This window comes from Chroicocephalus ridibundus, chromosome 1, assembly GCF_963924245.1.
Source record: "Chroicocephalus ridibundus chromosome 1, bChrRid1.1, whole genome shotgun sequence".
NCBI classification, from domain to species: domain Eukaryota; kingdom Metazoa; phylum Chordata; class Aves; order Charadriiformes; family Laridae; genus Chroicocephalus; species Chroicocephalus ridibundus.
In genome coordinates this window covers 142215992-142285581 of record NC_086284.1, presented here as the reverse complement: position 1 = coordinate 142285581, position 69590 = coordinate 142215992, and the positions used below count along the sequence as shown (strand labels likewise).

Genomic DNA, 69590 nt, shown 5'->3' with positions numbered 1-69590 from the left:
TAAGAAAATTAGGTTGTCACAACCATATGAACTGAGCCAGTGAAAGGACCTAGTTACAGAAAACATTTCCATGAGCATGTTCTCCGTCTTCTGCTCTGGTTGAGCATCTTCTGAATGATGTCCATAATCCCAGCCCAGTTTGCAAGGTTTCTTTTTCAGCCTCTCCTCCTTCTCACGTCAGTAGAGCTACCCTGTCAGTAGCACCTGGGTTCACTACTTTGTGGCTATTTTGGGCAAGTCAGCATGAGCCCCATCAGGGAGGGCACGGGAGCAGAGAATGAGGACTTTTCCTCTTTCCTCCTGGTCTCTCTAACTACTAGTCTTCCTACTTCACTATCTTTATGGAGGAAACCTGGTCATTTACAGGCTACTGTTTCATTGCTGTCGCTGTTGCAAAGTTCAGTGCCGTCTCAGAGAAAGCAAAGGACTTACCTGTTGATGAAAGATCATGTTACAAACACGCCCGGGAAGAATTTACCCTGTTTTTATTGGAATGTGCTTTCAGCTTCATGGTACAGAAGAGCAGATAAAGGTTGTTTAAGCCAAGAGCATGAGCCTGAGAAGGTTTTCGTGGAGATCGTTGTAAGGTAATAGTATTTGGGCCCAGCCTGGAATAACACAGTACCAAACCAACCAGGATTTGCATCAGTTTGATGCCAAGCCACATCTGCCAGTTGCCTGCAGTGCTGTTTTTCGGGAGCCGCTGCCTTCGCCACAGGCTGCATCACCTGCTTCACGGGGAGATAAGCTGGTCCCTGAGAGGCGGTGCTGCTCTGAAACCGTGGGGGTTGAGGCCCGGAGGTTCCTTCAGCTCCCCTGCCTCTTGGTTCCCCTCCTGCCCCCCGGGGTGGTGACTCCCTCTCTCCTGCCCCACTCACTGGTCCAGTTGGGCGGGTGGCTCTGCTCCCAGGGGCAGCACCACCCTCCTCCCCGGTTTCTGCCCAGCGGGGACTTTGTAGTGCAGGTGACTATGCTAGTTTATCATGGCCTTGGGCGCTTTGCAAGAAAGATCCCACACACCTTTCAGAAGTGGCTGAAATCAAGGACACCAGGTGCAAAGTGCTCCGCCAGTGAGACTCCCAACAAGTACGCAGATACCCACTGCCACCCACACCAGCACCCCAATGCCACGTACTCTGCCAGATATTCAGATTAAGCAGTCTTAGAAGACATGTTGATATCCTCCAAGTCTGCTACCTTGTTTTCGTTTTCTAACTGCACCTAAGGCCATGAAAACTTGAACACCAACATACAGGCCAGCCATGAATAAGGAGCCCAGGACATTCTCTTTGACTGGCACTGAAGCTGCCCAGCGGGGTCCCAAGCTCTGTACAGCTCATGTCATTGGTGTTTCTCCCTTTGCTTAATCAGTTAAGGCCTGAGGGCCAATAAGAGGGAGAGTGATCTGAGCTCTTGTAGCACTGCAGCTCAGAAAGGTGGAATGATTCAGAAGTGAGGCATAAGCCAAAACCACCATGTAGAGGCTGTTGCAGAGTAATTGCCATATTCAGGATGTTCTTGGGATTCCATCGAGGCAGATGCGCTCAAAAGCCCTGTTTTGCTTTCAGTTTTGCAAGCTAATTTCATATTTAAAAATGCATTTCTTGTGCAGAGAGATGTCAGTCACTGCAGTTTGTAGGCATAGAAAACTGTTTCGTGCAAACAGAAAACATAATACTGAGGGTCAAGTTTTAAAAAGGCCCTAACCAGGCCCTTAGCTCCCTACAGTCTGCACCTCATGGGAAAGTGGCTGGTCCCAAGGCAGCAGAATCATGCGGTCATGTGGCAAGTGAGTTGAATGGTCTGCCCATGACAGCTCAAAAGCAGTTGCATTGATTTTCAGGTTCACACACAGGCCAGTCCTGCGGTTCCTTTCGATTTCCCACGCAGGGATCTCAGAAGGCTCCCAAGTTGCCCCTGCTCTACCAACAGGGAAGGTGCCTGCCATGGGACACAGAGCAGCAGCAGAAGTGCTGCTAGAGGTGGTGTCCTACATCCTTTTAAACTGATCTAAATCCCATTTCCTATGGTCTTGCTGATCCCCCACCTGTCTATTTCTTCTCCCTGCTGATGCTTGAACACTCTCACGGCAAGCAGGTTTCCCTCTCTAGCCTGTTCAGGAGGCACTGGGTGCTAGCACAGGCTAGATACAAGCTACAAGAAGGCAGCTACAAGCACCTGTGGAGCAATGAATGAGGTGCAGAGGGGTGCAGGGACAGTCCTTGTTAAATCAGTTAACGCTTCTGTGGATCTGCACCCTCAGCTCTGACTATCTCATGTGAGGCATGCACATGTCCTTGTGCCAAGGCAGGGCTGTTTCTGGCAAGAAGCATTTGGATTTATTCTGGAACTTCTGTCTGTGCACTGAGAAATACAGACATTAGCTAGAGACTCGCAATGTCTTTTGAGATGAAACTAATAAAATCTTCCTAAACACGGGAAGACCAAAACCTCCTGAGGGGTAGGGACTGGAGCAAGCCCACAGAGCAGACCAGCCTGCAGGCCCATAGCTGGATTCTGTGGCTCACTCTAGTTATTTAATCGACAGCTCTGAAGGTGCCTGTCCCCCTTGTGTGGGCCATATGTCAGCAAGCATCAGCTAATGCTGCCTTAAAGGAAACTCTTCATCTTCTATATTCCAACCAGCCTGTGACAGCCTGGCAAAGGCCACAGCCAAGACTATGCAAAAGAAAGGACGTGACTTTGAAAGGACATGGGGGAGCAAATCTGCTAGCTGTGGACCTCACCTGCGCTAAATTTCTTCCTACCTCTGTCTCTGTTGACTGTTCCTCTGTAGACCAGCCAGCTGAGATTTCTGAGTGTGCTCTGCAAAACGAGATCTGGTGGTAGATGTGACTTGTTCAGTGTTTCTGAGTTTGCTCTGGTGCAGGCATGTGGAAGATGGGCCAGATGTGTTTTCAGCTGGCTCCTTCAAATGCCTGCATGAAGGAAATTCCTTCTCAGTTTCAAAAAACTGGTAGGTTCTAGCCCCAGGTCTGATCCCTACTTGGGTTTCCCTGCTTGCTCCATCTATGACACCTGCACCAAGAGTGTGGGAAGTGCTGTCAGGTCAGGAGGGTGTGTGTGGGTCTTGTGGGGGGTGTCAATGTGACACAAGCAATGAAGCAAAGGTCTCAGAACCCTCACTATAACCTGGAGCCAGGGCTTGGGTTTGCCCGATGTGCTACAGAGCAGCTCAGCAGCAGATCTGCCTCCTGTCCACTCCCATGTGGTGGATATTAGTTGGGATTTGTTCTCCCAGTGCAGTGAACAGCTCTCTTCCACAGGACATCTGCGCTCACGGGTTTCTTTTGTGACAGGACAATTTGAAGCAAGAGGGAGGAGGTTTCCCGGGGCCCTGGATCAGACCCCTGCTCAGGTGAGACTGAGGAACCTGCAGAATGGGAAGAATTCACAGGGGACATATTTTAGCCCTGATGCCATATGTGGCTTCCCCTCTTCCCCCACCCCCCCGGCTCTGTCCCCACCCCACCAATCAGCCTCTTTAACATGACAAAGAGCCTGGAGGAGCGGACGATGGTGAATATTGCAGGCCCAGGCAGGGTATAGCCAGCTATAAAGGTAACCGCCTGTCTACACTCCGAGCTCCCTCAGCTTGTGGTGAGACCTGGCCCCCAGGTGAAGGTGGCATCTCTTAGAAGGCGGGGGAATCACCCCTTCCTCTGCCCCCCATGTGCGCACACTTGGCTCTGCCCCCTTACCAGGCTTACCCCAGCGGGAGTGGCATGGGGTACGTGGAGTTTTACTGGAACTCGGCGGGGGAGGCAGGACATGCCCCTGCTTCGGCTGGGCCAGCGGGAGCCGCCAGTGCCAGTCAGTCTCCGGAGGCAGGAGGGAAGAGGCAGACAGCAGGTAAGGCGTTTCCGCCAAGTCCCAGAGCCTGATCCCCAGCATACCTGTGCTCCCAGGTCAGCCGCTCACTTAACCACCTTGGGCAAATTTTTCTCTCTTCCTGCCTCGGGTTTCCTAATGTGTGAGCTGGGCAAAGTGGGATGTGGTAGGCAAGTAGGATGGGTGACCTTGGGCAGTGACAGCACCTTTCCATGCTGCTTTTCTTTGGTGGCTGTGAACCGGTTTCCTAAACCTCAGCAGAGCCAGTGAGAGTCCAGGCACTGGCAGGTCTCCGCCCCAGGCTGAAGGGCAGTGTGACAAGATGGTCTTATGGAAGTTCATGGTTCTCGGGGCAGGAATGTCTGAGCCTCCTTTCAGTCAAATGCTGTCATGTGTGCTATGGAGAGAAACAAATCCTGAAGGGAATTCTGCTTGTGGCATCCCTTATCCCCTTACAAACTCCTCGTGCCCGTCATATGCTCATTAAACTTGAGCCAGGGTGTGCTCTGAATCACTGTGCTGGGAAATCTCCTCCCTTTAAATCCAGCGTCATTATTGTCTGCTTCTTTTAGTTTGCCATTTTCCTCTCTCTGTTTCCCTCTCCTTTCTATGTTCTTGTTGCCTTGCCTTTCTCTCTTTGCAAAAAATGTCCCAGGCCCCACCGCGGTGGCATTTTCTGTTCCTGACATTCCTCTCCCACTCCAGAGTGGCAACAGAACAGCTGATTAAAGCAGGTTTTTGCCCAGCCCTGTTGCAGGTCAACAGAGTGACTAACGCTCTTGTAAGATTAATAGGTGGGAGGAGAGTGAGCTTTTGGAGTTCCAATTTCAAGCCCTGTAGCTACAGAGAGCTACAGGCTTGGGCAGAGTGACTGGAGACTACTGGGCACATGGCTACTTGCCCCAGGTAGTTTGGAGAAAGGCTTAGGTTCTTTGCGTGCTGCCTGCTCCACAGAGGCCGCAGGCAGATTGACTCATTTGTGCCCCCAATGGGCCTGGCATACAGATTTAAAGCCTGTCTTCAAACACTCTCCTCTGGTGCCTCTCTACAGAGAGGCCCCAGTCGTGGCAGCAAAAGCCTACAGATGTCAAGGGTTTGTGGGAGTGGGTCTGTCTTAGGTGTTCATGTTTATGTCTGTTGCACTGCTGTTTGTGTTTCTTGCTTCCTCTTTCCTTTCACTCTCTTCTCATGGGAGAGGGAGCGCCTTTGTCTTGACCTTGAGCTGCAGGTGGTAAACTACATGAGGGTTTGGGATGACAGGCCGAGCAGGAACATGTGGGATATTTAGCTCTATGGTGTCTTGCTGTGGTTCCTGTCTAACAGAATACTTTCCTGTTTTCCAAGCCCACATTCTCAGCATGCTCACGTCCTACCTATAAGGTTTTTACTAAACAGCCTGCAAAAGCCGAGCATCCTGTGGTCCAATATGACATTTTAGCTTCCTGTGCATCCAGGTCATCACAGATGTTCAGCTTCCTCTCAGGCTCTGCAGTCTATTCCCATGCCCATAACACCTCAGGCCCTTGCACCTCTTCTGTTGACAGTCCCTTTCTCCTCATGGGCAGAATCCCTTTGTAATCCTCACGGCCCCACTCCCCAGCACTAGAAACCTGCCCCACTACATCCCTGTCTCTTCACACATCCCGAGCTCTGGGTGATTAGCATCTCTTAGGGATAGGAAATAGCTAAGAGCAGGCCTATAAGACCCTGCAACTCTAGAGGGGCAGGCACCAGAAAGACAGGCATGCCTCTGTCAGAGGGGTAACAAGGGAAAAGATACCGCAGATATGGCCACCTTTCTTAGGCCCAGCAACACCTCAAGGCTTTTGAGTGATTGCTTAGTAGCCTCTCCGTTTAGGACAGAAGAAGGTTTTGGTAGGAAGGGTTTGGTAGGGTGGATGAGGAGCCCATTCCTCAGGAGGCCATCAGTACTTTGCATTGGATATACATTTGGGAGGTTGAGGAGGGTGTCAGTGGGCTTCAGAGTCACAGCTCGCAGGGTGACTAGGAAGGAGATTGGGAGCTATTGGTTGGGCTCAGTAGTCAGGAGGTGTGTACTGAAAATGGCACTGCCCAATTCACTATACCCCGACTCTCCTGAAAGGTCGGTAGGAAGAGAGGGGATGGACCATGCAGAAGGTTTGCAGAGCAGTAGCCGGAGGAAGGAGGGATGGACAGATCTATCATTGCAGTTATGGGGCAGGGGGCAGACTGGCCCTTCAGTCAGGGCTGGCCTGAGAAGGTCTCAGCCTCTCACAGACCACAGCAACCAGGCACCTGACAAAAAGGTTCTAGGGTAATCTCTGTTGTTAGCATTCTCCTGTTCAGGCAGCCTGAATGACTTAGCATTTTGTCGGCTTTTGTCTGGACTAGTAGCCCAGATTGTTTAGGAAGTTTTTGCTTTAGATCTTTATCTTGACTTTGTCCTCAACAGAGACCCCTTAAGACATGTACCAGGACAAATGAGAAGGGGCTTGGACACCTTTCTCTGCACTCTTGAATTTTGTCCCCCATGCCCCTGGTACAGGATTACTGGCTCTTCTCACCTGTCCCACACATCCACCTTTCCTCTCTATCTCCCCTCTTCCATGTCAAATTTCTCTCCTTCATTATTCTCTCACCAGAAGCCCCCCTCAGCCAAATAGGTCCCTTCATCTATACACGTGTTTCCAGCAGTGGGATGGTCTGTAGTGGGAGCCACAGGCCAACAGGAGTGAGCCAATATCCAAGGCCTGACTGATGCTCTCCACCCGCCGCCCCATCGTTGTGAGGCACCAATTGCTCTGCCCCACCATACAACCTGGTCGGAGGATGCTTTTCCACTGCCTATCAGGTGCCTTGAAATTACTGGGCAGGAAGTTTTGGGGACCCTAGTCACCAACCCAAGGCCATGCTTGCAGTCATGACCAGGCCTCTTTACACCTCACTGAGACCAAAATATTACCAGGGCCTTTTGGAGCAGGATAGTAACACTGTGAGACAACGTCCACCATTCTCCCCTCCCTGCCCTGACTTTTCCACCATGCAAAAGGGAGCCATGGGCAATCCAGAAGGCTGAGCTGGGAAGCTGCTTGCTGTCAGTGGGCTTGTCTGTGCTCACGGATCCATGAAGAAAGCAGGGTGACACAAAGCCTTTGCCTCAAGAAAGCCCCTCTCTGGTAGGCAAGGAGCTCTACAGCAGGCAGGGAGCATGCTTGTAGGAATACAGCTGTGCATAATGTCTTGTATACCTTTTCCCATTGTCTTTTTATTTCTAGAAGTATCCCCAGCTTCATCCAGCTCTGGGAATTTCAGCCAATTCACACCAGATTCAGCCACCAGTCCACATTCGGCATCCTCTTCCCCACAGCCTACAGCTAAGTCTCAGAAGGGCAAAGAAGATGGCATGGAGGGTGTTAGGAAGGCCAAGAGCCGCACGGCTTTCTCCAAGGAGCAGCTGCAAACCCTGCACCAGCGGTTCCAGAGCCAGAAGTACCTCAGCCCACAGCAGATCCGGGAGCTGGCTGCTGTCCTGGGGCTCACATACAAGCAGGTGAACACAGAGACTTTGACCCATGGTATATCTGTCACACAGTGGCTTAACGGTCACACAAGGCAGTGACAGGATGGAAAAATGAGTTCCCAGCAGCATAGTATAGAGGCAAAGGTGCCAGCTAACAGTTGCTCCCCTATCTATTCATGCCCAAAGATCAGAAGCACTTCCGGGGGACAGGAGAGTCAGTGGCACCTCATTGGGGCCTCCCCAGTGAGAGGTCAGTTAAGGGTACTGTTGCCAATACTTGTAATAGAATTGCAAATACAGTGATGAATATGTTGTTTGCCACAAATAACATCTACCCTGTGCTTGACAGCACTTCACGCATTTTTTCCATGCACTGGTGACCTTCACAGAAACCCTGGCATGCATCAGTTCTCTGAACCACAGAACTGCGACATGCTGAAAGCTATTGCTAACTTTTCCTGGGGCTGATCTTGTTGAATGCCTAATAATGTCCCACCCTCAGCACTGCCTGGCTGCTTGACACCCGCTCCGTGTGGGTACTGCTAGGTTCATACATCGCAGCCCTTTAGGGTCTCTGCTGGTCTCCAGGTAGGTTGTGTGTAGTGAACTGGCCCTAGCTCAATTGATGCCTTCCTAAAGCAGAGGGGACTGGGCAATGGGGCACAAGCGCTTGCAGTTACAAGTCCAAAATCTGCCTGGAATTTGGGTCTCAGACCCGGGCATGATGGCCTGGATGCCAGGGAATGCCCTGGGACTAAAAAAGTTACACATGCATTGTAAGCGCACACATACACATGCACACGCTGAACTGCCTGCTGTCAGGAAAAAGACCGGTCGGACAATTTGCTCTTTCCCCGAATCCACATCCTTGCAAAGGCTGCAGACACAGCCCTGAGGGGAAACGGCTCTGGAATTCACCCCAGCAAGGAGCCTTGAATTTGGGAGCTGCTGGTCCTCTCCCTTCTCCGCTCACTGGCACGCCGAAACAGTGTCTTAGAAGTCAGACTGTAGTGCAGGGGCCTTGTAGAGACCTGGGTGGGTCTAATTTGCACCACTCATTCATCTCCATGATTGAAATGAGTCAATTTGTCACAGCTATGACTGTCCCGTGGACATAATGCCGCTCCCTCCCCCAACCATGCAGATGTACCAACCACCTGCTGAGGCTGCTAGACAGACATCTCCCCTTGGCAGCAACCCCAGGGAGCTCTTAAAGGGCTTTATCTGCTGCTGTCCATATATCTATGCCATCTGGTCACTCTTTGCTGCTTGTGAATCTGATAAGGTTTGCTCTTCCCTCTCCTTTGCTGATGTTTTCTCTGCTCTCCCTTCCCCATGCAGGTTAAGACTTGGTTCCAGAACCGGAGAATGAAGCTGAAAAGGTGTCAGAAGCACAGCCTGTGGACTGAACGGGCTCAGTGCCTCACACAAGTAAGAACATAGCACGAGGCTCAGCATGGCCCTTCTATCTAGGCAGATAAGTCCTGTGATATATTTCCTTCACAGGGGCAACTTCAGCATACAAGTACTAGCGTATCCTGCCTTCTAGTTTGTTCAGCACAGAGGCACAGACTTGGCACAACTCTCCATGTTCTGTAGGTAGCCTAGCAGTGGGCTGACTATGCCGCTGAAATGCTTCCAGAGAAAAGCTCTTTTCCTCATATATATATATATATATATATATATATATATATGTGACTGCGTATCCACCCCTGAGCTATGGAGATGGATATGGTTCTTCTTGCCCTCCCGTGCCATTGCTGCTGATCAAGAGACAACATGAAATGTGAAGGGACATAGCCCCACTATGTGTCTCCACACCAGTGAAGGTATGTGTTCTGACTCTCTGTCTTTCCCTTTCAGAGTGGCTTCCAGCCAAGTACTTACCTGGACGTGCACCCCAAATTCCACCAGGGCTACCCGATCACCGCAGCCAGCAACATCCAAGCCATGCCTCCCCCCCGTCAGCACTATGGAACAGGGCAGAACGCTTACACCATTGTGACCAACGAGGATGGAGGAGTCTTTGGCAAAGGTGGGGGCACCTGCAGTGTCCAGCAGACAGTGGGCTTCATTGCCCAGCACAAAGTAGACTTTTACCACAGCTGTCCTGGCAGTGTGGAATATCCAGGCACAAAGACAGGTGACGGCTGTAACTTCCACCACTCGGCCACCATGGGGGCTCCTTTCCCAACCACCGCCGGCCACCATCTCTATCACTCCTAAGCACTGTGGATGTGGGGTACTTGGGCACCCAGAAATCAAATATTATTCTCATCTCTTCCTTTGTTATTCATGTGTTCTCCAACTCAAGGGCATTACGTAGCTAGAACTTGTTTTGACATCCAAATATGTGCCTGCAAGCATGCACAGACACACAGACATGCAGATACTTGTTTGACCATATAGGTACATACAGCCCTTGATTTGTACGCCCTTACATGTGCACCTTTCTTTATTGGCACAGACAACCAAGCTCCCTTATAGCAAGACCCAAGATCTGGCTACCTAGACTATCCCCTGGACCTTCTAAATTATTGTAACTTGTCTCAGAGGAGGCACAGATTCCTTCGGGGATCTCTTTTATACATATCACTGCACAGTTGTGTACGCGTAACACGTGAAGCCGTGGTCTGTATGGAGAGGTGCTGGTCACATGTCTTTCACTGAAGTTGGAGAAGTTACTGTCACATGCCAGGCAGCCATCTGATGGTTAGATCGCCAGTCCTGTAGGTCAGCCCTAAGGTATAGAATTGATGAAGTGTCTAGTGAAAGGAGATGTGATAAGCAGCTTGCAGAAAGGCTGGCAAGATGATCTCATAAGCATCAACATGGTAAATAAGCCCTTTGTTCTAGTGTGTATCTTTCTGTGCCTCCCCTCAAGAAAACCGAACAGTGCGTTCAATTGGGCAAATAATAAAATATTTTTTAAGATGGATTATGTATTTTTTTTGTATCTTTATTCCACTGTAACAGAGCATTGCAGTATAAAATCCAGACGGAGCATAAATAGCCATAGCAACCGTATGGCATTGTCGTTACTGATTTGACTCTGAACCTACAAATAGAGATTTTTCTGTGTTATTAGTGGATCAGCTTCATGACTCTTAGCAATGCCAGATATCTAGAGTTGAAGGACAAAGTGACTAACTACCACCCACCTTAAGAATTTCCCCTACCTAGCAATGTTTAATACTGGGACCGGCTAAAACATAGAGGTACCACTATAAATGTCTAAGTACCTAAAACCAGATGTGTGTATCAAGGTAGATTTAATAACGGAGCCCCAGTAACCTGAGCCACAGGTTTTCTATCACTCTTTGATGATGACAATGACTTTATCTTAATGCAATGAAGTAGCTGTCATGGTTAAAAAAAAATGGGCATAAAATGAAGGCAATTGATGCTTGCAACCGGCGTAATAAGAGGCATGGTCTTTTATTGGCAAAGCCAGTTTCTGTCCCTGTGCCTCACAGCTGTTTGTTCCCACTTCCACTCCCTCATGCAGACACTCTTTGGTTGTCCAGCTACACTGTTTATAGAGCTGTACTGTAAACTGTATAACCAGCATGATTTGGGGAAAAATAAGATCGATTGGAGGGCTAATTTCCAAGTCGTACCATTTTGGAGATGCATTTTAAATCACAGCCCAAACACAAATGTCTTACACCCAAAAAGTAAGTGCCTAAGCTTGGGAAAGACATGTTCTTGCAACTGCTGCACCGTCAGAGGGATGGGAATCAATTGAATTAGCTTAACTGAAAGGTGCTGGTTAATATCTGAAGGTGGACTACGATAGCAGCAATTATCAAGGCTCTCACATGAGTGGGAGGAGTTTATTCAGCTCCTTTGGAGCCAACAGTGCTGTCATTAACCTGAATATCACCTGGAACCTTTCCATGACACCTCCATAAAAGGCTGCTGTAGGCAAAAAAGTTGAGCTTGTGACTGCTCCTCACTAATACTTCTCTGGAAAAGGAGGCACCTATCACGCCCTGTTCCTTCAGGGATGCTTTAGGACAAGCAGGATCTTGGTGTGAAGTCTCTGGGACTGTCTTGCAGAAGGATGCTGACTACAATAGTAATAGTTGTGATCTCCCAATGATTGACCTTCAGCAAAGCTGTGCTAATAAACAGTACCAAATCTTGCAGTTTCCTCAAGAGACCCATAACATTTTTCAGAGGCCATCACTCAAAGACTGAGCTTATTGCCACAGGTGGTTCTGAGGACCAAGAAACTTTTGGAATTCAAACAGGCAAGAAAGCAACTTCCAGGAAGGGAGTTCATTGATGTCTGCTGTATCAGGATGCAGCTCCAGTTACAGGCAGCCACTTGGCCACCGCCAGCCAGAGAGGAACATCTGTGACTTATTTTCTCTTCTGGTTTTCCACTAGTATCTAGCAAAGACTTGGATGGATCTTGGGGCTCACCTAAGGCAGCAGTCCCGATGTTGTAATTTGTAAAAGATTTAGTGGTTCAGACACAGCCCAGCTGCTAGAGACATACCCTTTCTGTGAACAGATGGACTGCCACTAAATGTGAGAAATTAATTCTAGCCTGGTTATGAAAGAGATTCACAGATATGACCCGAGGGTGCTCTTCAAAACTTTGGACAGCATGAAGATAACATGTCCCTCACAGGAAAGGAAAAACTTTTTTTTTTTTTGGTCTAAGACCAGTGCCATGATTTTGGGTGCTGGACAAGATGCTCCTGGCCACTTGATGATGGGCCAAGCAAGAGACATGTAGCAGTGCTTTACTGAAAATTTCCAAAACCCTGTTAGCTCAGCGTTTGAGTGATGCGGTGTAGCTAGATAACTAAATATAATGCTTACACATGCCTGTAGGGAAGAGCCTATTAAAGCAAAGATCATGTCTTTTATCTGCACTGGAGAGACAACTGGGGCTGTGAGCCCTTGCTCATGGCCCACTCAGAAGAAACATGCAGCTTGTAAAACATCGCTGCAGGCCACGTTGACACAGAGAGCAAGGAATGAAGTTGCTTGCACCACTCTACTTGCTTGGTATTTTGCCTATGGGACAGCAAAGGCTTGAACCCAATAAACTAGAGAATAAACATCTACATAGTCTGTACCAGATCTAATTTATTCCGTTTGGGTGGGATTCTCTCCACCACTGGACCTACATCTGCAGCATTGACATACCGGAGTGTTGATGCTGCAGAGATACTGTGAAAGTGCAAATAGATTGTTTCCACAATCTATAATACGTACAAAAAAACCTCCGTATGAGTTTACAGCTTTATCTTAAAAAGATTTACTGGCAAGGCAAGTCATGTTTGCAGTGTGCAGAAATCACTGTTACGCAGCACAGTCACACGAAGCAGCAGTCCTAACTGAGAGGCAATGTAACCCAACAGAAAGGGCTTTTGCTGACACGCACTTACTTCCCTTTGGGAAGTATGAATCTGGAGGGATTAGTTGCAGCTCCACCATTTCGATAGTAGTGCTGCGATTACCTGTGCAGCTGTTTCACATAGTGAGGTGACTCAGGCACGGCAAGGTAACAGATCTCCAGCACTGTGGAAAGGCAGAACTCTATTTCATTCCACGGCTTTTAGAAACCCCTCCTGATCTACTTTCCGGCCCACCTGCCAAAATTCCAACAGACATTCTGCATATTCCCTCCAGCTCTGCAACTACGTGGGCTTGCCAAACCTGCGTGCAACCCAGGCTGAGCAACCGGGAGAATAATACACCCATGAAGGAACACTCTATTGCTGCAGAACGGTTCCACAGTAAATGCGGTAACACAGAGCACAGCGTGCAGGGCGAGTCATCTCACTCCCAGGGCTGTTTTAGCAACACGATCCGTTTCTGCAGGAGATCTGCCAGCAGAGCTCCGGCTACCTCCTTACCCTTGTGGCAGAATCACGGAAGAGAAACACTCCCAAGGAACACAGGTAATTTGTACCAAGCATCCTCTGCAATCATTCTATGAAGACCTGTGAACATTGCGTGTTTTTTGAGAGTTTAAGTTTGCATTTAAAAAAAAAACCACAACACAAAACCAAACAAAAACAGCAGCAAAAAAACCCCCCAAACCCATTCATTCCCTGCCTCACCTCTCCACCCCCAAACCTGGAAGCTGCTAATTTTAAACTTGAAAGGCAAGGCTTTAGTATCTATGACTTTTATAGGTACGTGGTTCAGCTTTGTGTTTTCAAGGGAATTGCTGAAATTAACACTACTACTAGACCATTACTCAGAATTCATCCAAACTGATGCTGGGACACGAAACTTATGTCAGCATGAGGAAGGATCTGGTTTGTAATACAGGACACCGTGTGAACCTGCTTTTTCCCCCTCTTCCAGGGCAGATTTACATTATTCTACTGTTGAAGGCTGGCAATCCACTCCACCTTTCTTCCTCCTCCGCAAGGTTTAAACTTCCACTCCCTCGCCTTCCTGCACATATTCCATCTCACACTTGGAAGCAGACCATTGCAGTACTGCAAAAGGAAAGCAGACATGCTTCGGCACCCACACAGGCAGGTTCTAGTCAGCAAAGAACATGTGACATCTTGAGCCTGAGCAGTCAGCTGCCGGTTTAGCTAACTCTTCAGGCCGATGAAAAGCTTTGGTGGTGTACTGTAGTTTAAGGAACCTGGGATTAAACCCAAACAGATCATTTTTGCTAGTTTGAAGTGTTGCTATTAACTGGAACTTGGCTCTGCTGACGCAGCAGTAGCATCAACCACTGAACACAGACAGCCCCTTCGTTCCATTAGTGCTGCTGTGCATGGACACTCACAGCCCTTGGCTGCACACAAGGTCCACAGGTGTTCAAACTAAGAGCTATATAAGGAAAGCAAAGCTCTGATGAACCAAAGCTCACTGAGTGGAAAGAGGTTAATTAAGTCTCTACATCTGTAGCTGCTGATGCACCGCTTTGGTCCCAATGTGTCTGTCTCACATTTCAGGACCTCTGAATTGTTGCTCCCAGCTGCTAAGAGGAGATAAACGCAGTCTTGGAGCAAAGCAGGGAAAGAAAGAAGTTTTTGTTTCAGTGCCAGAGGCAGGATTCACGCACAAACTTCTACACAAACTTCTGCAGCTATTTGAGGTTGGCACAAGAACCCCAAGAGAGCCCTCTATGAGGCAGGACTTCAAACCTCTAACCGTGACCTTCTGGAGCGACGAGAGGTGGCCACCCAATCTCAAAAGACACTTTTTCTTTTGCCCCCACCCTCGTACTTAAAAATCTGTTTTGAAGCATCGCAGTTTAAGGACTAACACAAGCACGTTACAGAGCTACACATTACCGCAAGCCAGCAGCTAGCAGTCCAGTTGCCTGCCCCTGGAGCACCCCCCTTGCACTAGGCAACACACCTGCATGTTAAAAACAAGGCTCACGGGCTTCTGTGACCAGGTCCTTTTAAAGAGTGCCTTGATCCTACTTCTGGAAGAAACACAGGAGGGTTACTTTTTCCCCCCCTCAGTACTGCTGGTCTAACCCGGGCAGAATAACCATTCTCGTCCCAGGCTGTTCCGATGCAAGCTGGCGACACAGTTTCAACATTAAAATAAAAGTAATTTATTTTCAATTCAAACAAGTTTGTAAGAACATCAAGCAGAAACAAAGTAGTAAAAGACAACATGCACAAAACATAAAACATGCTTGAGATCACTGCAAGAAAACACAGTTTAAGAAAAATTGGTCTGGAACAAAAACAAATGTTCGCCTCCTTTGCAGTGAAAATTTAACTGTGACGTACAACCCTTGTGCAGACATTTTGAGACAGGGTTGCAGCAAAAATTGTGCACTAACCACAAAAATAACGAAACCTCTACCACAGAAGTATTTATGCTTTTGCCAGCTCATGCTATTTTGTATTCTTGGGCAGTGGCAGACTGGACTCTGCAATTCTACACCTTGTAAAAAAAAAAAAAAAGTCAGTTTCACATAGGTTGGAGCTGACTTCCGGTTTCTCCATACTGGAAAAGATGATTCAGTTTTATTTAAAAAAAAAAACACACCTGAAAATTTTAAACCAGCATTTTCCTCATTTTGTCTAACTAGGTTTCTCTAAACTTCTCACTTCCCCCAGCGCGTGGGTACTTACGCCAGATGAGGCAGCCAGTGCCCTTTTCATCAGAATAAAACAGAAGAGATCCAACTAGGGCCTGGGGAAGGGCCAAAAATCCTATTAGTTTACACTTTTAAAACTGGTATTGGACAAGAGCGTGGGGAACCATCCTGCTCTAGCCCCACGGATGACAACTCCACTGGGACCCAACAGGATTCCCCACCCCCGACATCCAGGTTCCATGAAAAGTGACATAAAACATCAGCTTTAAAAATCACCAAGTCCTTTACCTAGCTGCCTGCCTCCACCCCAGAGAAAGCTGCACCGTAGTGGTGCTGTGTTTGTGAAGTGCTAGGGGACCATCACGTACAGATAAGCAGACTGTTTTCACCACTCCAAAGATGGCTCTTTGGAGCCATCTTCCAACACTTCCAACCATGCCACTTCGGGCTACCCTCTGCTGCAATTTTCAGGTTGGGACAAGCCAACAGTCTTTCAGCACAGAGATGTAGAAAAGGCAAGATCTAAACTGGGTGGGGACGGTCCCAGAGACACCGTCCCAAACGAGCTGACAGGCACAAGCGTGTTAGCAGCTTTGGAAACCAAAGTTTCTACCTGAGATATGGGCAATATTCTACCCCACTTCTCTTCCTCTTCTCCTCCTCTCAGCTGCCCTGTGCACACAGGAGGGCAGCAGGCAAGGGGCAGGCAGGTGCTGACTGCTCCGGGGCAGGGGGGGCTGCTGAGAGTTAAATGGATCAAGTCATCCAAAATCAGATGATCTCATGTAGCTTTTCAGTGAGGGAGGAGAGGATGCAGATGACGAACCTATTCGCGGTTAACTGACTGTGGTAACAACAGAAGTAGGCAAGACAGCAGGAAAGATTCTGGGCTACAACAAGGTATTTCTAGCAGAAATATGCTGAAGTACAGGGTTTTCTTCTCCAGCAAAGCTTTGCAAGACACACAGAGCAAGGATCAGAGATCACCTGCTAAAGAGGCAGCAGAGGAATGCGAGACTTGGCCAGAAAACGTGGACCTTTACAACCTCTGCTGCTCCTGGCTGTGGCATTGCTCATTACCACCCATGAATGAGGTTTCATCTATCCTCACACAAAACACCCTTGCCAAGGGTTAACCATGAACAGACAGGTGCCTTTTAACAGAAAACTAGCCCCAGGCAGCAGGGTGCTGGGCCCCATCAATGGTTAAAACAGGAGGAGGGGCAAGAGAAAGGAACAGAAACTGGATCCCTGAGTCAAGACCCTAGAAACCCCATGAGAGAAAACAGGAGAAGGGAGGAAAAAATCCTTAGGTCTAAGAGTCATAACCACTCTGGGTCCCCAGGGGATGCCAAGAGGCCTGGTACTGATGCTGTACAGGAGAGCTTGAGAACGGTGTGACATTGTCAGAGGTGCTCTGGAAGCTGTAGTTGTCTTCGGACTCCAGGCTGACATAATCCACATCAGCAGGGTAGCCATGATAGAAGTTCATCTGCTGGCTTAATAAACCCATGGCTTGCTGGGTATTGCAGCTTGTCCCACCTTTTCCAAAGAGCCCCTCATCCTCCACAGCCATGAACGAGTACAGGCTCTGCCCATTCCCATAAGTCTGGCCACTGCCGTAAGCCTGGTGCACGTTGGTCACAGCCTGAAGGTTTCTGCTGGCACAGACAGGGAAGCCCTGGTGAAACGTGGGGGTTATATCCAGGTACGCAGCCTGATGAAACCCATTCTAAGAGAGACAGAGAAGGCTGTTCAGTAATGCAGAGCACCATCCTAACTGTGCCCATTCTTTGGGATGGGTCCTCCTTTCTCCCTCACCCCCTCTCCCGTGCCAAACAATAGTGTATTTTTTTTTTACTCATTGTCCTCACTGTAGACTAATAACCAACTCAACATGTCTGGGAGCACCATGCTGGGGAGAAAAAGGGCAAGTAGCTTTGCTGGCCCTCTTTGGCTGTTTCGTTTTCTATCTGGTCTCATTTGGGAGGTAAGTGGGCTGGAAGTAAAACTCTTTCAGTGCCAGGGCAGAATTAAAATAGATGCCACTGCAAGCCCTATTACGAGAAATACAACTAGCTTGATAATATTGAGTCCTGTGCATTGTTTTGAGTTAACAGGTTGGACATGATAACACTTTTCCCCATAGACTGGAGGAACTGCGACTGGTGGCAATGGGGGAAAGGGGAAATTATCTCACCTGTGGTAGATACACTCCTTTTTCTACCCACTGGCTCTCCTTCTGGCAACGTTTAAATTTCATCCGTTGATTCTGAAACCATGTTTTCACCTAGAAGTGACGAGGAAAGGACATAGGGCATTAGAAATTCATTCTCAGAGCTTACTACACATCCTAAAGATGTTTCACTTTCTACTACAATCCAGTTGCTGCTTGGCTTCAAATACTGCGTATCATTTCAGCAGCTAACAGTATGCAGCAGACCCAGGTAGCCATAGAATCAGAGCTGAGACTTGAAAACTAATACTCTCACTCCTCAGATCACCATGGTATCTTTCATGGCATCAAAAACCCTACCAGAAAGACAGGCCAAGACAACTGCATAAACACAGCTTGCACAGCAGCAGCATCTCATTGCTCTGTGAAGATCAGTGCTGACTCAGGAGTGAGTCATTCCTTCAGCCAGACATGCGTAGCTGGTGGGGCAAGGAGTAGCTGGTGGGGCAAGGACCCTCTCTCTAGGGAGAGACCCAGGTGCCACTCTGACTAAGAAAGGCACAGCAATGCCAGTATCAGACTTTTCACATTCAGAGACAGCACATGTCCACCCAGAACAGTAAGCTGACTCTGCATGGCCCTGATCTGTATGCCCTTTCAAACACCTGCACGGAGTGGTTGAATAGTAGGGCTGGAACCAAACATAAGAGAAAGACTGAGTCATAAGTTTTCACACCCTCTGCTCTCCCACGTAAGCAATGGCATGAACAAGACCACGAAAGAAACTCATCTCTGGAGTCTAAGAAAAAACACCTAAAAAAACTCCGCTCGCAAGAGCAGTTCACACAGGGGATGCAATTCAGCCGCTCAGAGCAAGATGTTCACCTGCTTGTAGGTGAGCCCCAGGGCAGCGGCCAGCTCCCGGATCTGCTGGGGGCTGAGGTACTTCTGGCTCTGAAACCGCTGGTGCAGGATTTGCAGCTGCTCCTGGGAGAAGGCTGTGCGGCTCTTGGCCTTCTTCACCACACCCTCACCTTCCTCCTTGGCCTTCTGGCAAGAGGGATGGGGAGATGGGCACTCTGCGGTGGGGCTAGTGGCAGAGTCTGGGGTGTACTGGATGAGCGTCCCAGAGCTGGAGGAAGCCGGGGAGACATCTGTGAAGAAAAGAGAGAACTGGGGTGAGCAGGGTCATCTGGGAAAGACGCAAAGACTTCGAAGCCCAGCTTCTCGGGAGAATTTAAGATCGTGTGGGCCTCGGGGGCTTGCAGGGGCTCCGCAGCCGCGGGCAATGCAGCGCGGAGAAGTGGGCACAGGCCGCCCCGGGGCAACGGAACCGAGATCCCTCTCTGCTCACACCTCTGCCCCGTCCCGCCTGGACACAGGGGCCGCCGGCAGGCTCCCCGCCGCTTCCAGCGGGGCAGCCGACGGACCAGGGCCCGTCGCATCCTCGCCGGGGCGGGGGACCGTCGGCAACACCGGCATCGCCCCCCACCCCAGGGTCAGGAGGGACACAACCACCCTCCCAGTCCAGGGCAGCCCGATCGCTCCGCCGGGACCAGCCGGGCCGGGCGCCTACCTGTGTGGCTGGGCGTCTTCTCCGCCGCGGGGAAGGAGGGGGCGTCCGCCGCCGGAGCCTCCTCGGCGGGCAGGCTGTCCATGCTCCCTGGAGAGAGCCAGTAATAATCCCCATACCTCACCGCGCCGGGGTAGGGCACGTAAGGTGGCATGGCCAGGTGGGCACTCATGGCCGGGCCGGGACCCCCAGCCCCGAGCAGGCGGCGAGCTGGCGGTGGAGGCTGCAGGCAGCCCGCGGGCGGGTACCCCCATTAGGCGGAGGTGGGGGGATGCTTTATGTCCTCCCCAGCCTGGCCTTGGCTAGAAGGGATTGTCACGGCCATTGTCATGTTAAAAGTCAGTTGATTGGAGGGGAGGGACTTTGGGGGTATTCGGCGAGTGGGGGAGGGCTGGGACACCAGGCCCCGCTTCCCAACTTGGCTCCTAGGTGCCGCGGTGGGGGTCGGGCCGTTGCCGCCAGCACACCTCTCCCTGCTGGGGGGTGGGAGGAAGAGCCTTGTTTCCCCCTCGGGGCCAGAAGGCCCGGCAGAGACGCCTGGTGAGTTGGACGGGTGGTTGGCAGACACCCCCCCACCCCCCACATTTAACACTCTTTCTCCCCACCTCCACCTCCTCACCCGTCCCCACCCAAACGCAAAGAATGGAGGGGAACCCAGAACCTGCCCCGGGGCATGCAGAGGCTCTGCGCGTCTGCATTGCAGATCGCAACCATCGTTGCAAACAGATAAGCCCCCCCACCTCCCCGCAAGTGAATACAGACTGGGGGCGGGGGGGGGGGCTACAGAGCGGTGTCTGTATTGCAGGGAAGAGGGCTCAAAGAAAGGCAAGCTGCTTCTCCAGCGGCTAGCCCAAGGCCGAGACAGGCAGGCCTGTTTTGCAGGGGCACAGAGAGATGGCACTTGAGCTTTTTCAAGCTTCTTTCCTTATCTATTTGACACTTTGTTGGTTTTGTTTGTTTTGTGGTTTTGGTTTTTTTTTTTCTTTTGAAAGAACCGGTAGGTTAGAAAAAAAAAAAGGTTTATTTTTGCTATGCACCAGAGAGAGGTGGGAATCACCCAGTCAGATCCCAAAGGAAACAAGAGCAGTACCACTATAAAAAGAGCCTTATAGATCTTAAGGGTTTGAAACCAGGGTCCACGGTCTGCTTGGGAAAGATACTCTCCTCCCCCCACAAACTATTACTACTTCCTTTAAGGAAATAAAAGTTTATTGGGAGGATCTCATAGCCCGGGAGTTACAAAACCTGGAAAACCACCTGGGAAAAGTACAAATGAGGGCATGTGACACATCAAGCAAATTCCTCACCTCCCCCCCAGTGCAAGGAAACAGGACATGGGCACCTACCTGTATACAAAGGCAGGGGAGTAGCTCCTAACCTGTTGTCCTGTTGAAAAAATCTTTTGGAGATAACAGTGGGTCTTCCCTTGTCTCCCATATATCTCCTCCTCTCTTGAGTCATCATGAGAAACGAGCTCCAGCTGGTGGCCCGAGCCCACGGCCCGCACGGTAACGCCGCGGCGCTGCCCGCCTGGAGGGGTCCTTGTCGGGCCCACCTTTGATCACCTCCTAATTAACGGTGATTTCGTTTCTCGGTTAGAATCCGGACAGGATCTAGACGGAGAGACGATTAGGAACGCGGGGGAAAGTGACTATAATCGGGGGAGAGGGATGAAATACAGAGCTAGAGCCAGAGCCCGCTTCTGGCCCCGAAGCAAGCAGTGCCAGCCGGGGGGGGTGTGTGTGTGTGAACGAAGTTGTCCCCCCCGTCTCCCCGTGCCGTGTCGCTCCCCCTGCCTTCGCAGCCCCGGGCTGTGGGTTTCGGGGTTCCCGCCCGTCCCGCCGGCGCACGCACGGAACGGGATTGCCCCACGGACGCGAAGCGATCGTGCTGCCCGCTGTGGGAGCGAGGGGCCGCCGGTCCCCCTGCTGCCCCGGGACACGCCCGCTCCCCCACGGGGACTCCCCGCCAAAAACCAGCCCGTTGCAAAGAGGGAGAAAAACGCAGGGTCGGGGCGAGGGGGCATGTGCCTGCAAACCAAAGCCCTGGCGTTCGGGTATCTCTCGGCAGTGACAGCTCTAGGGCCGCCCCGTGTCTGCCTCTACAGCACCAGGCGAAATAATTTTTTGGACTGATACCGTACTGTCGCAAGGGCACCCGCCTGGAGACCGTCTCACAGGCCGCAGGAACCCCCCCGAGTCATCGGAGGGGACGCGGCTTGCGAGGGACACCCGCGGCAGAGGGATTAGCATTTCATAGCCGGAGTAACACCGCCTCTGCCAGCAAATCCTCCCTCGTGTGTGTTTGGAAATGCAGCAGAGCTGCTCATAGTTTTGCAGTTTTCATATATGGATCAGTTTTCACGTATAGGTCGGATTCCGTCCCAGAGACAGACCTGCTTTGCAGCGTGCGTGGAATCGATTTCATTTCCCCTCTTCTTCTTTTTTTTTTTTTTTGTTCATCTTCTGTTTTTCTTGTCCCACTTGTCTTCCATTCCCGTTGCTTTTATGCTTTAACCACCACATATTTCCTTCCAGTGAGGATAATTTGCTCCTTCTCCCCAACCATATCTCTAATCAGGTGACCAAACATATTTTTTAATGTCTTTGTGAGAGAAACAAGACTTGTGTGAGAGTATAAAACCATACTATCTAAAGTCAGAATTTATTTAGGAAAAGAAACCCAGTTATTTCCCCCCACATAAATGGTATCCATAAAAATATCTTGGGAAGGTAAATCCAGAAGTCATACAGGCACAGAGGATGCTATAGGAAGCAAGATGTGGGCGCTTGAGAGGTTCCCCAGGGCGGCAGGTCTGGGACACCCACCCTGTGGCACCATCAGCCCGCAAACTGGATATGCTGCTCATGACTGTCTACAGCTGCTGTGCTTTAAAAAAATACCTGCTGGGAATGACTCATAGAGCAGATGCAAGTATCCACTCGTGTTTCTTTTGGAGCTGTTTTCAGATGGAACAGCAAAACAGTCCAGATTTAGTCTAGTCTAGTCCTGTTTTTCTCAACAGGGCCAAATAGCAGCAACGATTTGGTTTTTTTGGCCCAAGGTCGTGTCCCACTCTCCCTTCATGCTGTGACCACCTCCCCTTTTGCAGTTCTAAAATCATTATGTGCCTAATAGTGTGGAGCATTAGTCACGTGAGTAAGCATAAGTTGGCTCAGTAAGTATAGGGAAGTGAATGTAGACACTCACTGGGGTGAAGCATGCCATAATAAGCCTTTTCTGTAGCTCAGCAGCAGAGATAGAAGCTCAGGTCTAAAAGCAGTCTTGGCCCAAGCACAGGTGAGATGGGACTGTGGCTGGAAGATATTTTCATCCAGCAAGTTCCCTCTACAAGGGGTCCCCCATTACTGCCAGTAGGGTCACTACTTTCAGAGGCCTGGAGCTCAACCTTGCACTGAGGTGATACAAACACACCATTTTACCTAGGCTGGAGTTGGGGAACTAGCAGATCACTGATACTGTAAATCCAGTTCTGGAGCTCATACCATTGGGTCAGAAATGCTACGGGTTCCTACCTCAGAGCATTGCCAAACTCATCGTCATCAGCAGGTTAACGTTATAGCGGAAGAGGTTGTCTCAGACGTTATGTTTATTTTAGGTGCTCCTCTGTCCTCCTGTAGCTAGCTCAAACCTGGGTCATCCGTGTTTTGGTGAATACTGTGAAGCTGTGAAGTGTCACTGAGTGTTGCTGTGTCATTCTGCTCATGTCCATGGGCCTCAGCGAGGTGCCACGGTGCAGGCTTGGTATTAGTGAACAGGGAACCTTGGCCTGAGCCCCATTTCCCCTCAAGAGGTTTGTTTCCCTGGGAGCCATCATTCTCTGTCAGGGCTGTGCGTGGTTGGGGAAGGCAGGTAGAAATCCCTCCCTTGTATTCTGTTGAGCTTGTCTGGCTTTTCTCCCAAGCAGGCACCTTTGATTTTATTTATTTATTTTTATTTTTTTTATTTTTTCCTAAAATTGAATGCTTCTCAAGTTAGTCATGTGAGAACGCTCCTGCCCTGCAGCCCTCAGTACTTGCCCAGCTCTTGGCTCCGGACAGCCTGCCCCCTGTAGCGTGGTCACAGCTCACAGTCTGGACCCAAGATGCCATGTTTGTGGAAGGAAGGGGGATCAAGAAAGAATAACAAAAATTAGACTCTCATTCATATTAAAATACAGTTTTCCTTTCTCTTGACTCTTTAGGGGAGCAGGTCGAGAAAAGGACAAAGCTTCTCCCTCCCAGTGTCTCAATCACCTGAGAATTACTGGACGATGTGGCCCTTTGTTAGCAGTGGTGAGGCAGACTGGGACAGCGGAGACATGGCCCAAAACCAAGCGACACCCTGAAAAGGCAGGAAAACTGAATGTCATAAAACAGGTGGGAAGCAGGCTAGTGAGCCAACACAAATTTCTAGGGTTTGACGGGTCTGTTCTTTCTTTATCAACCCTTTATCCATGCCTGCCACGCACATGATGCTGGAGTGCTGTAGTTGTAAGCACTGATCTCAAGAAATGTTCCCTACTAGTGCCCATCAGCTGGAATACGAAATAGTGTGCCCAAGGGAAGACTTGCGAGCAGCACAGCTTGGAGCCAGGGTTGTGTGAAGGTTATTGCAAACGAGCAGGGTTGTGTCCTGGGGAACACAGAGAGGTTGTGTATATCGAGCAAAACCCTTCCAAGCATCCTCTCTCCGCGAATTCTCCCCTCTTCCTTTAGCCATAGGGTGGTTGTTCCCGCAGGCTGAGGTAGGTGTCCTCTGATTAAAAGAAAACAGCATAGACATAGCTGTGTTAAAATACTTTCTGCCGTTTCCACCACTAGAAGGGAACAGCAAGTCCTGTGGTTCTCAGCCTACGGAAGGCCCTGTGCCGCCTCAAAACAGGAGTCACGTCCCCCACTCTCCTCCGAAAGGATGCTCTGTTTCAGGTGCATCAGGCAGCTTGCCTTTTGTTCCCCAAACACAGATGGCTTAGGAACTTTGAAATGAAACAGAAGCGCTTTTTTTTTTTGTCTTTGCTTTGTCTTCCCCATTCTGATGGGGACAGTTTCCTACAACTCACCCAGTGGGTAAAGTCTCTGGAAAACCCATTGCTGCCAGACCCTTCGGTTCGAGCGGGGGCCCTGAAGTGGTAGCTAGATTCCACACGTGTTGAAGGCTCTTTCGAGTTCACCGTGTATTGTGGCACCTGTTTTCTTTCACATCTCTCATGCGAGGCTGATCCCACACATCTCACCGTTGTTAATGCGTATCAGAACACAACTAATGAGGATTATGTGCCAAGTGGAGGATTGCAATTACACTTGCACAGGTCGTAAGTTGGCACACAGTTTGCAAGTGCTGCTAATACATCCCAGTAACCAAGCTCTTCCAAGTTAGCACGTACTTTTCGGGCAGGTCACTGTGCCCATTCTGTGCCATTTGTATTTTTTAAGCCCCAGAAAGTCCTCATAAGAGCAAATCACCTGTGAGGCGAGTGTCTAATTACAGGGAAGGCTAGGATTAGGGAAAAGGGTGCTCATCTTTCAAATCTGTCAGGGGATGAGACAGGGATCCCCGCATTGCCTGGCCCTTACCCCCACCTGTCTCCTTTTCTCCAAGACCGGCTCTTGCACATGCATTCATGAGCGATTAGCAAGTGTTAGAGCGTGAGGCTCCCTGGCTGGCACCTGCTCTACATCTGAATAGTAGAGCCGGTGAAGCCCAGGGCTGTGGAATGGGATCTGCAAGTGGATGTTGTCTGGGACTGACGGAAGAAAAAGATTTGCCTGCCTTTGTCTGACAGTATTTAGATGGCTGAGTTGGCTGAGGTGGAAAAAAAAGAGACAAAGAAGAGACCAACGGTGAGAGGCTGTAGCTTTTTTAACTGTATGTCATTTGCCTAGGAATTGAATCCAGTGAAGGGTGGAGGCTGGGGAGGGGAATATAGCATTGACATCAGCTACTGGCCTAAAGGTAAAAATTGCCTGTGCTTCATCTCCTTCAGATTGTCCATGGAGAAACAGCTCATATTAGGCTGTGAAAGCGCATCTTTTGGGGCAGCAAAGAAAGAATCAAAAAGAGACTATTGTCAACTGCATCTCTTCCCAGGCTGCAAGATCAGAAAAAGCCACAGGATCACACAATGAAAGAAGCCCAGAACCCCAGCCTCTGCTGTGACAAAATAAAAATTCTTCCCCAGCATAGCTTAGTCATGAAGGAGGAGGAGCAGGCATGACTGTCTGTGTTGGGAACAACATCTTGCTAAAAAATCCAGTTCTAACCCCAGTTGTGTGCTCCATGCAAACTCTGGGGCTAAGACAGGCCTGAGAACACCTTCTCTTAACCCCACTCATGACTGAGTTGCTTTATTATAGTTGTAAACAGCCTAATAATAGTGTCAAAGCGCCTGCAGATGCAAAGTAACCTTGTGGAGTGTTGCATGGCTTTGGTGCAAAGATGCAGGTGTTGACTTGTGATCCAGCAGGGCCCTGTGACATGGTAACACCTCGGCTGTCTCTCTTTGCTTACCGCACCCACCAGACTTCCCCACCTCTGCAGCAGAAATGGTCAAGCCAGATGCCGTTCACCTCTCCTCAGCCACTGCAGTTCACAGACAGCATGTTGACACAAACCACTGAAGATTTCAGTTTCTATCAGTACCCATCTGCTCTGCGACACCATGTGCTGGGCCCAGCTGGAGATCTGATCTCTGATCTGTCCACCAGCTGCACTCGGTACGGGGTCAAGGCAGCAGCGTTGTCCTGCAGCCAGAGCAGGCTATTGAGCAACGTGTTCCCCAGCACAGTTCAGTGATGAAGGCCATCCCCTGTTGCACTCCTCTTCTGTGATTTAATCCCCAGAGAACAGGTGTACCAGGGTCATGGGATTCAATGCCTGTCCCTTGCATGTGTCATTCATGTACTGACATTCCAGTGGCTTGAGAGAGCTGCTTGGAGCACCTGAACCCGTCCATCACAGCGTTGAATGATGCAGTCAAGGAAATGCCAGGGGCTGTTGGCAGCCTGCTTAACAGCAATCTGCTATAGCACCAGGAAACAGGAGGAAAAGAAAATCCTCAGAATCAGGCTGTTCTGTACAACATCTCTTCCTAGCTTTAAAACCTCCCCTGTGGTGAAACACAGGAACGTCTGGTTTCAACCTCCTGAATTTAAGGCCAGAAGAGAGGGAATTAGCCCAGTGGGACAGGTGCTGCTTTCTTTTCCCTCTGTGTAACTGGGAGAAGTCCTCAGCTTGGGTAGATTCTGGTCCCATGACAGTCTAAGAGAGTTTCACATCGGCTTGCGTGGCACTGAGGTTTGACATTTTTCCATGCTTGTAACAGCGTATCTGAGTGCATAATCTGACCCTTTATTTACATGTGGCAATACATGCATTCCTGGACAAAGAAATAAAGTTAAACACAGTGAGAAAAAAATAGGCCACATTAAGTAGAGGGGAGGAAAGAGAAAAAGAGAACAGAAAACCATCCTATTCCGTCTAGTTTCCTAGATTGCCTTCATCGTCATGGTGTCTGAGCATTTTCCGGTGGACTATTCAGTGCCCTGACTCAGATCTGCCACATGTGGTTCTTTGTCTCTTTCTCGTCTTCTCCGCAGGGAGAGAACTGCACGTGTTGTGGAGGATTTGAGTTTGGGGTAGCTGGCTTGGTTTAGGGCTTGCTCATAGTGTGCTCACAGCTGTTTGCATTTGAGGTGTATGTTGTAGAAGTGCGCCTTCTACTTGGAAAGCAAAGCGGTGAGATCGGGGTATTTTGTAGCACAGCCTTACTAAGACTTCAGAGACAGTTGTGCCTCCTGTTTAGACTTGATTTTCACAGGCTGAGAGAGCTCCCCTGTACCAGTAAAGTGGAACTGCTGACACCAGTAGATGCCAGCTGTTGACTTCAGAGCATTAAAGGAATCTCTACACGGTGGTCTGAGGCTAAGTACATCAAGGAGACCGTGAACTGGACAGTTTGGTAAGTAGGGGCAGCCTCAGTTAGAAAACATGGGTCAGATACAAAGAGAAGCAGGTCAACGGGGGTGGGGGAAACGCTTCCCAGCCCTGCCCTTGTGCTCTAGTCAATTGACTTTGGAGGCTGCCAACACTGTTTGCTAACTCATGTTGGGAGGGGAGGAGAGTTTCTTTTTGTATGCGTTGTCAGAAGAACGATAACCGGCCAGCTGGTCTGACCCGGTATTTTAGGAAGTGGTGTGCTTAGAACACAGTAACTGTCCAGGATAACTGAGGGATCTCCACCATCACACTGTGCCGGGTTCCTCACAAACCCACGTTCATCATCACACTCAGCTCCAGGCAGCTTTTCATATCAGGGGAAGACCTTACCTTACCACAAGGACCGCTGTCCTAGGGTACATCTCCAAGCCAGCACTTAACTCTGTGGCTTGGTTATGGATAATGATGGAGTTTGCACCGTTTGAATCTAAGAAGCTACAAAACCCAGCTGAGCTGCTGGTTAAATACTCTTGCAGCGATCTGAAGGAGTGGTGTCCAAACTGCAAGCAAACGCAATGCAATTACATTGGGTAGTTCTGTGGCAAAATGATCTACCTATGGCCTGGCTTGGCATGACCTAAATTTTCAGGTTAGGGGCAGGACTGAAAATAACACATTGTCTCCTCAGTATAGCTGACTAAAAGAAAATACAGTCCTAATTAATCACTTCCCACAAACTGGTCACTGCCCACCTCCCCACCCCACCCTCAGCAGTGCACATAGCACTGGCTAACTGTTATTGCTATTTTTTTTTGTTGTTTGTTTTCCCCACATGCTAGGAAATGGAGGCACAAGGCTTTGTGGTGGCCTGGCGGTCCTGCCGGGCCTGGAGCAAGCATCAGGTGATTCACGTGTCTTTGACACCTCGCATTCTTAGGCTGAGAATAAGTGAAGATCCTGGCCTGAGGATCACATGCTGGCAACGCCTCCTGCCCAGACTGCTGCTTGTATTTAGGGAAAGGGCGTACAGGCCGTGACACTGCTGCTTTCTGTGCCCCAGCCATAGGCGCCGCACAGAGTGGGGCAGGAGGCTGTTGGGATTCATCACGTATCTGTTAAGACAGCTTCTCCCACAGGCCTTTGCTGGGATGGATGCCCCCTGCCAGGAGGGCAGTGTGGAAGCTGCCTACTCCCGATCCCGAAAGACAACCTGTGGGAGCTGTAGCACTTCCCTTGTGCGCTCCTGCCTTGTGCTGCCCTCCAGGGAGAGGGGCACCTGGCCTGGGGCACTGCGGCGCTCGAATCCCTTCAGACCTCTGAGGGAACGCCACTTTCAGGCAAAGAGTCGCTTCGTATTAGCCCAAATAGCTGCATTTACCCAAGTAAGCAGCTTCCTCGGGGTTTTCTGCTTTATGCAATCAGCTCCATCTCACATCTGCAAAGAAGAAGGTGTAACCCTGCCCGCAGACCAGCCCCGCGGCTCGGAGTCCACCCCGGGCTGTGGCCCTGATGTGAGAAAGAGCCGGTTTTGGGACACGGGGGTGGGGAAATCGGGGGTCGGGGCAGTGGCGTCCCCCCCGTCTCTCCTCTGCTTCACCCTCAGGCGGCCACCGAGGGGCAGCAGACGGCCGCGCCGGCCGCGGGAGCGGCGGGGGGAGGCTGCGTCCCCTTCCGCGTCCCCCTCCTCCTGCCCCTCCCGCCGCCGGCGGCCCGGCGGGGTGCGGGGGGTTGTTGGGGGGCGTCTGCCCGCCGGGCTGCGACAGCGTCCCCAGAGCCTCCGAGGGGGCGAGGGCGTTTTTAGCGCCGCCGCCACCACCTTCGTCGTCGCCGAGTATATGGCAAGCGAGGCGGGCAGGGGCTGGAAGCGAAGCCGGTGAGGGGACGGGGGAGCTGGCGGTCTCCCGTGGGGGAGCAGGACCGGGCAGCGCGGAGGCGGCGAGCCGAGATGGGGCAGGTTACGCCATTAGTTACTGCCCCTCCCGGCCAGGGCAAGGTGGTACCGAGTGAGAGCGGGTACAGAGAGCTCGGTGCTGCGATGGGCTCGCCCTGCGTATCCCAGCGTCTTTTTAGACACCGGGCTGAGATACGCCGGGAGCGTTGGTCCTGCCTCCCCTCTTCCCATCCCTCAACAACAGTTTCCAGGAGCTCTGGAAAGCTGGCAGCTTCACGAAGGAAAACTACTTCCCACTTCAGCGACAGAAATTCCGGCTCGGTCACCGGCTTGCTATGAACGCTGCAGCAAGGCAGCGGACGCGCATCTCCATAATGGCGGCTCCATACATTGGGTTAGACAGGCTTGAACTGCCGAGGTCTTTTACAAACTTGGGCCCCTCTTCCCACACACAAGCAACTCTTTCCAGGTCTCAAAACAAGAGCTGAGCTGCGGCTGAGGGACAGGACAAATGGGGAAACATCATCCAGATGAAGAAGTCCCTCTCCTCAGAAAGGGGAATGCTGTGCATTCTCTCGTAGCGTTGTCCACTGCTATCACATGAGTAAAATCTTTGGGAATTTAGTGACATGAGCCTTCTTCCTTTATTCTTCTCTTGTTTTGTCTATTCCTTCATAACCGGATTGGCTCCTGAAAGCTATTCCCAAGAGGACAATTTCAGGTACCTTCACAAGACATCCAGAGAGTGTTGTGAACCTGAACAAGATATGCAGTGATAACAGCCGTGACAGCACATAAATCCAGGAAATTCTATTTACTCATTTTGTATCCAAAATAAAAACTTGAAAACATAGCTTCCCCCCAACGCCCTGCACAATGGTTCTTGTGCCTTTCTGCTCTTCCCCTCTTCTTCAGGCTCACGGCACTCACCCGCACCTGTGTTTTGGGCATGATTTCTGTTGCTGGCAGCAAGTCCCAGGCACAACCTTTATAAACTGGTATTTGCATTAGCATCAACTTCACTGGCTGCAAGCTGGGCCTAGTTTAATTGGTGCAAAATGTGCGTCTTTGCTTGTTTGCACAGAGGGAGGGACTAGCCTCCTTTCTGGGGTGACACGTCAGACTGTAACTGCAAACTGTAACTTTTTGCAAAGACGGAATGTGCCACCGGAAATCTTGCAGAGGTGTTGACTCACCTGTTCTGGTCTCAGCGGCAGTTGAAACTCACTACTCTTTACTTGTGCGTCTTTCAGCGTGACACAGTTACTAGCTCTTGGCTTTGCGGCAGGCTACTCAAATTCTCCACTGGTGCTGCTTTTGCTACTGGAGCTGCAGGAGAGTGACTCATGCACTAGAGACTCCGCTACACGGATACCTGTACAATAAAGGCCACAACTGGGGGAAAATTCCTGTGCAAATAAGCCCTTCAGCTAAAATGGGTTCTGAAGATCTTAATCTGTAAGGTGTAAACCCCAAGGGTACATGCCCTGAGCCGCTGGAGGCTATATGAAATGAGGCTGAACTTTCCTTATTTTAGGATGATATTGTTGCTAACAGGGTTCCCGGCAGGGCTGGAACATATGCCAGAAGCCAGGCTGGCAAAGACTAAAGGCGGGTCTAGGAGAAGGATTTCCTTCCCCTCCACCACCTGTCATGCTCTTCTGGTCTGTCTTCTCCACACACGGGATAAGTGAGCCTTGTGGCATGGGGTATTCAGCATTTTATTCCCCTTGCACAGACAGGATGGAAGCATGGCGTTCCAGGGAGCCTCCTGTGCCTGGTCCATCTCTGATCCCCCCTCAGGTCTTTCTGCTTATTCTGTTCTCTGTTTTATTTGCTTTTATTTTTCTCATGTATTTCTTGCTGTTCATTTTGTTTTCCAGATGGCCCGCCATTTTAAATTCTCGTTCTCCCTGTATTTTTTCCTTCACGACTCTATCTCCTTACTCTGTTTTCTTGCTTCTGTGTGACGTGCAGCAGTCTCTGGCTAGTAACCAAGGCAAACTTCATTTGAAGCCAAACATAGCTGCTGATAGAGTCGATTTTGATGCGCCCGCTGCTTGCACCAATATGACCGTAACAGTAGCTGCCATCAGCTACAAGGATGCAGGCACCGTACCAGTGTAGACCAAACCTCTGCTTTGCACCTTTCTGCTGTTTTCTTTTTATTAAGGCTTTTCTCTTCTTCTTCTTCTTCTGGAGATGGAGAATTCTCTTGTTCTGTTTTATGATCTTTTATATTGCCATTATGGTCATTTATGTTGTGGGGTGCTCTTGGTGTGCATGGTATTGGCAACACTGAGGACACTGTCATCTGCTTTCCAGCCCTGCCTCTTAAATGACAATCAGATCGCATCAGGCTTCTTTGCATGCTCACAGAAGCCAAAATAACAATAGTTTCTTAATCTCCAACTTCCATCTGTTTCAATGTTTGCATGTGGGTAGATGCTCTTTATTTGCGTCAAAATCTGTTGTATCTTAGAAGAAAGCCCTATCCACCTATCGAGTATGCTGCCTCACAGCCTCGCACGTATTCCTCTCCTGCCTGACGGTGAGGATGACAGCATCCCAGACTGGAGTAACCATTAGCACCAACAAAGCAAAGGTTCTGCGGCTGTGAGGTTTAGGAGTGCATGGCCATTCACTGTCGAGGGCAGGAGGACTTTCCCACACTATCATGTTGAATATCCATACTATTTTCGGTGTGCCATGGACACTAACCAGCTCAGCAGTCCCTTTGGCTTTGACAGTGCTCACTCCTTATTTGAAACTCAGAGACTCACCTGAAGGAACTGTGCCCTCCTGCCCTAGTAGCAGCAACAGAGAGTAGGGGTGGGGTACAGCAGGGAAAGACAAAGTAGGAGCTTTACTTGCTACAGCGGCACAGTCCAATGCTACGTTTAAGAAAAGCCTCAGCCTTCTGTAGAAGAAGCTGTCAAAATGTAAATCCCACCCCTGTGTGCTTAGTGGTAGCTTTTGTTCTCCTCAATTGAGGACAATCTGTTTCTGCAGAGTTGGTTTCTATATTGCAGACACAGCAGTTTCGTGCAGGAATGAGAGCTGAGCTGACCAGGATTTCTTGGCTTTCAGAGGGAAAGGTTTCTTGGACAGAACCAAAAGGTTTCTGTGGAAAGTTTTGATTTTCTTTTATTTTTTTTATTATCATTTTTTTTTATTCCTTTGGGAAGGGTTCTCCAGGCTAAAAAGAAGGAGGTTAATTGAGTAGCCACTCCCGGGTGAGACTCAGGTTCATACCCCTTTTTAAACCTGGCTCTGTGGCATCCTAGCTGCATGCCTCCGGCTATCAGCTGTTTTCAGGGGACAACACAGTATGTGGGTGAGAAGCCAGTGAGACTGGGCGGGAAGGGAAGGAGGGACCTTGTTGGTGTTGTGAGTCTGAATAAAAACATCTCATCAGGATGGTGCTTTTCAGGGAACAAGCTGATTTCTGGCCAGCTGTCTTCAAGCTTGTCTGAAGTCAGTCAGAAAAGGTATTTCTGGGAAAATGGAATTTCCCAAGTTTGTGATACCTTGCTTCATATCCCATTGCAGCTTCCCATTTGCTTCGGTGCCTGCTTATTTTTGGCCAAAATCCATTTGTTCCTTAGCAGAGCGGCTCTCCAAGCTCTTTTACTACCTCTTGGCATAATTGACTAGAATTAAACATTAAAAAATCTACAGAGGAGACCATTCATCCTGTTCTCCCCAGTAACAGGACTGCAAGGGTGGTAACCGGCAGCAGAACAGCAATAACACACACCCGGTGACAGTCCCGCTGCAGCCTTATGAACGATTTGTGCCGTAGTAAGTGGAGCTATCCTGCTTCAAAGCATCTGCAAAGATGCAAGCCCAATAAAGCAACTTTGCTTGTTTGGGATTTGGATTTAAGCCCATTTCACAGCTCACCCTGCTCCTTCTCCTTTAGGCATGACTGCAAAATCCTAGCATAGACACAGTCTGTTGCTTGAAGTCAAGATAAAGGTGTCCTGGCTCGTGTTGTATCTTTCTAAGGCTAGAGACTGAGGACAAACTGGGGCCAGAGAGAAGAAAATGAAGTTTTCCTCATTCTTTGTTTCTCTGTAGATTTCACATCAGTTGGGATTTTTTCCCTCGCCATGGACTTTTGCCAAAATCCTTGTCCCTGCCACTCCCCCCCAGCCCCCGCACAGCCACCATGCCCTTAGAGAACCTCTTTATCCTCATCTCTCCTTTCATTCGTCTACTACCCACCGCTGCAACTTGAATTTTCCTTCTGGAGATACTCAGATTCAAGAGAGGAGGTGGACACAGGGCTGACTTGGGCACAGAGATCAGAGACAAATTCCACTGCCTGGCTACATTGCCTCTTGGATGCTCATGTATCTCTGTCCGAAAAAAAGCCCGAGGGTTCAACCACCGGGTAGGCTGGGTTTCCCCAGAGCTATTGGTGCTGGTGCAGCAAAGGGCTGTCCATGGGTCCTCAGCTCTGCTGGCTCATTGCTCATACACGGATGCGTAGGCAGCTGCCTGCTGCCTCTGGGATGGCATGGAGGAGGCTGGCTAGTACTGAGGGGTGGACTGGCTTCTGTTACCACAAATGTCTCCAAGAAATTCCTCTGGTAATGGGAAGGCCTTGCAAATGGGCAACTAGAGCTGCACAGAGATGTGATGTATCCCAGTCTGGCTTTCTTTGCTTCTGTCTGACTCATGTTTCCTCATTATGGGAAGAGTTTCTTTCACCAGCTAATTAAGATGGAGTAACCGAAGGGCAGCGTCACTGTTCAGGGCAGTCTTTTGGCAGTGAGGAGAGAAGTGGTCAGTTGGCACATAGATGACACAGGAAAGAGAGATCTCCTTTAAAGAGAGAGGGAAATCCTGTATGCTATTGCACTGCTCAGGCCTGAAATCGGGAGATGACTTTTCCCGTTCCATTCTTCTTTCTTCAAACACCAGCTTTCAAAACAGAAGCTATTTTGCTGTCTGCCCAGTCATCCAATTTAAACTCTTTGAAAAGCATTAGGGCAGCTTGTGCCTTATAGAACAAGGAAACAAGCTTAATAACAGGGATCAGTAATTTTACTGAGGTATTTATTCGTCTCTTGTTTTTTGAGCTCTAAACTGTCCCTCCTGTTCTTTGTCCCAGGGGCCTGGACATATATATAATGTCAGACGAATGGCTGTGACACAGATCTGAGGCTAGAGGGGCTGAGCTGTAAGGAAAGACTTCAGAATCTGACAGCAAAGGTCAACAACGCCCAAGAGGCTACAAAGAGATGTGCTAGGGCACGCTGTAGTTTTGTGATACACTGGTTTTGGTGACAACTGTTTCCTATAAAGCTCCTGGCTTGTACAGATTCACCTATCCTATTCAACTCTGGGAGGTGATAGAAGTTCCTTAACAAGATCACAAACAGACGTGGGGGACAAAAAGGCCCAGCTGTTGGGGGACCAACATCCTATATCTGCATAGGATATATTTCCTGCAAGCTTTTAAAAGAGGAAAATGGATCACAAAAATGCAGTTATGTTACGGTTTCTATTTCATTGAGTAATAAATATAAAAAAAGAGCAGCATACAGAATGAGAGAAATCCAACTAATTATGACTCATATGTCCCATGACTGAGCTGTCAGAACAAGATGTTTTGTATTCCTGCTTGAGTTACCTACCTGCTGATGATCTCACATCATGTTTTTCATCGTGGTATCTAAGCTTTCACTGAAATAACAAATATGGACAGAGTGCTCAAAAGGCAAAATGACGGTGGACACATCAATCAAAGTCATCAGTTTCCTTTTTTTCTTCATTGGCTGTCTGCCAATCTAGTTACCTAACCTGCTTCCTCTATAAACTCATCAGTAATTAATAACAGTTATTAATTACCCGGCAGATCCTGACCATTAATGCCAGAGCCAGGCAGTGTTGTTGGTCATCGGTAGGTGCCGCAGATTTGTTCTAGCTCAGGTGTGGGCCCACAGCCACATTCTGACTCCCCCCAGCTATGATTTTGTGCCAGCATATGCCCTGCATGTGTGAAGCTGGTGCTTCAGGTGGTCCTGAGCATGGCTCATGCTGTGCATTGCAGGGTTGCACTCCTGTTGCACAGAGCAGATGTTTGGACAACTTCCCAGGAAGGGACTGGCTGTTTCTGAGGGCAGCCACCATCCCATGACATGACCTTACGTAAGGACATCCCACTCTGTAGCGAAGGGGCTAACGTGTTATCTCAGCAGTGCAGCATGTCATTTTCATCGAGTCTTAGGACACTGCAGCAGCAGGAGGAGGCAGTTCAAGCCCTGGGTGTTTGGAAACTGGAAGCCCTCAACATCCAGCCTTTTGTTGTCGGCTCACTCAGAGAAGGTTAACGTGTGGCTTGACAACACGATGTGAAGCCGTCACAGCACAACAAAAGCATCTTTTTCCCCAAGCTGTGGGAAATCCAGATCAGCATGCCACGTTGCTGTTGCTGTACACAGGAGATGATAAAGCCTGGTCAGGAAAAGCAATCTCTGGAAGACTGAAAGAGAACCTGACCTAGGAAAAGGTATGTTCTTGCATCTCAAGCTGTGTTAGTTTGATACCCCTGTGTCATTCAGTAGTGTTGGTTGCATGATGGAGAATATGTGAGTGAGAATCACGGGTAAATTTACTAATCCTGAGAAATTATAGTTGTTGCAATGAGTGTGTGTCTGTCCACTAAGGGCTTTCAGGGGTCACAGATACAAGCAATATGATTTGTGGAGCCAGAGGTGAAGTAATATGTAGAATGGGAAATGGCTTCTGGAGAAGAGATATAGGCATTACTTAGTGTTAGCCAGTGACATACTGCTTACATCTTTGGATGAAGTTGTTGACAGGCACATTCTGGTGATGAGAGCTTCTGCAGTTTAAGAAAGTACCGTCCCATCTCTTGACTTCATCTTAGGTAATGTTTATTGCTGTCAGAGCAGGGCGGCTGGAATGGGTCATGTGAACAAACGCATACTCACGTTATCCTGCTGGAAACTTTCTCATCGAACCTCCACTCAGTCCCCTACAGGCTGAGTGTCACTTTCTTATGAGTGTTGTGTGTCTCAATCTAAAATCTCCAGAGAGGCCTATTCCTTAGTAATGTAAGTTTTTCAGTCAAAGGTAGGTGTGTTTATCACAACCTTGAGCTTCATGAATTTCCACTATGAACTTCCATTTGTATTTTTTTTATGACAGGAGTACCTTATTTAATACCTGACACGTATGCACTCCTAGCAAACCTTTCCAGTAGTATCTGTGATCCTTTTCAGCTTTCAGAAAGTTGCACTGTTGCCACAGATACAACGCAGGCAGAAACAACCATGTCAAAAGGAACACACTGGTCATGCATGTCTTCACATCCTCTTCTAAGGTGCACGCAGTGTGCCCATCAGGTTGGAGTGGCATGCATTGGTTAGACAACAACCCACAGTGCTCTCTTTGCCCCTCATGGAGAGAGGTGGTTTCTGAGGCAGCCAGCACTCAAGCCAAGAGATTTTAACAAGCTGGTGTCAACATCTGGTGCTATCTCCAGCATCAGCCCTGAAATCACTGAAGCTCCTTGTCCCTCAGGAGAGACAGGGCTCAGCAATTTTCTTCAGATACTCCATGAAAAGAGAAATGGAAACCAAAATCCGTATACTGTCAACTCATGCAGTTTTGGGATATCCCAGGTAATGGAAAAAACAACAAAAAAAAGGCCAGTTCTTCGAGGGCCAAAGAGCTCTGTCACTGTACTAGGCCAAAGCTGGCTCTGTGCATCCAAGCAGTGTTGAGCCTGAGGTCACCTAGCCTCCTAGATCACAGAGTGCGGCCGACATGCAGAGCGTGGCATAGCTCACCTTCAGGCAGAGCTGGCCCCTTCATGGGTCTAGGAAGAGTCACTCGGGTGTCATTGCCCCCTGCTCCCCATGGCTCCTAGTCTCAGGAACATGCCTGCAGAGTCTCTGCAGCGCTCTTTCTAGACACATCTGGTCCTTGTTAGCTTAGGTTTGGTGTCTTATGAAAGTATTTGTAATGTTTCCAGACCTGAGCAGGCAGTGCTGTGCCTCAGCTAATGAACCCAGCCAGACTTTCCATGGAGCCAGCTAAGCTCTCTGCATCCACAGTGCAGTTAATCTGCAAGCCGAATATGAGCACCCAAGTGACTGGTAATTGTAGCTGCTCCTCAGTGTCACCCTAGGTCTTGCTAGTTTTGCCTTGGCAGTGTTTTCAGATGGCGGCTGGCAAAGTTGCTGAGCCATACTCTATTCTTCTAGCATAGCGGTTGGGTGAACAGTAGTAACTCTGTGGGACATGGGAGCTACTATCTTTCCTAAACGTCTCTGTAGGAAATTAGTATAACAAAAAGACCTTAAGGAAGCGGAATGTGATTTTATTTTACAAATCTCAAAAAAAAAAAAAATCTCTCAGCACCAAGATGTGTGCATCTCAGTGGCCTGGCTAGGATCATATATATGTGCAAGAGAGATGGTGCAGGGTACTTAGTGGGTATCAGTAAGAAAGGCTGACAACAAATGGCTAAATAAAGTAGCTGTTTTAATAAGACAGAATAAGAAGAGGACTATAGACAGTGAGTAAATCTAATATGCCTTCGGATGCTGGGCACCCCCTGTTCACGCAGCGTTGGTCAGGCCCTCTCTGGATTTCCCCATGGCTCACTGCACAGGTCCTGTCCATGAAGGGCAGCTCTCCTGTTTGGGTCATCTGACCTATTACCTATTGTCTTACAGGAGCACAGTTCTGTTCCTAAGGGATGTTTGAACTTCCTGCTGCACATGTAGATAACGTCAGGGCCGTGAAGGTGGCAGAATAGCTGGAACCAAGCAGGACGTGCCTGCAGGCTCCTCTGTTATGATCCACCAGATAAGTTTGTCCTGCGGCCTAGGGATTTGTGCAACGTGGCACGGCCCGAAGGCCATGCTGCAGGCACACCACAGACCTGTGTATATAAATTACGGATTGCATTGGTAACATACGGGCTTCTCAGTCCCTAAGCACAAGGCCCAAGAAAGAAGACATGGCCTGTTTGAGATCACCATCTCCTCGAATGCCGTGTTTTCTGCAAGGCTCCCAAGACACGGCCCCCTCTCTTCCTCCTCTCTGGGTTTGGCAGGGAAGGTGAGGAAGCTTTGCTGATACCTTGTGAGTGAAGTCTCTCATTAGAGGTGTGTGTATAATGTATATATAGATATATGTCCTTGACACAGCTGTGTCAGCACAGAAGGACCGCGACCTCGCAGGGCGTGAGGCCGAGCCACCACCGAGCTGAGCTTTGTGTGCTTCGGAGGACAGGCCTGCGTGCCACACGGAGCAGCTGCGCTACTGGGAGGAGTTTCCTGTATGGTTGAATAAATCTCATTTTTCCGCCAACGAAGCGCTATCATCCTTTTCAAACTTACAAGAAGGCTTCAGAGAGGTTGTCCAATTATTACGTTTTTTTAACCGGAAACCTGTAACAGCCCTCACTCCCCATCTAAGGTAGTGCTGCTAAGGGCAGGCTGGTAAAGACGTGCCATTATGTGGTAGCAACCTTGGTCAAACCATTTTTTTCCCTTTCCTCCTACATCACCCTGAGCCAGCAGAGCCTGGGGAGTGTGCTCCGCCATCGGCCGTGGGTGGAGCCCCCGTCTGCAGGAACAGAAACAGAAAGGAGGACACCACTGAAGGAACGGAGCAGAGCCGGAGGGTTCACGGGGAGAGGAGAAGCCATGTATGAGAAAAAACTGAGAGGGTAAAAAAAAAATAATCGCTGACCAAAAGAAAAACGCCCCAGCTTCAGCTCTGTGTCATTGCTGCTCCAACCCAAGGGGACCCCGCGCTGTGTGGCCCAGGGGCTTGCTTTTTGTCTGTGCAAAGTCTCTGCCTTGCTTGGGGAAGGGCGAGGGTGGTACTGGTGCCAGCATACCTGACTGGGAGACCTGGTCCCCAGTGTCACTGCAGCGGGCCGGGGGTAGCACCGAACTCTGAGCCTGGCAAGGAAGTTCCTGCCAGCGTAAAACTGTCATGGGAGCCATAAAACGTCCAGGAACAAAAAGTGCTGATAAAAATGAGCGGAAGATGGGGTGGGTTGGGGACAGGCTACGGCAGGAGCTGGCTCACCCCAACGCTGGGCAGCAAGAGAATCCAAAAGTGCCTCTTCCCTGCTCGACTGTTTTGAGGTCTTGAAAATGGCTGTTGTGCCACGAAATAAACAGGAAGTGTCAGACCAGACATTCTCTGTCCAATAGAAGGAAAAAACAATACTTTTAATGCACAGTTCAGTAAAGAAGTGCATGAGCTGTTCAAATGTTTAGCCATGGAGGAAAAACGTGGATTAAAGAAGTTTTGACACACCTATGCTTGTACAGTTTAGATATTGTCATTATTACTGTTATTATCTTGCAATGAGCAGAATTTTAAATAGTTTCTAATAAGCGTGACAGGAAGGAAGGAAAATTATTAAATATCTATAATGGTGCAGTGTATTACACAAAGTTTTAGTAAAGGAGAGATGAGTTTTAGGAGCCGTTTTCATAAAATTAGTCCATTTTAAAACAAACTCATTGCATTCCTGTCCAAGTTAAGGATGATGGGACAATGGAAAAGGTATAACTAACACATTTTAGAAGATATTTGTCATCAGTCAATACATCTTTAAGGTTTAATGCACATTTACATAGCAGTGGCATATTAATAGAAAAGAAAATAAAGCCTAAAGTTATGTTGGCTGTCATCCCTCTGCCATTTTCTCCCCTAACTCCTCTAAACATTTTTCTGTGCAATTCACCTTTCAAATACTCAGTCTTTACAGTTGGTGTATTTCTCTCCAGCTCTTAAATTCTGAAAAGGTTACAAGTTCACCTTCATGAGACCGATGCACCAAATTTAGTAAGAACACTAAAAAAGTTTTAGGATTTTTTATTTTTTCTTTTTTTGCTAACTTGTAATTTTATCTCTTATTTGTATCAAGGAACCATTTTTTTGAGTTAGGCTCCATGTGTATATGTCTACCGTATGTAACAATACTGAACAGCAAGGACTGTTTGTGATAGTTATAAAAATAAAAAAAATCAAAGTGATTGCATGGCTTTGGGCAATTATCTGTAAACTCACAGCTTATTTTAAGTATTTTCTTATCTGGTTTGGGGAGAAAAAGGAATAGGTGCTGGGATTCTGTATATATTCTGTAGTGTGGAATGTTTTAATGATGTTTTTCAAATTTCTTGTCTGTCCTTCTGTTAGAGCTGTTTAAATTTACAATTAATCCATTATCTAAAAAATAGCAAGTTATATCTGTAGCAGATATTTATAAGAATGCAGATTTTTGTTTCTATTGCGTTGATGACACAATCGATTCCACTTGGCTTAACACGTCTTTCAGGTGGCTATATCTTGAAGATTAGTGTAGTGCAAGTCTGTTCTAAAGAAATAGCTTTATGTCCCTGAAAATACGCACACAACACCCACTGCAATAGCTTATCCACAGTGCAATATTTTATGGTCAAGATACAGGCAAGAGGATGCTTAAGACCAATTTAAGTAAGACCTGGAAATTTTAACTTGTCTGTATGTTATAGTCGGATGGCAACAACTACAGATACCTTTGAACAAGTCAGATCTCTGTAATCTATTGTAACATTGCTTTTCAAAACAGTAAAGATAGCCTCTGTAAGAATTAGATGAACTGGTTGGGCTTGAGTGTTGGGAGTTAAATGTATTTTCTTCGGTAAACTTCAACCACGGTCACTATATTTCCTGTATACACACGCACACCCACACACAGAGAAAAAATATATCTCTTTTAGCAGCTCAAATGAGAAAAAATAAAAATTAAGCCCATGCTTCACTTTTGTCTCTCTCTGTTGTTTTTTTCAACAACATACTAAAGGAATTAAGTATAATAAAAAAAGTTATTCCTGTACCAGAATTAAACAGTTGGTGACATTTACATTTGCTACATTTACATAAATTCAATAGAAAGTCTGATAAAGAAATCTGCATGTACAGTTTCTGTGGTTTATATACACAGAGATTACATGGAGAAAATAAACAGAGATAAGCTCTGCCATTTATAAACTGATTTACGTACATATGTGTGTTAATGTATAAGAGGCTGGAATGAGGAAGGAGACAGGGTAAGAAGACAAAGCCTTCCGACTGACTCAGGTAAATGAGATGCTTTTTTACAGAGGCGATGAGTCCTGCAGCTAGAGAATATGTGACACTTGATCTGCAAGATTTCATTTGTCCTTAGTTCAGCTAGTGGGGTTGTTGTGTTTGGGTTTTTTTTTGTTATTGGTGGGTGCTACAGGCTTGTTACTTCTCTGCTAAGAGTCTGTCCTAGATTTATTCTGAATTACTCTAATGTGAAAAAAAATATTTATGGAGTGCGTTCTCAAATATATCTCTATATAAAGCAATTGTACAAAGGCTAAAGTGCTAATGGTGACTTTGTATATTATTTATGTGTCATGGATAATTACTGATATAAAGAATACCTTCACAACCAACACTGGCAGTCTTTTATGGTTACTTAATTGACAATATTTAGAGGTCTGTTCTGAGCTGAGTAGATCTGGATCTAAGAGATGGACCATCTATCAGAGAATGTCATTCTTGGGAGCGGCATCTTTTTGTATAGAGCAGTTCTTTTTCCTTCTCTCATGTAGGATTGTGCTGACTGTGCTAATCCTTATGAAAATACAAACAGCAAGAGAATCCAATAAGGATTATTGGATTAATTATGAAATTATATTAAATATATAATTCAATATAAAAATATATTTAAATTAAATATATTATATTTAAATAATTACATATAAATTAATAAATATATTAAACATAATTTCATAATTTACCAGTGATTTTATTTTCTTTCTTTTTTTTTTTTTTTTAGTTTTTACAAAATTCACAACAGCTGCCTACATTGAAAACAGCTGCCTACATTGAAAACAGCTACACAGGAGGCGTGGAAAAATGTCTGGCACATGAAAATGTATTGAAAGCTTTTAGAAATACTTACGCTGATGAGGAAGAGGACAGGGAGGGGAGAGGATGTGAAAGTTCTTCAGGCAGTTGCGAAGGGAGGATCAGGTGGTTCAGGGCTTGGTTCCTTTCCCCTGCTGTGGTGCCTACCATTTTCCATGCATTGCTCTCTTGTGTATTGCCCGTCTCAGTTGTCTCTCTCCCCCTTTTTTCTGTACTGGAGAAGTACTGAAAACAAAGTTGTAACCAGTGATTCCTTGAAGTTTCTCTTCTGTTTCAGCATGTATATATCTAAGAAGGCTTTAAAGCATCATTTTGACCCCCGTAAGACTCCACAGGACACATACCTACTATGCAGACTGCAGTGGGGTGAGACTGGCAGGCCTTGGATACACTGGGTCAAAAAGGACCATTGCCATGCTGAAGTCTACTTCCTGGAGAAGATCTTACAGATCAGAAGATCCAATGATTATGTCAACTGTTCCATGACCTGGTACTTGTCCTGGAGCCCTTGTGCAGACTGCTGCCTTAAAATACTGAATTTCTTAGGGAGGCACTCATATGTGAGCATAGATATATACGTAGCACGTCTTTATCACATAGAAGATGAAAGAAACCGCCAAGGTCTGAAGACCCTTGTGAGCCTGGAGGTCGTAACCATTGCTGTCATGGAAATTGAAGGCAAGGTTTCCTTTCCTCTGGGGGACTGGGGAGGGGTGGACTGGTGAGCTCTGTGCATGAATGAATCTAGTTGCTTCTGGGCCCGGCGTCCTGCCCACCTTCTTTGGGGGCACATTCATCACCATTCAGTGACTGAGTGTCGCATCCCAAAAAAGATGTTCAAATACTGCAGGAGTAGCGGGACAGGAGTCAGCAACCAGACCTGTATGAAAAGTCTCCCTTGATTAGAGACATCATTTTTCTGTTGCTCCTGACGGAATGGAAGATAGGGTGTTTCTCTCTTGGCCTAGGGGACTAAATACAGCTGCTGGGATAAGGCTGGCTGAAGGGGCCCTCTGCTGGTAAAAAAGCCCAGAGAGAATGGCATTGGTTCCAAATATGGAGTGGACAGAATCCATCAGCTGGCCTGTCCATGACCAAGCTGTCTCTGTGTCATGGGCATCAGGAAGAGTCTTGTTCCCTGAGCTTGTCTAGTTTCTGAATAAACTCAGGTTCATCATCTTGCTTCCATTTCTCCAGATTATAATTACTGTTGGGAAACCTTTATCCAAGAAGGTGCTGTGGATGATTACTGGACTGTGGGCTTTCAATCAAAGATAACTAAGAATCGTTTGAAGCTCAAGAACGTCTTTAAGGTTTGTAGACTCTGAGGGATAGGGGGAATCACATGAAATGATTTGCAATATGGGGTCACTGAATTGTAAAGTATAGGAAAGAAGCTGTTCATATCTAGTTGGAGTTTAAAGAGTGATGCTTTTGGAAAAAGTAATCATAGGAACTGTCCTGTCTGGTTGGGAGACAAGCATTGTGGATTTCCTTCTATCGTATTACCAAGCAAAGGCTAAGAGTGTAGCTTTTTTCCTTCAGGCTCCAGAGTGGGAAATCCCTTGATTGTCAGCTGGAATTCCAGTCTCATCCCAGAAACCATCCACCAGATTCCTTTCTAATCTGGATCTGAACATGGGTTTCTGTTCAGCAAATGATGCTACTCAGCCACTTTCTGTCAATATCTGCAGTGGTCCGACATCCCCTCCCAGTCACTAGGCCCCTTCCAGATTTGATTCAGCAACTTCCCTGGCTGATCTGAAGGTTACAGTTTCTGTGAGATGAGAAAAGCTGTTCAAAAGAGAAAGTCTGGGAAAATCCAACCTTTGTTTTTGTTTTGTGCCAGACCTCCTGAAAGGTAGGAGAGAGAAGAGTGAATGTGTACACCAACAGTGCTGAAAGTTTGTGCCCCGAGAGACAAGAGACCCTGCTTGAATGAACAGGTCCACATCCTTGGCCTAAAAGGATCGTGTAAAAAAAAATAATAAAAAAATCTAGCAAAACTAATATAAGTTCTGCAACATTTTGATTTCAATGTATTAGTGTTTTCTGACAAATACTATTTTTAGTGAAACAGAGTGGAAGGAATCTATGGCTAAGTGGGTCATTGAACGTCTGGGAAATCCATTTTATATGGCATCTGTGGAAAAAAATTATTCTGGGCTATTACAAGTAATAGACTTCTCCTGCTATGTCCATTTCAAATCATAGCAAGTCCAAAGTGCAATTGTTAAAGGATCTAAATGTCATATTTTTATTTTCATTTCAGGATCTTCCATTTGTAGAATCATAGAATTATAGAATATCTCAAGTTGGAAGGGACCCAGAAGGATCATTGAATCCAACTCTGTGCTCCTTGCAGGACTACCTGAAATGAAACCATATGACTAAAACCGTCATCCAGATGCTCCTCGAACTGTGACAGACTTGGTGCTGTGACCGCTTCCCTGGGGAGCCTGTTCAGTGACAGATCACCCTCTCAGTAAAGAACCTTTTCCGAATATCCAAGCTGAACTTCCCCTGATGCAGCTTCATTCCATTTCCTCCTGTCACTAGTCACCAGAGAGAGGAGATCAGCACCAGGATTACCCCATCCCAGGTGGAGAATCTGGCACTTGCTCTTGTTAAATTTCATACGGTTGGCGATTGCTCAGCTCTTGATTCTACCCAGATCTCTCTGTAAGTTCTCTCTACCCTTCAGGGAGTCCACAGCTGATCATTAGCAAACTTACTTTATGTACATTCGATTCCTGTGTCCAGATAATTTATAAAAACATTCAAGAGAACCGTCCCTAAAACTGAGCCCCAGGGAACACCACTGGTGACTGGTCGCCAGCCTGATGTAACCCCATTTACTATAACCCTTTGAGCCCAACCCATCAGCCAAATGCTCACCCAATGTGTTATGGACTTGTCTAGCTGTGTGCTGGACATTTCATCCAGACGGATACTGTAAGAGACAGTATCAAAAGCCTTGTTAAAATCCAAAACCGCCACATCTACTGGCTTCCCTTGGTAACCTTGGATGGGTGACCTTGTCATAAAAGGAAATTAAATTGGTTAAGCAGGACTTTCCCCTCATGAACCCGTGCTGGCTATGACCACTGACTGTGTTGTCTCTCAAGTGGTTTTCAATAATTCCCAGAATAACCTTCTCCATAATTTTACCAGGCACTGAAATGATACTGACAGGCCTGTAATTACCAGGGTCTTCCTTCTTACCCTTCTTGAGAACTGGGACAACATTTGCCAGCTTTCAGCCAACTGGGACCTCTCCAGACTCCCAAGACCGTTGGAAAATAATGGAGAGAGGTGCCATGGTAACATTGGGCAGCTCATTCAGTACCCTGGGATGAATCCCATTGGGCCCCACAGATTTATGTGCATCCAGCTGGAGTAGCAATTCTCAAACAAGTTCAGGGTCGGCTGGGAGTTTATCATCCCCCAGTTATGGTCTTCCAACACAGTGCTCTGGGGGTACCAGGGCCCATCATCTGTGTGGAAGACAGAGGTGAAGAATGCATTAAGTGTAAGACAGGACCAATGTTATCTCTGGTCCTCTGCTACGAGATTTCACCCATAGAAGATGGCCATCTGCCTTACTGCTTGTATGTAGAAGATAACAATCATTAAATGTTGCTAACATTCCCCAGTTTCTAAAAGCCACCAATATCCTGGGTAGACAGCTTGTCACTGGGAGTCTTAAGTATATTGGACAGTGTTAAATATCCCTGATGAGAAATTTCTGGATGTGGAAATGGAGGCAGGTAGTAGCCAGAATGGGGAACAGTGTCCTAGGCCCAATACCCTGCTAACATTGTTCTTCCTCTGATGTGGCCCAGTGGTGCACAGGCTGATGGCAAAAAGGTGCTTAAAGAGGACTGATAACACCCAAACAGTTGATTAATTCACTGTAACTTACTTATCTGAGGCATTTTGACAAGAACAGGCTATTTCCTTGACTCTTGAAAAATTAATTTCTGGCAAGAGAAGGTCAAGGTGCCACAAGGAACATCTCTGGAGACTTGCTGTCCTCTCAGCTAGCCTTGTCTGCCTCATGCTGCAAGAGGAAAAGTGAACCTAAAAACACAGAAAATGCCCCATCAGGGCAGACATTGTATCTAGTATTGTCAGGAGAAGATGTTTTTTAGGGAGAACAGACAAGCCTGGACACTGTCTGTGGTTCATTATGACCCAGTCACAGTACCTCAATACCCGCAATGACTGTGGTTGGGAACCCTGCATCTTTAGTGTCTGTTTATGGACTTGGCACCACAAATTTTTCACATCTCTTTAATCTGTCCTGCTATCTGTGTCCACAGTTTACTGGGGCAGCAGATTCTGGAAGTTCACAGCTTGCCATGTAAATAAGTACTTGTCCGTGTTTTAAACCGATCAACTAATCACAATAAGTGTCAGTTCTTGCTATACTAATGTCTCATCATTAGTCACTGAAACGCTTGTCTGCATTTGAAAGACTGGGCTAGCCTAGAGAATTTTCCACTGGCTCGGTGGGAGCTGTAACGTGTAACTGACAGCGGCACTTGATCTTAAGAGCAACTTAAAAAATCCACGGACACTCCATTCAACAGAAGCAAATCCTCCATCCACCAAGTGGTGTGACTGTGGAATGGTAATTACAGTATTCATGGTCATTGTATTTCAGGAGGTCCACTCAGCTGGCTGAAAGAAGTGAGAAAGTATTTTTATCTGTAGGCCTGTCCTGGAACTGGACCACTAGATGTATCCACTGGAAACTCCTTGAAAAGCAAGGCACATTAGGCTGCGCAGAGAATTGTAGGAATGCAGCTGTATCCCCTGCAGTAGCCAAGCTGGATTGTTTGCTCCCCTCTCTGGTCGTTTGCTCCCCTGTACTGTGCAGAGGTACTGTGCCATCAGTACCAAGTGCTTGGAAAATAGAACCTCTCTCCGTCCCCATTCCCGATGCTAGGTTATTTCTGCAAGACTAGGATAAATATTCGTTTACTTGTACCCATTTTAATCATTAAACTCTAAAGCTATGATTGGGCCCGATTCTTCTCTTATTTGTATTGCTAATCTTTTAACATAGCCAACATAGTTACTCAGAGTTTTGGACCAGTCTAACCTAAAGAGAATTTGGCTTATGGAAACTAAGAGATGACAACCTGTAACTTACAAAACGGCAGCACTCGATTAAGTGATGTCCACTTTGGTAGATGTGTCCTCTTGTTTAGATATGGTTCTTTATATCTTACAAGTTCAGGAGATGATGCTTTCAAGCTGGTTTTAAGGAGGCAGAAAAAATTGATCGCACAAGTTGTTATGGGGGGAAGAGAAACACAGACAATTTGAAGCTGCTAAGCTCAATTTATGAAGTGGACTAAGCATCCCCTGTCAATCTCTACTGCTGAAGGTCTTTGTACGTAGCTGTTAGCACAGGCTGTCAATCAAACAAGATCACAGTATACCTTACCAGCAGCTTTGGGGATGGTCCTGTCACGTGTTGATCCCCCACCCATGCCAAGGCTCATTATGCTTACTTCTTGTTTACATTGTCCTGTAGGCCTTGGCTTACCACGCTCAGCCCCTGTTTGGATTGTAACCAGCTCTTGGCCAAAGCAAGGCTGTGCCATTCCTATGTCACAAGCAAGGAAGAACCCCCAGATTGTTTTCACAATAAAAACTGAAGGCAATTATTATGGTATGTGTCTCTCAGGGCCCTGAGGACATTAAAAAAACCTTAGTTGCCTTGACTACCCTCACCTGCGGCTTCCACTGGCACATTGCCCATAGATGGCCCAGGAGCTCCATTTAAGCTCAGGCTTGTGCTATTACAGAATCACAGAATGGTTCGGGTTGGAAGGGACCTTAAAGACCATCTAGTTCCAACCCCCAGCCATGGGCAGGGACACCTCCCACTAGACCAGGCTGCTCAAAGCCCCGTCCACCCTGGCCTTGAACACTTCCAGGGATGGGGCATCCTCAACTTCCCTGGGCAGCCTGTTCCAGTGCCTCACCACCCTCACAGTAAAGAATTTTTTCCTGATATCCAATCTAAATCTCCCCTCTTTCAGTTTGAGGCTGTTACCCCATGTCCTGTCGTTACACTCCCTGATAAAGAGTCCCTCCCCATCCTTCCTGTAGGCCCCCTTCAGGTACTAGAAGGCTGCTATAAGGTCTCCTTCGAGCCTTCTCTTCTCCAGGGTGAACAACCCCAACTCTCTCAACCTGTACTCATAGGAGAGGTGCTCCAGCCCCCTGATCATCTTCGTGGCCCTCTGCTGGACCCGTTCCAACAGGTCCATGTCCTTCTTGTGCTGAGGACTCCAGAGCTGGATGCAGTACTCCAGGTGGGGTCTCACCAGAGCAGAGTAGAAGGGCAGAACCACCTCCCTCGACCTGCTGGCCATGCTTCTTTTGATGGAGCCCAGGATGCGGTTGGCTTTCTGGGCTGCAAGTCCACATTGCCTGCTCATGTTGAGCTTCTCATCCACCAGGATCCCCGAGTCCTTCTCCTCAGGGCTGTTCTCAGTCCATTCTCTGCCCAACCTGTATTTGTGCCTGGGATTGCCATGACCCAGGTGCAGGACCTTGCACCTGGCCTCATGGAACTTCATGAGGTTTGCACGGGCCCACCTCTCAAGCCTGTCAGGGTCCCTCTGGATGGCATCCCTTCCCTCCAGCGTGTCGACTGCACCACACAGCTTGGTGACGTCGGCAAACCTGCTGAGAGTGCACTCAATCCCACTGTCCATGTCACCAACAAAAATGTTAAACAGCACTGGTCCCAGTACTGACCCCTGAGGAATGCCACTCGTCACTGGTTTCCATGTGGACATTGAGCCATTGACTGCAACCCTTTGAGTGCGACCATCTAGCCAGTTCCTTATCCACTGAGTGGTCCATCCGTCAAACCCATGCTTTTCCAATTTGGAGACCAGGATGTCGTGCAGGACAGTGTCAAACACTTTGCATGAGTCCAGGTAGATGAGATCAGTTGCTCTCCCCTTGTCTACCAGTGCTGTGGCAACATCATAGAAGGCCACCAAATTTGTCAGGCATGATTTGCCTTTGGTGAAGCCATGTTGGTTGTCACCAATCACCTCCTTATTTTCTATGTGCCTTAGCAGAGTTTCCAGGAGGATCTGCTCCATGATCTTGCCAGGCACAGAGGTGAGACTGACCAGTCTGTAATTCCCTGGGTCATCCTTTTTTCCCTTTTTGAAAATGGGGGTTATGTTTCCCCTTTTCCAATCAGTGTGAACTTCACCAGACTTCCACAACTTTTCAAATATAATGGAAAGCGGCTTGGCGACTTCATCTGCCAGCTCCCTCAGGACCCGTGGATGGATTTCATCCAGTCCCATGGACTTATGCACCTTCAGGTTCCTCAGATGGTCCCAAACCTGATCTTCTCCTACAGTGGACGGTTCTTCATTCTTATAGACCCTGCCTTTGCATCCTGCAACTTGGGTGGTGTGGTTGGAGCCCTTGCCAGTGAAGACTGAGGCGAAAAAGTCATTCAGCATCTCAGCCTTCTCCATATCCTGGGTGACCAGGTCTCCTGTCTCCTTCCTGAGAGGGCCCACATCTTCCCTAGTCTTGCCTTTACCCCTGACGTACTTAGAGAAGTTTTTCTTGTTATTCTTGATGCCCTTAGCCAGATTTAATTCTATCTATCTGGGCTTTAGCTTGCCTAATCTGGTTCCTGGTTGCTCGGACAGTTTCTCTGTATTCCACCCAGTCAACCCATCCTTGCTTCCACCCTCTGTAGGCCTCCTTTTTGCTTTTGAGCTTGTCCAGGAGCTCTTTGTTAATCCACGCAGGCCTCCTGGCATTTTTAACTGACTTCTTCATTCTTGGGATGCACCGCTCCTGAGCTTGGAGGAGGTGATCCTTGAATACTAATGAGCTCTCTTGGGCCCCTCTTCCCTCCAGTACTTTTTCCCATGTTATCCTGCCAAGCGGGTCCCTCAAGAGGCCAAAGTCTGCTCTCTTGAAGTCCATGGTAGTGAGCTTGCTGTGTGCTCTCCTTGCTGCCTGAAGGATCTTGAATTCTACAATTTCGTGATCACTGCAGCCGAGGCTGCACTTGGCACCAGCCCCTCCGTGTTGGTAAGGACAAGGTCCAGCATAGTTCCTCTCCTTGTTGGCTCCTCTACCATTTGAAGAAGAAAGTTGTCATCGACACATTCCAAGAATTTCCTGGATTTCTTGTGCACCGCTGTGTTGTCCTTCCAACAGATATCAGGGTGGTTTAAGTCCCCCATGATGACCATGGTCTGTGAATGCGATGCCGCTCCTGTCTGAGGGGGGCCTCATCCACTCTGTCATCCTGGTCAGGTGGCCTGTAGCAGACCCCTACCGTAATGTCCCCTGCCCCTGCGTTCCCTTTAATCTTGACCCATAAGCTCTCAGTTGGGTCTCCATCCACCCCCAGGTGGAGCTCCATGGACTCCAGCCGTTCACTGACATAGAGGGCAACACCCCCTCCTCGTCTTCCCAGCCTGTCCTTCCTGAAGAGTCGGTATCCGTCCATTCCAACGCTCCAATCATAAGAGCTATCCCACGACGCCTCTGTGGTGCCAATAAGATTGTAGCCCTGGAGACGTGCGCACATCTCCAACTTTTCTTGCTTATTTCCCATGCTGCGTGCATTTGCGTAAAGGCATTTCAGCTGGGTGCCCAATGAAGCTGTCTCACTGGCTGGAGCGTTTGCTTTTCCTTCATGCTGCTCTTCAGGTGGTCTTCCTCTGGGGTGTTTTATCTGTGACTCTCCGGTTCCTATCTCCTCAGGAGCCCCTGGCTCGTCCCCATAAGACTTCGAGTGTGCTGCAGCGTACCCAGCACATCTCGGAGCAACAGGTTGAGGGCCTTCACTACTGACCCACCCCTCAGACCTCGGATCATCATCCCTTGGCTTGTCAAGAGCAAGCCAGTTAGCATCCCCCTCCTGCAACAAGCCTAGGTTAAAGCCCAGTCAATGAGCCCCACTAGCTCATGAGCAAACACCCACTTCTCCCATTCAGAAAGATGAGCCCTGTTCGATGCCAGAAAGCCTGGTGCCATGTAGGTCATCCCATTGTCAAAAACCCAAAACTGTGGCGGTGACACCAGCCATGGAGCCATGTGTTGATAGATCGCACACGTCTGTTTCTTACAGTGTCCCTGCCTGTAACTGGGAGAACAGAAGAAAAGATAACCTGTGCCCCGGACTCCCTTATTAACCTTCCCAAGGCGCCCTTCCTGAGCTATGGCGTAGGTGTGCTTGTCTCCATCTCTCACAGCCATGCTTATGTCCATACCCATGGCCAGCCATGGATCTTGTTGATCTGTTTCCTGACCTGTGAACTGATTTTCTGGGTTGACCCCAGATGAGACTGGGTTGTCTCATCTCTATGGACCAGCCTGATGATCACAGTGTCTGTATGTTGTCATCACAGAACCTGATCCTGACCTGAGGATTTACTTCCTAGCTTGACCTAGGACCTAAGAGCTGCCTCGTCAGCATGCCTGAGAACCTGGATTCTTCATTGATCGTGGCTGCTAGCCCTGGGCCTGCCCTACTCTCCTCTTATGGCTACACTGGGAGGGGCCCTGGCTAGCAAGGCTCTTTCATTGCTGGCTGCTTTATCTTGCTTGGCTTAATTTCTCATCCTTTAGGGAGTAGCTGGCCCTTGCTGCTCCCTGACAGTGTCTGGCAAGAGCTGCTGTGACTTGGTCACAGAAAACAGCAGCTCTGGACACCTGGTCAGTTGTCTGGATTCTGCTTATCTATAATACTATGATGAAATTTTTATTTCAAGCCATTCTTTTTGAGTCACATTTGCCCAGTGAATCAGTCTGTGGTCAAACAGTAAGCAAGAGACCTCACATTCTGTTCGGTTATCCCCAGTGTGTGTGTGTGGAGGAGAGCAAGGAAATGAAATACAGAATGCTGTATCTGATGTAATAGTAAAAATAAACATGCAAAATGAGACTTGTTATGCCAAATATCAATGAGCTGAGCAATATTTCTCAATAGTAATTTAGAAACCAGAAGTTGCCTCTCTTGAACTGGCAGAGACAAAAGCCAAGTCATGAAACAGGAGAATACTCTTGTTGTTGCCATGGCTGGCTGGAGCACTGCCATTTAACCATGTGGCACATGCATGTGAGTCTGGGAAAAAGATCTGGGAACTGAGGGGTGACATTCTGTACTTGGGTGTCTTGTAGTTCTCAGGTACAGAGAAACAGAAGGGCCTGAATCCAGTCTGAAGTGTTACCCTGTTGCGTGAAACGGGGCCAAGCGGTTTTGGCAGAAGATAAACCCCCTTACGTTCTAACACTCCTCACCGAGGTGGGAGGCCAGGTGCGGCTAGGTTTAAATTCTGAGTGATGCCCAATTCAGCACCATCAGTCCAATCACGTTTAATATGTATTAAACTATTACGATTTGGATACACTAATAGTGGACTGCACCTTCAGTCTAGTCGTGCTCCTGAACTAGCACGGCCACTCTCGAGTCTTTGGTCGCGTTCAGTGAGAAAGCTAAACGACCAGCTACTTAAACAGTGCAGTTTATTTAAACAACGGATATACAGGTTCTTTAGGATTGCCGGTGATAAATACACTGTCTGCAAAGCACGTGCAAATAAAGATATTCTTAAGTATACAAAATGCACGACAAAATTATAAACGGTACAGCCTGGCTATAAATGTAGGAGGGAGATTCTCTAGAGAAATTTCTAAGTCCCTGAGAAAGCACTCAGTGTAATCGAAGTCTTACCCAAAGGCGTCCCTATGGGGGGGAAGAAAGGCTCAGCCCGTCGACTGAGCCCGGAAATCAGCGGTGGAATTCTTCGCAATGGTGTCTTCCCTGACATCCCCTCTCTCTTGGGCTATTTTTATACTATTTTTTTATCTTCAAAGTGGAGTTTGAGTGACTTTAGTCATACGTACTTTTATTATGATTAATGTATTCAAGGAGGAGTGTTCACACCTCGGGGGCGGATAGCCTCTGGGATGGAGGTGTGTTTTGGTACGTTGTGGTGAGCAAAGTTCGCACAAAGGACAGCATTTCATCAACATTTGACGAAATGTTGGCTCGGGTAGCGTGTAGGCCGCTTATCTGTTCCGTAGTACCATCTCGTCCCCACATCTGCTATTTGTCACAAGGGAAGGCCACGGAACAATTGCGTTTCGTTCCATCCCTCGTGTAGTTTCGCAAACAACCTTGTACAGGGAGTCGCAGGTGTTGCATTCTTCGCTTGCCAGCTGTGGCTGTATTATACTTCAGAAGCCTCTTGATTTTATGACTTTCCTTAATGTGTGAACAATGCTGTATTTTTGTATTCTTGGCCAATTTAGTAATTATTCCACACACCCCCATGGTCAGTGCTAGTCCCTTATGCACTGTGGCCTTTCTGTTCCCTGCTTGAGGCATGTGACAGTTTAGTCTCCTACAGACCGAAATTTATGCTTAACCTCAGTAATTTAGAGGTCATGGATGATATGTAGTGTAAGGCCTCATCCAGCACGCCGTTCTGGCTGCCTGGTCTGTTCGTATCTTCTCCACCTCAAGCCCAAGCCCATGTCTTACCATACAGCATGATGACTGCTCTCCTCACAGTCTGTTTCCCGACTGTGAGGCAAGTAGCTTATAGCTGTTGTCTCTCTCGCTGCAGCATCCCTCTGGAGGTTCAGATCTTGGCCTGGACTTTTCCTTCAGCAGATCAGAGCTCCTGTGCCAGCATACTCTCTATGTGCCACCCCACCTGTGTATCTGGATGGTAACTTGGTGGCACCCCAGAGCTCTGAACAGATCCAGGGAGCGGCCAGAGCTTTATCCCCACAAAGTGGCTTTGGGAGCTTGGCTCAAGCTCTGCTTCCTGATCTGCAGCCCCAGCGATGTGATGCGGAGCCGCGGTGCTCCATTGCTACCATGGGTCTGCTTAAACCAAGAGCAGTTTTCCTGCCAAATGATGTCTCTGTTCATCCTTGAACCTTAGCCATGGTGACGGGAGGCAGAGTGTTTCAGTTTGAGTGTCTCTGATGAAGGAAGATTGTGGACTGGGCAGTGGGCTGTGGCAAAAGGGGTGCAGGTGGGTATGTTCCCCATCCTGCAGCCCTGCCTGTCTTCCAAGACAAGAAGTAACTGTCCTAGCCTCCAAATCTGCAATCTGTGTTAACTGTAGTAGTGAGATCTGGCAGGGCTTCCCTGTCATCACCTTGCTTGAAATCTCTAAGACTAGAAAACAGTGACAGGGCAGATTGCTGAGCCATAGTTTCATAATTCCCTCTGCTTCCAGTTACCTTCTGGATTATTGGTCTACCCCAAGCATATGGTCTTTCCATAGCAGCACCCTGATCAGCAAATGTCTAATCCATAGCATTTGGGCCAAGATTATCTGGATAGTTGGAGATGATTTTCAGGCCACTTTCATATTTGTATCTGATGAACATTTACAGTTGACCCCATTGGGTGTACTCATCTGAGTGAACCATGACAGCTCAGCTGGATTTTTGGATATAAGGTCTGCCCCTCCACCCTTACAGTTCCCTGCTACGTCGTGATTTCCATCTCATTTGTTTTCCACTTCTGCCATCTACTGCTCACAAACACTACTTAGCCCCATATCCACCTTTTAATCCCTCACTTCTCTTAAGATCTACTCAGATGCAATGAACATAATCCATAACCATCACTGCAGTAGGTTTGGCTCCTCTTTGCACTGCTGACTGGCCTAAGCAACACAGCTTCAATGTGGGAAAAGGTAGCTGGCACACACCACTTCAGCTGCATTTCCTGAGTGTCTTCCCTTGAAGGGTTATCTCACAGCTTTACCAGGTGTCCCCGGACCTGCACCACATGACATGACAAGTTCAAATCTATCAACACCACTGATAGATGGTCCCCTGAAGATTGTCCTGCCCTTGCTATGAGAAATCATAGAATCATAGAATCATAGGGTTGGAAGGGACCTCTGGAGATCATCCAGTCCAACCCCCTGCCAGAGCAGGGTCACCTAGAGCAAGTTGCACAGGAACACGTCCAGGCGGGTTTTGAATGTCTCCAGAGTTGGAGACTCCACCACCTCTCTGGGCAGCCTGTGCCAGTGCTCTGCCACCCTCACAGGAAAGAAGTTCCTCCTCATGTTTAGGTGGAACTTCCTATGTTCAAGTTTGTGCCCATTAACTCTTGTCCTGTCACTGGGCACCACTGAAAAGATTCTGGCCCCATCCTCCTGACACCCACCCTTTAAGTATTTATAAGTGTTGATAAGGTCCCCCCTCAGCCGTCTTTTTTCCAGACTGAAGAGACCCAAATCCCTCAGCCTTTCTTCACAAGAGAGATGGTCCAGTCCTCTCATCATCTTGGTAGGTCTCTGCTGCACCCTCTCCAGCAGTTCCCTGTTCTTCTTGAACTGAGGAACCCAGAACTGGACACAGTACTCCAGGTGCGGCCTCACCAAGGCAGAGTAGAGGGGGAGGATGACCTCCCTCGACCTGCTGGCCACACTCTTCTTGATGCACCCCAGGATGCCATTGGCCTTCTTGGCCTCAAGGGCACATTGCTGGGTCATGGTCATCCTGTTGTCCACCAGGACTCCCAGGTCTCTTTCCACAGAGCTGCTCTCCAGCAGGTCAGCCCCCAACCTGTACTGGTGCATGGGGTTATTCCTCCCCAGGTGCAGCACCCTACGCTTGCCCTTGTTGAATTTCATAAGGTTCCTCTTTGCCCATCTCTCCAGCCTGTCCAGGTCTCTCTGTATGGCATCACAGCCTTCTGGTGTGTCAGCCACCCCACCCCAGCTTTGTGTCATCATCAAACTTGCTGAGAGTATACTCTGTCCCTTCACCCAGGTCATTGATGAATATATTGAAGAGGATTGGACCCAGTACTGACCCCTGGGGAACACCACTCGTCACTGACCTCCAACTAGATTCTGTGCCCCTAATCACTACCCTCTGAGCTCTGTACCATAAACACTGCTGCTTAAACACACAGGTTCCTATCTCACAGTCCTGCTCCATGCCAGTGACAGGAGGAGTGTTAGCTGTGATGGAGAGACTATTTACATAGTAACATAGGGCCTGAATCATGAAGATCCTGGGAGAGCAACTCCGTATCTCTGGAGTCTTCTGAAGACTTCTTACAAGACCTCTCAAGCAGTTTACCTGTGGATACCCAAGTAGGCTTTCTACCCTACCTGTGGACATGAGATGGTGAGATGGGTTAACCCTGGCAGGCAGCTAAGCACCACACAGCTGCTTACTCTCCCCTCTCCCTGCCCCATGGGATGGGGGAGAGAATTGGAGGGACAAAAGTGAGAAACGCCAAGCATCAATATAAAGACAGTTTAATAAGTGAAGGGGAAAAAAAGATGAGAAACCCCAAATGATCCAGAGGCAACCGCTCACCACCAGCAGACTGATGACCAGCCAGTCTTCAAGCAACAGCAACTTCAGAAAAAATCCCTACAAGTTTTATTTTTGAGCATACCATTAGATGGTGTGAAAAATTTCTGCGGTCGGTTTGCGTCAGTTGTCCCAGCTGTGCTGCCTCCCAGCCTCTTGCCCACCCCCAGCCTACTCACCTGGGGCAAAGTCAGAAGCAGAGAAGGCCTTGATGCTGTGCAAGAGCTGTTCAGCAATAGCTAAAATGTTGCTGTGCTGTCAACACTGTTTTGGTCACTGGTCAAAACCACAGCACCATATGGGCTGCCATGAAGAAAACTAACTCCATCCTTGGTGGAGTTGTAATTACAACCTTGATGGTTGTAATGCCTGGTTCTGATGGAGGTTTTCTCCTCTTGATGGAGGTTTTAACCTCCCATGGGAGCTACAGCTTAGAGGTGAATTTTGGGGAGAGTTTAACTATATGGTCACCATTGGGCAGTCCCTGAGTGCTTGGAAAAACAAAGCTCAGGGCTGAAAGTTCCTCAAGGTGCTCTGAACACTCTCTCCAGTATGTCTGTGATAGGAAAGGAACAGATGAATCGTTGCTTTCCCTCAAGTGAAGTCCAGCTGGTTTTGTCATCCCTCTCGCTATTAAAAACCCTGCCAGTTGTGTGATGGCTGTATGCCACACTCAGCCTCTCAAAGGGAGGAGAGCATGGACACTCTGATGTCCACCGAGCTCCTGCTTCTGCTTTGGGGTATTTATTGTTCTGCCAAGCACTTTCACACAGCATGTGCATTGAAACGGAGAGGTGGAAATGGGGCAAAACCAGAAAGATAAATATATAGAACGTCTCTGATGCAAAGTAGCGTGAGATGATTGTAGAAGGACTGCTTAGAGTAGAAAATCATAGTCCAAAATACAGATATGTTCACTTGCAGCTTTTTTTTTTTCCACACTGACTCCTCATGAAATATATTTGATCCACTTCTCTGATTTCTGTAGCCTCACCAACTAATGTGAAAGAATTCTATTACAAGGATATTGAGGTGCTTTCTTTAGCTAAGAAAAATTAATACTGAAGTAAGCACACAGGTAAGTCCTTCCCCCTAACTCCCTGTTCTCCGCCCTGCTTGAGTCAGGGCTCTGCCCACACACCCTCATGGCTGGCTGCCGTTCCACTGTGTTGTTTGGAATCAGACTCATAAAGTTTACCCAGTAGCAGCAGGGCATCATCGATTATCTTAATCTCTTACGTTTCAGTTTCCACGTGTGGAAACTGAACAAGAGTCTCGGTAAAGCACGGCGATGCTGTGTAACCTTCAGAGGAAATGAAAGTAAGGGTGCTGGGAGAGATAAAAAGACCATGGGCAGGTGAGAGTTGCAAACTCCTATGTTGCTAAGGATGTGTATTTTTGTATCTGCAAGCTTGTTTTTATATGCATTATTGCATTATTATGCATACATATATATGTAAATACTTGTGTGAGCGTGTACTCAGACATATCTATTCATACACACAGACACATGTTTTAGCCCTTTTTTAAATTTGAAGTTCACAGAGTAAATCTCAAAAGGCTCTGTGTATTTTTTCTTTCCATAAAAATGTAGATATCTACTGAGAAAACTCCATTAAATCCAAACAAACATCCAGTGGATTTTCCTTTTACTGTCAAATGTGCCAGCAGGAGAACACTTGAACTAACACAAAATTTACTTTTACAAATTAAGTCCAGGAGACGCTTGTAAGTGGAAATTGAGACCTAAGCCTCTGTGGCACGAACCCCAGGCTTTTAGTCACATTTAAGTTTTGCCTTCCCCTGTGCTTCCAGACTTCTACCTGCTGATTCTCACCTCTTTCCAATAGATCATTCAGCCAGAGAATAGAAAGCTCTGTACCTGTAAAATCCTCAGATTTGCAAGCTGGGATCTTGGCTGATTCAAACCTTGTCCCTTTTTGTTTTCTATGATCTAGCTTTCCTTCTGCGCTCCTCTTTCTTATTCTCTAACCTGCCTGCCTTTCCTATTTTCTTTTGTGTTTCCATTTCTTTGACTTCTACCTCAGCCCGAATTTGTGTTTTAATGCCGAATAAAATTGTTCAGTGGAATGCTGGAGTTGGAGTTACCAGAAGTACATCTTGGGTTTCAAGTGTCAGATAAGCCGAAAGACATTTGAGAAAAATTGCAAACTACGTGGCTGTTATCTCAAGAGACACTTGACTTAGTGAGACAGATTAGGGGAGTACATACAGTAGATGCCACCACTGTAATACTGTCATGCTGAAGGATTGTTACACTGAAATCTGGTTTGTGGGAGATATCTGCAGGGAGGTGGCTCCCTGTTGCTCTGTCCACCTCTCTATCACCTAGTGTATATCCTGGAGTCCCTCTGCAATGTGTTCTGAAGAAACTGTGAAGCCTCTATGTGATCATCCCCAGTGAGGCTGGTCAGACATATACAGCATGGCTCTACGACCACCAAAGTGAACGTTGTCATGAAGGTCTAAGAAACCTGGGAGCTTAAAGGAGTCCTGAGTGAGCGTATGTCCACTGTTCTGTGTGCCTTTTGCAGCGTATGTTCCTCCAAAATGCATTTACGTTCGGGAGGTATGCATATGAGGGTGGTGGTTATTTTTAAAAAAAAAAGCCATTTGCTGGAGTGGGTGAGATATATTTAGATGTTACCAATATGATGGTATATGATGTCTGTCATCATCCTCTGAAGCACTGAAATTTGATCCCCACAGACAGGATGTACAAGTTCTTCTAGAAGCAGGAAAATTCACCTGTGTGGTGACCTTGTCTTTCCGATTTTGTTAGGGTTAAACCAACTGCTGGATCTGGAAGGGATTTCCTCTCCTTGCATTAGGCTGGCAGGAACAGCAGAATGATATTTTCTTCTTTTTTTTTTTTTCCTTTTGGTTTTCCACCATCTCCTAGAGCACATTCAGCTTCCTGGAGACACACGGAAATGTCGCATTGCAAATTCTTTGCTTCTGCTTAGACTAATTTTTTTTCCTCTCTCTGCTTGCTGTGGCACACTGCTCGTTTCATACCAGGAACTACTGCTACTAAGCACTGCTGCTAATCAAGCCATTTCTTACAGATCAGACTAAGCATCTCAAAGCCTAATTTACAATTGCATAATCATAAATATCTACTGCAGAGGGAAGGAAATGAAGAGAATACTATAGCATCAGTGCATTTCTGGCCTTACTGAATAACAAGTCCATGAAGTCAAACACATTAGTCAAACACTTTGTTATTTGTTTCAAGAAGTCTCAGAGTGTCTGAGTTGATTCCATTCACCCTTCCTAAGGTATGAACTAACGCAACCAATAGGGAACAATTCTGTGCCGTGAAGTGAGCGGTGACCTTGCTGCAGAAGAGGCCCTGAAGGCAGATGCTGTGTTGGTGCGGTGCTGCCTGATAACCTGTCACGACTAACCTCCTTCACAGAGGGTCCTGCTAGTGCCTGAGTCCCTCCTCCCTCTGTACTCCACCATTCATGTTCACTTCTGTTTGTTCTGCCCTTGCAGGAAGCTGAATAATTTTTTGACAATAGAATATTGAGGGCTGGCCTAAGAGAATACAAATAAATCACTTCCACAGCTTTACAATCCCAAGTCAGACTTGGTGTTGAGGGAGGCAATGGCTTTGTCCTCAAGGAGTGCACATTCCTGGACAATGGCTCACCAGGGATCTATTTCTGCAGCTCGCATCAGACCACAAAATTATTGTGTCATAAAACCAGAGGAAACTATAAGTGATAGAGACTGACTCAGCACAGTCATCTCTAGCTAAACATATGAAGATATCTTTTGTAATCTCTTTGCTTTTGCAAGCCAGTTTTGGGTGTGTCAGAGGAAAGCTTCTCTCTAGTAACTAGCATTGTTTCACTCATTTTTCAGATTAATTGGGAAATATTTTGTGTTGCATCTTGTGTGAGTTACAGAACAGATCACGGGAAGGTGATGTCCAGGTCATAATGCTGAGCAGATTTCTCAAGGCACTGGAAAAAGCCTATTCTTTTTATGTCACTGACCTGTCATAACCAACAGCATCTGCAGATGCTCACCAGCTTTCTCAGGTCTTGCTCTCAGGGTGCCCATGTGAGTACGGATCTCTTCTCTGTTGTGAAGTTTCTTTAATTACCCCACAACAAGCTGTCCACTGCCATAGTTAGCCTGAGAATGTCTGCCCAGTCGCTGACCACAGCTGTAGATGTGTTCTCACACACACTGAGGGTCTTCCTTGCTTACGTGAGGACTCTGGTTCAAGGGTGTGTGGTAGGAGTGGTCCTTGGAACTCCACAGAATGGTCTCATGAAGGGAAATGGCAGTAACCATCACCACCTACTGGAGATCCATAAAATCACAAGCTTTTTTTCCCTCTTTCCACCGGAATCTGCTCAACTTTCAGATGATATCTGGATGCCAGAAAAGTTATCTGCCATGCACACGACGATGTGACTTTTTGCCATTTGTGTAGATGCTCTTTCTCTCTTGGTGCATTGGGGTGACTAGAGAAGAGTTGCTTTTCTATTCTGGGGCTAGTGGTAACAAAGAGATATAATTTCTGTTCTGCACTGCAAAAAAAATGGCTCACCTGTTAGTTCCAGCTTCTGGCAGGCAACCTTGTCTACACGCCCAGATCCACTTCCGAATGGGACTCACCCTCTTTTGGAGTCCTTTGTTGACAGGAACTTGCCTTCAGTTTCACCCAGTGGGGTGATTTATTTGCATAAGAGCAAGTCACCATGAGGAAGTATTCAGCTGAGTAATGTTACAGACGTCCGAAGTTCAGTCTGCAGGAATAGAAACTGAAACAAACGTAAGACTAATAAAAGGATACCCATCACCCAAGATGCGACAGACAAATCTAGAAATATCCATGGCTGCTGTCCCTGACAGAGGTAAGTACATGTATGTGACAAGCAGGTCTGTTTCTCCATATTCAGTGTAGATATTTACTGTAGATGTATGTAAGCAACTGGTGAGTACAGACAAACGTGTGTGTTGGTACATGAAGATATACAGGAGACACTTGTGGATTTGTGTGTGTCATCTCTTCGAATGCATTACCGTATCTTGAGTCTTAGGTCCAGCTTCAAAATACTAATGCCTTCTTTTGTTCACCCTGATGTGGCATTAGGCAGAAAGAACTGAAATTCCAAAAGACCTCTTAACGTGGAAAGAGATCTTAATGTGGAAAGATCAAAGGCAATTAAGAATGGAGCAAATTAATTGGTGTATTATTTTTTCACCTATTTTGTTTCCAATGCAATAAACAACTAGAAAATGCTTCTTAATGAATCATTGCAATAAGGCTGTGCAAGGAGCTGATAATTTCTCTGTTGATAAGGAAGACGATTTTATTCCTGCTGAAATGTAATTTCACTGTGTATGTTTTATAATTCCTCATCTTGAAGAGCTAAGAGCTATGGAAAAGTGCCTTTCTTCAATGAAATGAGGGTTCTTAGACCCTTAAGTTTGCTATGGGTGCATTTCTACAAAAGAAATAAGTAGCCTTGATCACCTGCGATTATTTTTATCTAGACCCTCAGCTGTGAAGGGATGGATGAGTCATAGGGTCAAACTTCTTTGCCACCACGAGAGACAAAATGTATATAATCAGGCAGGTCTATGGTGCCACCCCATAGGTACTTGTTAGTCAGAAATCACACTCCTTTCTGCATTGATACTTTTTCAGCATTTGAAACAGTTTCATACTAAGAAAAAAAAGAACCATTGGCTGTGAAAATGTTTTTGTCTAGATTGACATTATGAGTGCCAATAGGAAAATAATTCCAGCTTTGCCTAATAGAAATTGTTTCGAAGATACAAAAGGAGAAGAGATTTGATTCTGCTCTTTGATTAGTCAGGGAAAAGCAGATGCAGTACTGCTGGAATCAGTGAAGTTAAACTTGAGTGAGATCACAGTCTACCCTAATGTGTTAAAGTGAGCAAGAGTTCATGTACAGCACCGTTTGAACAACCACCAAGTTTAGTTCCCAGGTAGAAATCCACTACTCCTGCATTCCAGAGTGGCTATCCTGCTGTGCAGGGACTACTTATTAAGCCCTTTTATATAAAAGAGATTTGGCAGGGAGTGTATAGACAGAAAGTGTCCAGGACAGGAGGTGTTGAGGAAATTTTGTTTTCTCATCTATCTCCAGTGATTCATAAATCTTTTCTATATAGGTCCTGCCATGGGAGAGAACAACCAAGGGTAAGAGATATGGTTCTATCACTGTGTACTGCCTGGGCCCCATGGCAATTTCCAGAGACAGGCAAAGCTAAGAAGCCTTGTGCCTTGTTTTCGTCTTACCATCCCTTTCCTCGATCTTCCTTTCCAGTTATCTCACTGCTTAGACAGGTGCTGATCTCAGAGTAGTGATGGGGTAGCTTACCTTCCCTCTCGAGGAGGTGCTGTGAGTGTTTCACCAGTGCCACTCTAGGGGAATAATTCTGTACCCTTCATCAAATTCCAGATTTAGGTCATTAGATTGCAACATTCTTCAAGCTGCTCATATGTGATGGGAAAGGCTTAGAGTGGGAGGCTTGGCTGATGTTGAGAGCAGGCAATGCACAATGGAACCAAACATCATTGAGGTTTTGGGATCATAGTACTGCTGGTACTTTTGTCGCAGGTGGAAGATACATCCGGATGACTTCATAGGAAATTATTTGCCTGACCAACATCCAAATGTGGTGTACCTGCTGTATGAAATCAGGTGGAGCACAGGTACCATCTGGAGGAATTGGTGCTCAAACAATTTTGCGCAACATGCGGAAGTCAACTTCTTGGAAAATTGTTTCAAGGCCATGCCATCAGTTGCTTGCTCCATCACCTGGTTCCTATCTACTACCCCCTGTGGGAGATGCTCCAGCAGAATTCTGGAGTTCCTGAAGGCACATCCCAATGTGACCTTGGAAATATACGCAGCCAAGGTGTTTAGGCCCCTGGATATGCGTAACCGGAAAGGTCTCAAGAACCTGGCAATGAATGGAGTCATCATACGTATCATGAATCGTGCAGGTAACCCAGCTACTCTTTGGCTTTGGCTAAGTGTGGACTGAAAGTTCCGGGATTATGTGCTGTCCTGTTTTGGGCGACAGAGGATTAATTGATCTTTCAATAATTTTACTTTTCAGTAAGGTAATGCTTTCTAATGCTTGGGAAAACTGCATTTTTAGAAGACTCTAGTGTCTGAATTTGTGAAACTATTTACTTTATAGCCAGCTATGGTATGCGGGTTTCAAGGTCTTGGTGTTTTTGAGCTAGCCAGGTGCAGGGATGAGGAGGAGCAAGACCCAGGCACTTGACCCAAGCTGGCCAACAGGATTATTTCATACCATGAATGTCACATTCCATATAAATTAGAAAGTTTGCTGAGGAGTTTCCTCTCTTCTATGATGGCTGTGATCCTGAGAACTTCTTGTCCCGGTGCTGGTCCCCTGAGGCCTTCCCTTCCTCCCAAAGCCATAGCACTCATAATGTCCAACACTTGCTGTCCACTGCTGGGAGTGCACAGCTTCCTACTGATAGAATTGGCTGAGCATAATCCTTGTATATTTTATACTGGTATTGGGATCAACATTGGTTATTTAGTATTAATAATGTTAATTATTTAGGATTATTCTATGAAATCTGTTTATATTTCAACCCTCGGGTTTACTTGTTTTTTCCTGATTCCCCTTCCTGGGCGGGGAGGGGTCATTGGGTGACAGAATAATTGTCTAAATGACAATAAATTCTTGTGGGTTCTTCAAACATGCGCGCTCTCAGCAGTTGTGCTTTGTAATAGTGCTGATGACTGGCATTGGGGAGGACTAGTGAGCACAAAAATACCACTCTCTTGTGCCTTATTTCTTCCCCAATCCCATACAGCTGCAGAACCAGCGTGGTCATTTCCTCTTGCCAAATCTGAACAAGGAGAAGTATGTCTTTCTCTAGCCATCCATGCCTCCTTTATATACAGTGAAAAATCCTGACAGTAAGATAGAACCTGTCCCTCCTAGTCTATATATGCAGATCAGCTTGCCAGACGCAGCAAGAAATTGGTTTCCCTTGATAGCTGGAGAAGAGGAGACATATTTAAAGGAGACTTTCAGATGATGCATCGTAGAGGACAATTGTGTCTTGCATGTGTGTCATTTTGTATGTATATCTTGCTTGCCTGTAAGAATAGTCCAGACAAGTAGCTCACAGAAAAGAATGTACATTTGAAGAGAAGAATTTTGCATACGTGTTTGGATACTGAACTACTGGTGTGTGCAGCTACAAAACCTACTAGGTCAAATGAAAACTTAAAAGGACATTGCTTACCTTGGGGAACCTGTCTCTGGGAATATACCACCAGAGAACTGACAGAAGCTCTGGCCATCCTATCAGCACTAAGGTCGATATGAAAATGCTGAGTGTTAGGGTGTTCACTCCAGGTTTTCCCTCAGATAAATCAGAGAGGTTAATGACTGAAGCAACAAGTTTATTGTCTTACCTAAAGCTGCTGTGATCAGGTACTGGGCTGCCAAAAGGTATGCCTGAACAGCCCTGATTGCATGTGTCACTCCCCTTTTCAGTACCTCCTAAAGAAGCAGCCTGCGGCTCACTGATTGATTCTCCTTTGGCCAACCTGCTCTGACTTTATGCCCTGATGGGCTGGCTACCTATGATAGGGGTTGCCCAAGCCACCGTAGTGATCTCTCTCTCTCTCTGGCAATTCCCTTTTTTAGACATATTGCTATTTGTATAGTTTTGGTTCCCCTTTCCATTAACTTATTTGTGTAGTTGCAAGTCATTGTTGGTCCCGTGCATGAATGCCCTCAGATGAATGTCTTTCTCCTGTCCTTTACTGTTGTCTTAATGAGAAAGAAGTGCCTTGCTCATGTATTCATGAAGAAAGGAGGGGGCATGCCTTTCATCAATAGTGACTGGATATCTCTTTTCTCAGATTACAGTTACTGCTGGGAAAGATTTGTTGCACACCAACATGGAGAAGATGGTTATTGGCCCTGGAGATTCACTTCATACATCTGGCTGAACTGCATAGAGCTCTATCATATCCTTTTGGTTAGTAGGCACTTGAAGAAAATGCTGAGAGTGAAAAGTAATACAAAATCCTAGGAAAAGGAGGTTGGGAGGATACTGGCAATGGTGTGAGCAGGAACGATAGTAGGAAAAATAAGCATGGGCTTGATGCTGCATAAACGGAGGGCCAAGCAGGCCAGAGGACTAGGCTGCTACATTGTGCTTTTGTGGTCAGGAGTAGAGAAGCAATTTAGCAATACTCTCAGGTTTTTTACTAAAGAAAGGGCAAATTTTTTAAACCCTTTACATGGATCAGCTACAAATTCATTAGCTCGCAGCTTACTGGAGACATTTGATCCCAAAAACTCATTCAGCTGTGTAAACACGCTTCAAGTACGCTCGTTTTGCTTCTCAGGATGGGGTCACTGATTTTAGTTAAGTTCTGAGCAAGTTCAAAAGCCCAAATTGGTGGATTCGCTTTCAGGATCAGAGCTTACACATAAGCGTATCATATGACTGAGATCTGCATTCCCCATTTCTTGCAACCCGTACAGCTGCAGAAGGTATTTATATGGCCTGATATCCTACTGGACAAGAAAGAGAATGTGGTCTACTGAGCAGGAGAGAGAGCAAGACTGGAGTTAATTCCTGGCTCAGTTACTGTTTGTGGGGCAAGCCTCTATGTAGAAAGGGGGCTAGCAGAATGGACAGCAGAAGATAGAGGAAGGAATGCACAGAACTACATAATACAGACAGGAACTTAAAGGCTAGAAGGACAAAAACTAACCCGTTTGTAGGATGCTATAAATGCCTTGTTTTATATCTGACTAAGGAAAATGTAAACAGTGTATTCATTTCAGTTTCGTCCACCACAAACTTACATAGGTCTTTTAATACCTCAGGACCTGGCCTTTCTAATTCTAACTGTTGGAATATGACATTCAAGTGACAGGATACACATTATCCAGTCAGCTGATCAAAGTAACTGTTGAGGACTTATGTTTCCCTTGGCTTTCAGCCTTCCTGAGTCTCCTAATATCTGAGATTCAGTAGTTTAGCAGTTTACACCCAATCAAACACATGATGTGATGCTTACCAGGGAGCTGAAGAGAGCTGTCTGCTAAGTGCTTGTGAACACCAACAAACTACAGCTGACTCAGCACGGTTCCCTGGGCAGCAGTACAAGGCAATATGCCCTTCAGGTCTCGGTTTTAAAAAGCCAGCTAACAAATGACCTGTCCCTCCCTGTCCCTGGCAACCTCGTTGATCACTGCAGAGTGCTGGTGGCTGGGAAGCTTGCACTTGGACACTCATGCTGAAAGTCAGGCACTTGCTCAACTGCTTTGCTGTCTCAACCAAACTCAAGCCACCCCTAAAATGAAGATGAATAGGGCCCATTATCAGTAGTTCTGACTAACCACCAACCCGCCACAGAAGGAATGGGAAGGTCTATGTGCTCAGCCCTTGTGAAAACCCAGCCCCATTGTACTAATTGTCAATGTTCAGATAAGTCTGATTGACCATTACCAAGACATCAAGCCCCCCTGAGCGCAGAGGTGTAATGAGGAGAGTTTGTTCCAGGCGCATCCTCCAGAGAAATACAGACCAGTTGTGTCAAGTCTTGGCTTCCCTGACCCAAGAAAGACACAGGAACTGGAGATTTGGTGGAGTACCACTGCAATGGTCAGGGTGCTGGAGCACTTGCCCTACAAGGAGAGGGTGAGGGAACTGGCTTTATTAGACCTAAAGAAAAGAAGGCTAAGTGGGATCTAACTGCAGCTTTACACTACATAAAGGCAGCAAAGACAGAGCCAGTCTCTCCTCAGAGCTGCATAGAAGAAAATGAGGCAACAGGCACAAGCTGCAACAAGGGAAATTCCAACCGGACGGAAGGAAAAAGTCTCCCCCAACAGTGGTGCTGTACTGGAACAGGTGCCCAGAGAGGCTGTCAGACCTCCATTGCTGGAGACACTGAGAACTTTCCTCTGAGCTGCCTGATTAGCTTTGGAGTTAGCCATGCTACAAACCCATTGTTGGGCTCGAGACTTCTAGAGGGCCTTTCTAACCCCCAGAATCCTGCCTTTCCGTAGGACCTAGCTCCACTTCTCCTGGATTCAATTAGGCAGTCAGCCACTTTTTAAATGCTTCTGTTTCTGAGCGATCTGTCTTTTTAGGAGGGGTTTACATGGCACAGTAAATTCCAAGGTGCTACACTGTTGTCTGGAAAGCTGTGTCCCAAGGCAGATTATCTGACCTGCTGAAGGTTGATCAGAATGATCTTTTTGACTAGATTCTGTATTTTCAAACTCTGGATCATGTTGAAGAGACAACTTAAGTTTTTGGCATCTAATTTTTAATGTTCGTGTTTCTTTCTTTCTACTAGGGGCTTCCTCCGTTGCTTTGAATACTAACAAGCATCAGCAGCATGCTTTCAAACTCACTTTGTGAGTTAGCATTATTTACAAGACTGGAAAAGACAGTCCCTGGGAGTCTTCCCCACTACAGCTTCACACTGTCACCAGAGAAGACTCTTTTCATTGGCATTACTAAATATTGGACACAGCAGAAGGAGCACATGAGAAACCACCAGAAAGTTTGGATAATGCATCCAGGCAGCCAGGACACAGTGCTCTGGGTCTTTACAAGGCTTCCTGAGAGTCCAATGGGGATAGGGACCATGCCCCACAGTCAGACCTCTCACGTCTGCTGATTCTGCAATCAGATTCTGTCAGTACCCTCTTGAGATGCCAGTGAGTAACGTTTTTCCTGCTCTGGTCTGTTCCAAAGAAGTAATCAGAGCTATGCATTCTGGTTTTGAGAATTGCTTATGAAGATCACTTTTACGGCTATGTGTGTATGTTTCAGAAAACACTTCATGCTGTTAGTATTTGTGTAATATTGTTATTATATTACTGTTTTCGTTACAATATAATACAATTATATTACTAAGGATTATATTGCTTAATTTAAAGGTTTTATTCTCCCTTTTTTTATGACTGTAGAAACAACAGAATAAAAGGGAAAAAGTCAACTCTGTGAAAACTTAGCTTTTCTTGTTCCTTTCTTGGGCACATATCCTTCCTTTGTAATTCCGCACTCTGGAGTCCCAGCTGTTCTGGGGGAACACAGTAAAATGTCTCTGCTCTTCCAGCTGGAAGCACTGACCGGAACAGTGAGGTAGGAGATATTGAAAGCTCTGAGCTATCTCTATAGGCAGAAGGCCAAAAGAAGATACAGGTGTGCTGGGCCTTGCAGGAGTTTTCAGTTTGCACTGCAAATAATGCAAAACATATGAATGAATCATGTTGGGAACTCCACATTTCATGGTTCCCAATCCTTTCAAGCAGGAGGCCCATTGTGGATCCCACTGCGGAATGTGCTGCTGCTGGGATCTGCAACATGCAGGCTCAGATGATTATTTGAAGAATAAAGCAGGGGCTCGTGGGAAACATGCCTATCTCTTCTAGTTGATCAGTGCTTATAGCATCTTTTGGCCATGCCAGAGTCTCCAGATGTTTAGCAGACAATTAAGCCAGGCAGAAAAGCTGCAGGCTGAGGAAGCAGCTTCAGCCCCTGCTGTCTGAGAGAGTGTCTAAAGCTGAGTGCAGGTTGCTGGGGAGTGTCTACTACATTAACCAAATAAAATTACTCCAAGCAATGTAGTGGCTAAAGTTTTCTTCTTCCTGTCCAGGTCCTCAGGCTGGATGTCACATGCCTTCCTTCTGGCCATTCTAGTGTTAACTCTTTGTTTTGTTGGAGAGAAATGAAATCGCTTGATCAACATGTAGTTGAGAACACTGGAGTCCATAACCATTCAGCAACATAACTTCTAAGTTACTGGTCGGCTGTGGAATGTGGCAACTGTATTTGAGCCTGATCAACATATATAGCTTCAAACATCTTCATTTGCGTCTGGCTTTGAATCTTCATGATGCTACAGAAGTTAGCTGAGTCCCATCTGAGAATCTAGAAAGTACAACAGCACAAAGCTATACAACAATATGTAGCATACATGGCCAGCACAAAATGGAAACCCTAAATGTTAAGAAAATCTGCAAGACCTGAAGACCCACCCGTGTCTCTTGCCATAAATCCTTAAGCATCATAGAATCTTGCTCACACCTTAGCATCACACTGAGAAGGCTTTACCCATAACAGTGTACAAATTACTGACACATTGCTAATTCACATGAAATAATCTAAAAATGATGGCAGGTGTCATTATGTTTCTATACCTTAGAATAAAT

The 69590-nt window shown here is 47.2% G+C and overlaps 4 protein-coding genes across 7 annotated transcripts; 3 read left to right on the top strand and 1 right to left on the bottom strand.

Annotated features, from left to right (window-relative positions):
* Positions 1-3692: 3692 nt before the first annotated feature.
* LOC134510140 (homeobox protein NANOG-like) lies at positions 3693-9580 on the top strand. The gene is made up of 4 exons (XM_063323070.1): positions 3693-3873; positions 7110-7384; positions 8696-8785; positions 9218-9580. Exons 1-4 carry the CDS (start codon positions 3693-3695, stop codon positions 9578-9580), a joined length of 909 nt encoding a protein of 302 aa, XP_063179140.1.
* A 7142-nt stretch (positions 9581-16722) lies between these two features.
* Positions 16723-19328, bottom strand: LOC134510135 (homeobox protein NANOG-like). Its single transcript, XM_063323060.1, has 4 exons — positions 19160-19328; positions 18469-18737; positions 17608-17697; positions 16723-17139 (listed from the first exon to the last, which is right to left on the bottom strand). Exons 1-4 carry the CDS (start codon positions 19326-19328, stop codon positions 16723-16725), a joined length of 945 nt encoding a protein of 314 aa, XP_063179130.1.
* Positions 19329-38441: 19113 nt separating this feature from the next.
* On the top strand, positions 38442-46958 carry LOC134525662 (C->U-editing enzyme APOBEC-1-like). 3 transcript variants are annotated; one of them, XM_063356741.1, is made up of 5 exons: positions 38442-38706; positions 41851-41949; positions 42220-42620; positions 43140-43255; positions 44215-46958. In XM_063356741.1, exons 2-5 carry the CDS (start codon positions 41942-41944, stop codon positions 44236-44238), a joined length of 549 nt encoding a protein of 182 aa, XP_063212811.1. In that variant the 5' UTR covers positions 38442-38706; positions 41851-41941; the 3' UTR covers positions 44239-46958. The 3 variants fall into 3 exon arrangements, with proteins under 3 accessions (XP_063212811.1, XP_063212802.1, XP_063212794.1); XM_063356732.1 differs by lacking the exon at positions 41851-41949; XM_063356724.1 differs by lacking the exon at positions 44215-46958 and adding an exon at positions 43792-44172 and having other exon boundaries at positions 41851-42620.
* A 14123-nt stretch (positions 46959-61081) lies between these two features.
* On the top strand, positions 61082-68252 carry LOC134510126 (C->U-editing enzyme APOBEC-1-like). 2 transcript variants are annotated; one of them, XM_063323046.1, is made up of 5 exons: positions 61084-61225; positions 62514-62541; positions 62963-63351; positions 65267-65385; positions 67727-68252. In XM_063323046.1, exons 1-5 carry the CDS (start codon positions 61093-61095, stop codon positions 67745-67747), a joined length of 690 nt encoding a protein of 229 aa, XP_063179116.1. In that variant the 5' UTR covers positions 61084-61092; the 3' UTR covers positions 67748-68252. The 2 variants fall into 2 exon arrangements, with proteins under 2 accessions (XP_063179106.1, XP_063179116.1); XM_063323036.1 differs by lacking the exon at positions 67727-68252 and having other exon boundaries at positions 61082-61225; positions 65267-65439.
* Positions 68253-69590: the final 1338 nt, after the last annotated feature.

Excerpts from the sequence above, each read along its gene's own strand:
- LOC134510140 (XM_063323070.1), top strand. The coding sequence starts at position 3,693 with ATGTGCGCACACTTGGCTCTGCCCCCTTACCAGGCTTACCCCAGCGGG. Across the intron at positions 3,874-7,109 it reads AGGGAAGAGGCAGACAGCAG|AAGTATCCCCAGCTTCATCC; the intron begins GTAAGGCGTTTC and ends TTTTATTTCTAG. Across the intron at positions 8,786-9,217 it reads GGGCTCAGTGCCTCACACAA|AGTGGCTTCCAGCCAAGTAC; the intron begins GTAAGAACATAG and ends TTTCCCTTTCAG.
- LOC134525662 (XM_063356724.1), top strand. The coding sequence starts at position 41,981 with ATGAGGAAGAGGACAGGGAGGGGAGAGGATGTGAAAGTTCTTCAGGCA. Across the intron at positions 42,621-43,139 it reads TGCTGTCATGGAAATTGAAG|ATTATAATTACTGTTGGGAA; the intron begins GCAAGGTTTCCT and ends CCATTTCTCCAG.
- LOC134510126 (XM_063323036.1), top strand. The coding sequence starts at position 61,093 with ATGTTACAGACGTCCGAAGTTCAGTCTGCAGGAATAGAAACTGAAACA. Across the intron at positions 62,542-62,962 it reads ATGGGAGAGAACAACCAAGG|GTGGAAGATACATCCGGATG; the intron begins GTAAGAGATATG and ends CTTTTGTCGCAG. Across the intron at positions 63,352-65,266 it reads ACGTATCATGAATCGTGCAG|ATTACAGTTACTGCTGGGAA; the intron begins GTAACCCAGCTA and ends CTCTTTTCTCAG.
- LOC134510135 (XM_063323060.1), bottom strand. The coding sequence starts at position 19,328 with ATGAGTGCCCACCTGGCCATGCCACCTTACGTGCCCTACCCCGGCGCG. Across the intron at positions 18,738-19,159 it reads GAAGACGCCCAGCCACACAG|ATGTCTCCCCGGCTTCCTCC; the intron begins GTAGGCGCCCGG and ends TTTTCTTCACAG. Across the intron at positions 17,140-17,607 it reads AAGGAGTGTATCTACCACAG|AATGGGTTTCATCAGGCTGC; the intron begins GTGAGATAATTT and ends TGTCTCTCTTAG.